We start from the raw sequence: 62,304 nt of genomic DNA on the forward strand, positions 1-62,304 counted from the left end.
GCGTGACGGACAAACGAGCAAAAACGTACAGCGGTCGGACGATCTAAAGTCGTGGGGGACAACAACAACAACAACAACCTGTATTAGAACAAGGAGAGATTCCTCGCAACTGCAAAAGGGGGATAAGGATTCAAATGAAAGCTATTTGTCATCATTAATTATTTGACTGCTATAGTCCAACAAAAGGCATTCAGATGAATTAATAAACACAACTAAGAGATCATGGAGGGACCAGCTGGCCTGCTAAAAGGCCTGCGTTGGCACTGTGGTCCTCTCCAGGGAGCAGAGAGATAAGACCGATACTAGTGAATGCAATGGAATTTGTCCCTACTGCAGATCTGGGAGTATTGCTTTATAAAATAAGCTCCATGATCAGCAGATCTAATATTGGAACCCATTAAACACTGCTTCCTTCCAGGTACCCGCCGCGTGGGAGAGGCTGGTCGGACACGTGGAGAAAATGTGTTTAGTCAAATTAATCTGGGTAATGCCGCTGATAGTAATGACTTGAACGTTGTTTTCACATTAGTAAGCATTTTGTTTCCCCCGGAATTAGTAGGCTAGGCTGTCAGTTGAGCTGGAGACCAGTCCCTCAGCCAATCAGCAACCCTCGCTCACAGTGCAGCGGTGGAAATAAGGTCAGCACCGGTGTCGTCGGGCGAACGCCTAGTGATGAGGGAGAGCGCTCGCGCGCTCGCACACACGCGCGCTCACACACGCACGCACGCACGCACTTCAGAGACTATTATCTAGGCTGCAGCAGTATAACTTCAACACTGGGCCCCATAGATGACCCTCTCCCCCTAACCCAGCGATGGAGAACCGTTCCCAGGAACCCTACTGGCCTTTCACGGTAAAGGGGGGGGGGGGGGATTGACGTGTTTATCACCCCGGATTTAAGTCTGCCTTTGCAGATGCCTGTCTGCTCCACGTTCAGTTACATGTAATGGCATCACAGATTGTGCAGGAGAAGAGAGAGAGGAAGAGAGAGAGAGGAGAGGAACATCTTTGGCATCGGAAATGAACACTAGGCCACAGAGGACAGTGGAGATGGTTATCTTCCCCGAGCTAACATTGTGATCCTGCTACAGCGCCTGGTGAATCTGGTCCATGCTTCGCAGGTTCCATTCTGGCTCTGCAAAGCGAGAGGCGTGGGGTCATAATTAGAGAGGTGTTCACTCACAAGCGCTGCAATCTGTTTCATGCAGAGCTGTCTCTTTTTCAATTATTAAAATGAATCTACTCTCCTGCCTATTTGCATAAGTTAAATGAATATTTGTTCTGCGCCACTTGGCAAAGACATTTCCTTCTTAAGCAGTGTAAACTGGGTTTCTGGCAGCGCGCGTGTGTGCGTGTGCATGTGTGTGTGTGTGTGTGTGTGTGTGTGTGTGTGTGCATGTGTATGTGTATGTGGGGGGGGGGGGGCTCCTACAGGAGCAGCCTAATCTCCACAGGGCCACTGATGACAGAGAGGGGACAGGGAGACAGTCAGGGTCCAGTGCCTCCACACAGTATCATACTTGATGACCTTATCATACTTGATTCACCTCTTCCCCCTGCTGTCATCATGCGTACTAGAGGATTTGAAGTGATCAAAGTACCGTGCGTTCCCCGGAGGTACAACAGCAGCTGTCCCCTCTTGGGGATTTGACCCTATGACCCCCCACCCCCACCCCTCAGGGTCAGAGTGGAGTGCTGTAATCACAACACAGCCCGGTTCAAATCCCTTCCCCAGTCCTGCCTAATGCCCCTCTGCTTGCACGGCTGATTGAAATGGAGAACGCCAGCATATGAGTCCTATTGATTATGACCCCCCCCCAGCTCGCCCACCAAAAAATGGATGTAATATTCTCCTGATGGAGTCTCATTGCATCAGTCCGTATGGAATGAATTAGGCAGGCGAGGCTTAAAGCAGATAATCAATACGTATGTGAAGAGAAAGGGCCTGTGGATTATTTTTCGGGGCTGGATCTCATGCCTGCGTTCCTCCTCTCCGGGCTCCGGGCAGACTCATCTCTTCTTCTTTTGTCTGCGGGGCGGCACGGCGCAGACCGGTCTCCGGCCCGGCTGACCCCCTGATGGTCACTCAAGTTCAAGGTGAAGGGAGCAGCAATAACGAGGCCACTAACTCGAGGTGGAGCCACCCTGGCCCTGACTGTTTACTTAATGGGTGTTAAACATTGCGTCCAATTATGTTTAAAGCCCCATATTTCCTGGGTGTCCAGAGAACTGGCTGGGTGGGCTTGTTTCACTGGGGAGTGGAGCGGCTTCAAAAGTGTAATAATTGAGTTACGGGAGTCCTACTGGCGCCATTATCAAAATGAATAATTTCCCCCAAGCTTCCGCGCAGAAGTGCTTGTGTTTATGCTAATGTACAATGTTACGCCGATGGGTTAGGTTTTATCTGTGGGGAGGTTTTAACGTTGCGCACCCTGGCAGACCAGTGCATCTATCATGTATGCTGGAAGTGAATGAGATTGTCCCCAAGAGGGAGATAGAAAATGGATTAGTGATTTTATTCACAGATATTGCAAAGATATTATTTTACTGTTCCGAACTAAAAACCCAGCTAGAGACTGTCTGTCAAAAGCTAACTGTATTTTCATAATTGTAAATCTGAGTCAAAGTCAACAAGGCATTGATGGTACATCAAACCGTGATAAGTCCAATTTATAGTTTTTGAAAGTGTCGACAGACAGAAATGACGTCACCGTCGACACTTTTTTGTGTAGGACAGGGGTGTCTTGCACCTACCAAACTTTCTAATGTCGCAGACGGCATCACTTTTGTTGCACAGCTGGGATTGGATAGCTAGATAGAAGGCACGTTCGTTGCTATGGATCAAACAGCCACGCTGTTACCATGTTACCATGGAGGTGATCAGACAGTATAAATGCTAAATGTCGGTCAACATTTTTTTTCTGTTGACAGACATTTGTTGTACGACACTTGTCGACTGAGTATAAATTAGGCTTTAGATTCACAAAACCTGAAGTTCAATTCAGTTTTGTGTCAAAAGGTAAATGGAATGCACTTATATGGCACTTCTATCCAAAGCTGTTTATAATGGCCTCTCATTCACACACCAATGGCGGCAGCTGCCATGCAAAGTGCTTGCCTGCTCATTAGGAGCCATTTGGGGTTCAGTGTCTTGCCCAATGACACTTTGACATGTGGACAGGAGGACAACCGACCCTACGTTCATTAGACGACCCTCTCTACCTCCTGAGGCACAGCTGGCCCCATCAAGGACAATATGAATGCGCAAGGTGTGAGTTGCAGGAATGGTGACCTCAGGAGCGGTGACCAGCCTCACTGCCTGCCTATTCTGTGGGTGAATGTTTACTACTTCCACTTCCTGTCCTTGGCTGTGACTTTGTCTCAATCACTTGTCAACAGTTCAGCTGAGTGGGTGAGATGGCTGGCGAGACCTGCTGCCTTGGCACACACACACACTCTCTCACACACACACACACACACATACACTATGAGTGGGCACCAGCCCTGCCAACACACTAAATCTCTCCCACACTCATCCATCAATCTGCTCGTGTTTCAGCTCTCTTTCTCTCTCTCTCTCTCTCTTAGCTGAGGCAGGCTGAGAAATGTCCCTGTTTACCCATTTCCTCTAACACATGATTAATCCCACTTCTCATATCGCTGCCTGTGTGTCAGCATCATCACTGCTTTATAGGTTTATTTTAAGATGAAGTGACAGTTTGGCACTAAAATATCGCCAATTTAAGACAGCTGGCATGTGTAAACAAACAAAATATATGTAATTATCGTAAATCCAACTGGGGAGGCTGCGTTTTTTTTTTTTGTACATGGAGACATGCAATTTTGTCGTTTTTACCTTCATTTTTAGTAGGCACTGCGCCATAATTGATAATTGACTCTACCCACGGCTCTTTGGGGAGCGTTTATTCCGAGGTCTCGTTAAGTTTCAAGAAGCCTTCTGTTGTCACTTAAAAGTGTGAAGACGGGGTAACTTTGGCAGCACGAGGGAGGTGCTTGGATGAGAGGGAAGAAAGGCAGCTTCTCCTGCTGGAGTCTTCCCCAGCGCACGGACCCCGGAGCCCTGCTGCACACCAGACAGCTGGAGGAGGCTCGCCGCGGTGCACAGCGCACAGGAAGAGCTCCGAGTCTGGCTCGCCCGCATATGCATGTTCATTTTGTAAGTGTGTGTGGAAGCCATGGCAAGAGTGCAGGATTAGCTCAATCTCTCTCTCTCTCTCTCACAAACACACACACACACACACACACACTTATAATCACATACTCTCTTATCTCTCTCTCTCTCTCTCTCTCTCTCTCACACACACACACACACAATCTCAGCTCTGCTCTAAAATCACACTCCAGCTGTTCAAGCATGTTTGAATAATCACCAGTCAACCAGGATTTAGCCCACAACTGAAGGAGCTGGAATTTAAAATCTTAAATCTAGCAGTGAAGTCATTCTCTCCTTCTATCCCTCCTCATCCCTCATAGAGCAGCAGACAGAGGTCTACAGTACCTGTACCTCTCCATACCCCTCCTTTCCCTGTGAAACTAAGGGGATTTATTTATATTGTACCCAGAATAGCCTCCAACCCTAACACTCCATAGTCTAAATGGAGTAGGTAAGTCGTGCTAAAGATGACGGTGACAGAATCTAATACTCACTGAATTATTCGAGAGGAGTTCAATTGATTGTGTCGTCTGAGCATGAAGACATTCTCTTCTCCTCCCATTCTCAGGTTACAGTTTCGTACCTGGAACATCTGAAATGGACTAACAGAATGTGGTTAACCGTATTGACAGAGAAACATGTTCCTCCGTGAACCCACTTCCAATTTCATCAGCTGTATTACTGTGAGAAAAACAGCTGAAGGACAACGGAATGAGGAGTCTCGTGCTGAATCACGACAGAGTATCAGAGAGCCATAACTCTCCTTTTAGTAGCACTAAAGAGGAGCAGGTCTGTAGTCTCTCCTTTTACAGCCTGCTGTGAGTTCATAGCAGGCAATGAGCGCAGGCTCCTCCTCAAAAGCCATCACCATCATCGTTGTGGGCCTGTTTATATCTGTGTGATTTCTTGTGACCCCGTTGACACCTTTCCAACGGTGTAGGCGACTGGCAATGAGTATGACGTTAATGACCGTAATGACGCAATTACCTCTAATTAGATGGAAACGAGATTCTCAGAGCTGGAGCGTTCAATCAGACCGATCAAAGGCTTGCCGACGCCCCGCCGTGGCCTCAATGTTCCCGTGTAGCTATCAAAGGCCTAACAGTTGCGGCGCCCTCACCTTCAGGCCCTGTGGTATTTCATCCCAACACAATAGGAGATATGGTACGGGCAGCGTATTTATCGATCGACGGTGTTCCCTTTTAGCTTGCAGGGCAGAGCTCTGGCACGCTCTAATGAGGCAGGAGACAAGCTGGAATCAATAGCCGCTCCCGGTGCTGCGCGATGAGAACACCGCAATACAGGACTCCAGTAATTAAATGTATTTCACCATGTATAACGGAGGGCTGGTTAAAGGTCGAAGAGCCAGAGAATTACTCTGTGGATAGCGCATTTCCCAGCAGCCCCGGTGCTGCTTAGGTCCCTTGCTAGTCAGGGTTAGCGTACACTCTGGATTGTTAGTTTTAATGAATGGAGGCTCAGAACGTCTTTCACTGTAGCAGAACACTTTACCCCAGTAAAACAGTGATTCAGTGCAAATTACTTAGTAATGCGATGCCTTGTTTTTTGGTATACCGTATGTATCATTGTGTTGCTTAAGGCCCTGTTTACAGGACAACAAATGTTCCAAAATGGGAAAGATCTTCTTTTGCGTTTCCCAAAGGTTCCGCGTTCACACAACAGTATTGCGATAAGGATCTGCGTTCACACGGATCCACAAACATGTTTGAAAAGGCTGTAGTACGCATGCCAAGCCAGCAGGCAACAGGCTTTGGACATGGCCTAAGGACGTTTTCCTAAGTTCCCCTTATTTGACATTACTGGTAAATAAATCTAATTCATTCACATCCTTTATGAACACCGCTTCCGCCAGGTTTTCCCACACCTGTCAGACCACTGTGTGAAATGTAGGCCTGTCGTTATTTCCCAATAGTATCATGGTGCTTTGGACACAATGGAAATAGTAAATTCTTCGCTGCACGAGAATAGCCAATAAAGTGGGTTTGAACTGGCCTTGCAACTCCCCAGTCACTCAACACCTCAGGGTGCATCCTCAATCAATCAGTCTCTGCCAATAAGCAAACAGCCAATCCAGTCTGGAATGGTCAGGTCCCGGCCAGGGCTCCGCTTCCCTCTGATGAAAATCTATAACCCTGCCCCTGCTTAGCCTACAAATAACAAGAGGCTAACAGTTCACAAAGTGATCCAAGGATTTATGCATCAATAATGCGTTATTGACACTAGGCATTATTAAATAAGAAATGCTATAGGCCACCCCACTGTCCCACAAACAACTAGTAGGATAATCATAGCCATCTTTCCTTTAATACTATACATGAGTGCCATAAATTTGAGGAGAACGGTGGTGAAAGCAATGCCAAAGCAATATACAGGGCTATTGCCTCAGGCAATGTGGCTTTTTATTGTTGTATGTAGCTGCTAGGCAACCGTGCTGTGTCGGGCCTTATTTGAAGATGATATTAAAAGACAGGAGCAATGCGCAAGTCATGAAGGGAACGCAACGAGGTCACCGCTGGAACACAGCCGGCACGCGGCCAACCGACACGCTTGTGCAACCGCAATCACCTTCCCTGTATATTTGATAAACTACTTCCACCAGGATAGCCTAGCCTACACAGGTAAAATAGACACACAAACCACTTCCCTTCAAACAAGCTACTGCCTTTGGCGTAGGGGTATTAAAGGTTATCATTGAGCTTGAGGGGTACGTACCGTACTTCAAAGGAAGAAAATGAAATATTAGGTAAACAACACAGTACATATTTTGTCCTGATACCCATTTCCTAAAACCTGATTTCCTTTTCAATAGCAATCTACTTTGAAAATGAACAGTAGGCTTTTCCCCAACTTTTGTTCTGTGGTGGAAGAAGGTAGAATCATTGTATTGGATAATGATACAACCCAGGCTTTATGAATCTCAAGGTAAAAACACTTTCATTTGCATTAGGCGTCCATGTTGATCACTGATGTGGAAATGAAGGCAGTGGTGAACTCAAAGCGGCCAACTGAGCAACAAAAAATTTACGTAGAAGCGCTTGGCAATCATTGCTTTGTAGATGGGACATGTGCCCTATACTGATTGATTGATTGATTGATTGATTTTATTTATTTTTAAGACAGGGACAAGGTACAGTAGACATTTACCCTATAGAATAGGGAGAGATGCACTGTACAAGGTTACTAATACTAATGTCCATCATGGAGTATTGCTCAGTGGTGTGTGTGTGTCATCTGTAGTGTTGTTGTGTAAGTTGTGTGGCGCGACTGCACACAATAATCCATCATACACAGCTGCACCTCCAGTCACCAGTCGGTCAAGCTCCTGAAGTTTGCTGACGACACCACCCTCATTGTGCTCATCTCTGAGGGGGACGAGTCCGCCTACAGGTGGGAGATTGACCATCTATGTTCTGGTTACGGCCAAAACAACCTGGACCTCAACGCTCTAAAGACGGTGGAGATGTTTGTGGACTTCAGGGAGAACCCAGCTCCACCCCACCCCCATCACCCTGGAGGACTCCCCAGTCGACTCTACGTCTGAGTCCTTCCGCTTCCGGGGCACGATCATCTCCCAGGACCTCAAGTGGGAGCTGAACATCAGCTCCATCACCAAGAAGACACAGCAGAAGATTTACTTCCTGAGGCAGCTGAGAAAGTTCAATCTGCCAAAGCCAATGATGGTACACTTCTACTACTGCCATCATCAACTCCATCCTCACCTCCTCCATCAACACCTCCTCCACCTGATACACTGCGGCCACTGCCAAGGACAAGAGCAGACTGCAGCGTATCGTCCACTCTGCTGTAACCGGCCATCCCTCCAGGACCTGCACACCGCCAGGGCCCTGAAGCGGGCAGGCAAGATTGTGGCCGGCCCCTCCCAACCTCGTCACAAACTCTTTAAACCATTCAGCACCAGCAGGAGGCTGTGGTCCATCAGGACCAAAATCTCAACACACAAAAATAGTTTCTTCCCAACTGCAACTGGTGTCATCAACAAGGCATGGGACCCCCACTGACACATTACTGTCCTGTCCTTGCACTGTTTATTATTATTCACCAACTGACCAAAGCAAATTCATTGTGTGTGTAAACCTACTTGGCAATAAATCTGATTCTGATTCTGATACTATGCCACTAGTGTCAGTGTCATCTTCCAGAGCCTATATAGATAGATAGATAGATAGATAGATAGATAGATAGATAGATAGATAGATAGATAGATAGATAGATAGATAGATAGATAGATAGATAGATAGATAGATAGATAGATAGATAGATAGATAGATAGAGTTTCAGCAGTGGAAAAGTACAGCAGCAGCAAAAATAGTATTGTTTTATTGAGTAGTCTTTGGTTTATTTTTTTTACATCTCATGGTGCCTTTAACAAACATTTTTGTAACACAAAAACATTCCCCTTAGGGGAATCAATAAAGTATCTATCGATCTATCGATTGAACGTGGTGAGTTCATACCCAGGGTAATAATGTTGAATAAAAATGGTCATGCATCATTGTGCTATGTGACATGATTTTAAAGATATTTTAAAGTTTCAAATTATGGGCCCAGTCCCAATGTCCACCCTTACGGACTCACAGACTTTGAAGCGCGTTCCCGCTAAGTGCGTGAGGGCTTAGGGCTCTAGTCCCATTGTCAAATCGTCAAGTGCATGAGAGTTCTCTGGCAGACATTTTGAGCCCGTAATGCCCCCTTACCGTAAGTCTGCACTTCTGCAGACTTTGCCCAAGGGAATTACCCACAGTTCATATCGTTGTGACATGAAACACGGAGTTACCTGATGACCGGCCAATAAACAATCACGGACAGATCAACCAACCCTAACATTCACGTTACAAAACAAAATAGGTTTGTTCTCATGTTTTCAGCTGGATTTGCTTATCTGCACAAGTAGCCTCATAATTATGGCCTAAAAGAAAAACAATGTGAAATTGAAACGTAAAATAAAAAGTCCCAAACCCACAATAGTAAGAAATATGTTTTGGCATCAAAGTAACGTCGCAAGTGCTGTCCCATTCCTTTTTATACCATTTCGAGCCCTTGCAGCCTCTCGCACTCAACCACTTTACCAGGTGACATCACTAAGTCTGTGAGGGCTCAGGGCTTGAGGGTTTAGGGGAGACATTGGGACTGGGCCATCATCCAGGCAGTTCTGCTGACAGACTCATGTATTTGTCATTTGTCTCCTCTTATACCTCATGCACACTTCCAAATAGTTTCATTTTGCTTAGCTTTTAGCCTTTATGCACAGTTTGTCCTTAGGGGAGTATCCAAGTATAGTTTTACTTGTATTTATAAATGGGTTTCTTTTGTCACCCTCTAGTAGTTGGAAAATGCTTATTGCAGCTTCAAGTTAGATTAGACGAGCCTGTTCCTAATTTGTAGCAGTTACTGTTACTGTTCTTGTTTGCTTCTTCTTAATCAGTCACCTGTGTTCAATCCAATCAATTCAATCAGTGAATCCATGCTTAGCCCAGAGTCCCAAAACTCATTCCCATCACAGTATGTAGGCCTATTAAAATGTTTATCCAGGATTTCTACAGTGTAAACATGTATCCTTTTTTTAGTTACAGCTATCATATTCACTGTAAATTATTGCTCAATAAATCTCCAATGTTCATGATAGATGCCATTTTCATGACATGGTAGAAGTACTATGATTTTTTTTTCCAATTACAGAATTATCTCAATTTGACAGTATTTTGAATTCTGTCCTCATCACGTCCCCCTCAAACAATTGATCTTGTATGGAGGAAAAAATACACTACCCACTATCCTATAGTGCAACAGTGTGAGCTCCACCAATCAGAGACGTCACTGTTGTCAACCCCACCCAACCCCCACCTAGGACTACATCTGGCCAAATTGATTGATTGGCCACTGATTGAGCACAGCTGCAATTAATCTGCAATTAGCAGGACAAGACAAAAAACTTCAAACACCAGCCACTTTGTCATGCATGGTACAGAAAGAAGATATAGATAGACAGAACATGTATACATATGCGGCATTCACATGCTCCTCGGATGGCCCAATTTCCTGAGTTGTGAAGTCGTTTTTCCAACTTCAGTGAGTTTATGAGCTTTTAAGTCGTGATATGGGAACAACATGGATGCTACAAAGAAGATCATGTATTTTATTGCCCAGGGCGTTTAAACAACCTGCTGGTAGCTGTTTTTAGTTTTTGCATGACAAGGAGCAAAGGATTCCCTGAAGCACAGAGATGTTCCTTTACCTGACTTGTTGAATAACTAACTAATCTAGATCACTCTACACTACGTGGACAACCGTGAACGGTTACAACCGAATACTATATGGCTTACCTTACAAATTGAGCTAAAAATAAACAGTTTAGTACCGCCACAACTAAACATTTCACCTACTTTTGTCCGCTACTATGAAGTCCCTAGTCAGCAAGTCGTGTACCAACATTTTTGCAGACTTGCTGACTTGTTCCGATTTAAGGGAGTGTTCATGTGAATTTTCCCAGTCCGGAACTCATTTCTCAGATTATTCTGACACATGAATGCAGCACTACATACATAGTAGCAGTTGGGATTTGCATTTGTTAGTTTGAAGGCCGCCACATGCCTCGTGTGTAATTTAAAGTGCTTTGAGAACTTTCTTTGTAGAACCTAAGAAATTTTATTAGAAGGCCAGGCAAAGGCCAAACTGTCAGCTTCTCACTTGGCAGGCAGGATAGCTTAACAAAAAAATGAGCTTCCCTTCTTGTCTAAGGTTGTGAGTTCAAGCCCTGGGTGATGCAGAATAAACTAATGCCTACTCCGGCATTGTACTGTGTGGATCTCAGACACATGATTTTCAAGATATTTTTAATTTAAGCATGACATTTTAAATAATTATGATCCGGGCAGAGATCCTCATGCATTTATCTTTTGTCTCCTCCTCTTCCTCCTTCTTCCTATTCCTCCGCAAAATTGTTTTTGCCCAGCCCCGACCTAGTGCTGCGCAGCAGCTGTAATTCAATTTGTCTCCCCAGACCTAGTGCTGCCTCCCCTGCAGACCACGGCAAAGAACAGTGTGCTGGCTACCACAGACTGGTGGAACATCCGTAGTAGCCTGCTACACACATCAAAGGACCTGAGCCTCCTAAGGAAGAACAATCCGCTCTGTCCTTTCCTGTAGAGGGCCTCAGCGTTGTCCGTCCAGTCCAGTTTGTTATTCAGGTGCACTCCCAGGAACTCTCACAGGAGTCCACCATCTCAATTTCCTCCCGCTGGATGGTAATATGGTTTGGGGGTCTCTTGTTCCTTCTGAAGTCTACCACCAGCTCCTTGGTTTTGCTGATGTTGAGTTGAAGCTGGTTCTCCTCAGACCATCTGATGAATATCCTGACCACATCCCTGTACTCCTCCTCATCATCTGCCCTGATGCATCCCACAATAGAGGAGTTGTCTGAGAACTTCTGGAGGTGGAACGCTGCAGAGTTGTGGCTGAAGTCGGTAGTGTTGAGGGTGAACAGGTTATTATATTGTATTTTGTTGCTTTAGCCCACTGTACAGCACTTTGGTCAACCACGGTTGTTTCTAAATGTGCTTTATAAATAAAGTTTGACTTCACTTGACTTATCACCACCTCAGACAGGCAGCCTTGCAGTCAGACATACTGTGGCCTGCCAGTGAGGTAGTCCGTGATCCAGGCCACCATGTCGTGGTCTACCTGCATGGATGGTGTAATAGATACATTCAAATAAGTCTGTTCTCTTTTCAAGACATTGTCATAGGAAATCTACATTGTGAATCCTGTGTGTTATACAGCTGATGCAGCTGTCTCCTGTCTCTAGCCCTGACCTCACTATCCCCAGGCCCAATAATTGGCTAGTAAAGTTTTACATATGCATGTATGGTTACACCCACAGTGTTCATAATGCTCTGTTTTGATGATAATCACGGCTCTTGGTGGATTTTCCCTTCTCTGAGAGCCCAACTTTGCAAACTCGTAAACTATTTGGAATAAAAGTAACCAGCTTGAACTTGCAAAGATGAACCTTGGCATTCTCGACTACTCTTTTTATGCCTCCGCCAGGCGATGCCGGAGGCATTATGGTCTCGGGTTGTCCGTCCGTCCGTCCGTCCGTCCGTCCGTCCGATGTTTGTTAAAGCAATATCTCGGGAACGCATTGAATTTCTTCACCTTTGGTACAAATGTCCACTGGCACTCAAGGATGAACTGCTTAGATCGTGGGGGTCAAAGTTCAAGGTCACTGTGACCTCACAAAATGTGTTTTTGGCCTGATTAACACAATATCTCAAGAAAGGCTTAACATAATTTGTTCATATTTGGGTAAAATGTCCAGTTGGACTCGAGGATTAACTGATTACATTGTGGGGGTCAAAGGTCAAGGGTCACTGACCTCACAAAAGGTGTTTTTGGCCTGATGAACACCATGACCCAGTCCCAATGTCCACCCTTGCAGACTCACAGACTTAAAGGACAATGCTCGTTTTTGACAACCTGGACCTTATTTACGACATATTATAAGACGTTTGACTCACCGAGATCACCTTGGTGTAGTTCGGAGGCTTGTAGAAGAAATGTAAAATCCAGCGCGAGCCAGTATATCCATGTAATGGCGGTGGTCGGGGCAACGAGAATGCAGCTTCTAAAAATCTATTTTCTGCCGCGAAACGGTTGTTTTCATCAATCTGTCTTGATGAATCGCTAGTTGTGCTAACATAGAGAGCATAGGCCTGTTGTGGTATTTCCCATGCCTCTGTAATATGATCTTTAGAAACGTCGTTAGACACGAATAAGCTTCCTCACTTGCTCCAGCACGCATGCGCACAGCGTGCTGGAGCAACGATTGCGCGCTGTGCGCATCAGTGCTGGAGCAAGTGAGGAAGCTATTTCGTTTCGAAAGACGTTTCTAAAGATCATGGCATGTGAAAACCACAACAGTTATGCTCTATGTAAGCACAACTAGCGATTCATCAAGACAGATTGATGAAAACAACCGTTTCGCGGCAGAAAATAGATTTTTAGAAGCTGCATTCTCGTTGCCCCGACCACCGCCATTACATGGATATACTGGCTCGCGCTGGATTTTACATTTCTTCTACAAGCCTCCAAACTACACCAAAGTGATCTCGGTGAGTCAAACGTCTATATCGTCGTATAATATGTCGTAAATAAGGTCCAGGTTGTCAAAAACGAGCATTGTCCTTTAAGGGCGCGCTCCCGCGAAGTCCGCGAGGGCTTAGGGGTGTCCCAATGTCAAATCGGCAAGTGCATGAGGGCTCTATGGCAGACATTTTGAGCCCTTTATGGCCCCTTACCGTAAGTCTGCACTTCTGCAGACTTTGCCTAAGGGAATTACCCACAGTTCATATCGTTGTGACGTGAAACACGGGGTTACCTGAAGAACAGCCAATAAACAAGCACGGACAGATCAACCAACCCTAATGTTCACGTTACAAAACAAAATATGTTTTCATGTTTTCAGCTGGACTTGCTTATCTGCACAAGTAGCCTTATAATTATTTTGGTTTCATTATCTTTTAAGTATGGGTTATTAACCCCATGGGTTTGTATAATGTGATGTGTAAAAATATGTAGGCTATGGTTATAAATTACATCGATTTCTGTTGCTCTAAATAATATGATTTCCCAGTTAAAAGCAGTATGACATTAATCACCCATTTCGGTGCAGTGTTCTTTGAATTGAGATTTCCAACATGAATATGGAAAGAGTTGTGAGGTGCAGGAATGTGTATACATAATATATTATGATTCTTAAGTAAATACTTTTGGATTCATCACAAACAAGAATCACAGGCAGTAATGTAGTTCGCATATCACCACAAAATGAAATGATTTCAAGTTGAACAGACATGTTTTGAGGGTAACACAGAGTTCGGATAATGTAAAGGGGATTTGACTCAGCCCAAAATTAATTTACATCAAGGCCTACAAGAAAAACATGTAAAATTGAAAATTTGATAAAAAGCCCCACACCCACAATAGTAAGAAATGTGTTTTCACGTCAATGTAATGTGATGTCGCAAGTGCTGTCCCATTCCTTTTATACCAATTCGAGCCCTTGCAGCCTCTCGCACTCAACCACTTTACCAGGTGACGTCAATAAGTCTGTGAGGGCTCAGGGCTTGAGGGTTTAGGGGGGACATTGGGACTTGGCCCATATCTCAAGAACGGCTTGACAGAATTGTACAAATTTGGCCAAAATGTCCAGTTGGACTTAATTAGATTAACTGAATTAGAGTTTTGAACACTTTTGAACGCTGACGCTAGCTAGCTAACGCTAATTCTAACACTAATGCTAGCTTTAGCATTTAGAGCTTTAGAGTTCGTGTTAGCTAGCTAGCATTAGCGTTAGGGTTAGGTTAGGTTAGCAGTTAGTAAGGGTTAGGGTTAGGGTTAGTTAGGTTAACTGCAACTTGCATTGTTGAGCGGAGGCATTTAGCTGCTACGCGTCTTTTCTAGTCTTAAATATTAGAATAAATCGATAACACTGGGGAGCTTTTCTGCTAGCTGGAGGGTATTGGTATTGATGGTATGGATGGTATTGAATGAACTGGAAAAGCCAAAGAACATGACTCTCACTGTGCTTCCTGGCCTCTCCATAAGCTATTGTGAATAAGCTCTGTGGAGCAGGTAGATGATTGCACCGTCCATGCTGATAAGGCACTGCAGAACCAGTACCTCGAAGACCTTCATGACATGCCATGTCAATGCCACTGGTCTGTAGTCACTGAGGGCACTGGGGCGTGCTTTTTTGGGCACCGGCACAATACAGACTTTCACAGCTGTGGCACCTTCTGCAGCCTCAGAGAGAGGTTGAATAGGTTGAATATACTGTATTTATCATTCAGCTGCAACAGACACAATCCATTATTCATGGCCCGCCTACCCACCACAGACTTCATTTCGTGGCATTTCGACTCCCATCTGCCCCTACACCAACTGGCATCGCCTCTATGGCCTATGAAAATTTGGATTCTGCCTAGCTTATATGGTCGTATAAATTATTAATTGTAATAAGTAGCCCGTCCAGACTCTGTTTTATTGCCTGCTCTTTGCACTGCTCTCTGACATCCCAGAAATGGCAAATGTGACTGGGATGGATGAAGCTCATTAATAATGAGCAAGGTCCTGGCTCTTCAGTGGAGACTCTGGACCAGCATGGCTCCACTCTAACAGAAACACTGTGCTGTTCACATGGGGTTTTCCACATTTCCCCCATGTCCTTTTTTATAACATCCACTATGCAAATGTTACAAAGATTGTTTTTAGATATATTCTAGAATGGCTATGGTTAATATATGGAGGGAAGTTGCACATAAGTCACAGGGCCAAGTGCTGTAGAAGCCGGGATGTTGAACCAGGACGAGTGTCAGAGTGTATTTGCGCAGCTGCAGAACCCAGCCCCTCTTTGGCTGTCTGTGTTTGGAGTCTTTCACTTCGGTTCCAACTCCATCTCCAATTCACGTGTAATCATTGGTTTGGTCTGTCAGCCAGGAGAAAAAGAGAAACCTCATTTCTGTCTGTACATTAGATTAATTCACCTCTCCGCACTGCAACAGATGGATAGACTGCGTAGACTATACCTTTAGCTTTCAGGGAATGCTTCAACTTCCTGTGACTTAGATGTTTTTAACCACTATCTATTGGCTGCTGTGAACAGGGAGCTAGCTACGGCACGTCTTGTCTCCCCTGACTAAGGACTATATGACTAGAGGTTAATGATATAGGCTGTGAGTCATATCTAGCTTTATTCCGGGGCCGGCTATGGCTCAGAAGGTAGAGTGGGTCGTCCAGTGATCGTAGGGTCGGTGGTTCGAATCCTGGCTTCTCCTGTCCACATGTCGAAGTGTCCTTGGGCAAGACACTGAATCCCAAATTGCTCCCAACGAGCAGGCTAGCACCTTGCATGGCAGCTACTACTGCCATTGGTGTGTGAATGTGTGTGTGAATGAGAGGCCATTATAAAGCTTTGGATAAAAGCGCTATATAAGTACAGTCCATTTACCATATTTAGGTAACAAGGTGTTTTTAATCATACAACTAATAAAGTTAAGCAGAAGAAGCTGTGCACAATTTTGCTGAGACTACAGGAATCTCACTTTTATGATAATAAATAGATGGAAATTTAGTTTCCTGAGCAAATAATGAATGTATTAGGGTTAGAGCTATGGGGAAATGATAAACAACCTGTTTCAAGCTGTGTGTTAGACAAGTCTTTGTCCCTTAGCAGCACTAAACTTAGCAGCACTAAACAGGGCCGCATCAATATGCCATTGCTAGTTGGGACACCAAGAACAGAAAAACATGGACAGATACATAATTGTACATTAATGGTAAATCAGTATGTAATGCATTAGCAAAGTCATGGGACTATTGTTGAATTGACAGCTTAACTGTCAATTGATTGACAGATTGATTGATAGATTCAGACACTATTAACCTTTAAATATGTGAGGTTCCACTAAAGTAAAATGGGAAATTGGATTTTGCCAGTTTCGTATTGAAAGACTCCAAATATTTTAAAGAAAATGCATTAGTATAAAATAGGCGTTATGCATCTCTTTGTGTGTATCAGACAAAGCCCAAGTCTTCGTGGTGGAAAGGCTTCATTTGACAGCATGGTAGCACACTTGTCGCTTGTTCAGTTCTCAAATTAGTAAGATTCACTCTGCCTGGGAGAAGCTGAACATCATTCCCATTAGCAGATGACAAGCAGGTCCTCACTGTCCATCTCCCTGTCCAGCAGAAAGATAGAGGGTGGTCTCTAAACACACAACATGGGGACTTACATTGTATGACAAGTCCACTAGTCAAGCAAGCCGAAGGGCTGCTCACACTAGCCTTGTTCTGGCCCGTCAATCTCCTGACAGATTGCAGACACTGACACAATCTGATGGAGTGTGATAGAAGCGGACAAGAGTCTGAAGTTCTAATGGCTGAAGGAGATGATAGATCATGTTAACATAACTGGAACTGAACTGACCAATATGGATAACAGCAATGCTGATTGAGCTTTTACCAGAAATGTCTCGAGATTTGAGCGGTTTGTGAGGTTGGCGTCAAACTACGTGTAATAAGAGTCCATGCATGTGTTCGTGTTTAAGCTGAGACAGAGGCCCGGCTGGTGTAGATGAGGCCAATCTTGTTGGACACGTGTTTGAGGCTGTGCGGCAGATAGCGATTCCATATGCCCATTTTTCTCCTTCAAATCCCCCATCACATCCCTCACTATGAGACCAGATAAAGACCATGATGGGAGTGCTGGTCCCTGCTAACGAGGAGCCAGCGACAGCTGAGAGCATGTCTGGGCTGGTCGTGAGCCCATTAGAGAACGCTCCGCTGAGGCGTCTCCTGGGACTTTCCTATTTACAACCATTCAGGTAAGGGAACGCCAACCTCGCGGTGTTCCGCCTGTGAATTTCCATTTAGATTCCCTGTGAGGGCAAACCGCTCGTAGGATTGAAACGCGAGATTGGATCTATTGATCCATACTTGATTCAATATCATTGTTTTCCGCCTTAGATGAGGGGGGGGGGGGGAGTGTCAAATGCTAATATTGATTTGGCTGTACGGCTGGCTGCTATCAGAAACCCTGGAGATAAGAGGACTATCTGACTGACTGAGGTGTTTGGGTAAAGGGTTAACAGGGTTGATGGGGCTGCGCCACTGAGCTGTTTGGGTAAAGGGTTAACGGGGTTGATGGGGCTGTGCTGCTGAGTTTTGGGTAAAGGGTTAACAGGGTTGATGGGGCTGTGCTGCTGAGTTTTGGGTAAAGGGTTAACAGGGTTGATGGGGCCGTGCTGCTGGGGTGTTTGGGTAAAGGGTTAACAGGGTTGATGGGGCTGTGCTGCTGAGTTTTGGGTAAAGGGTTAACAGGGTTGATGGGGCTGCACCACTGAGCTGTTTGGGTAAAGGGTTAACAGGGTTGATGGGGCTGCGCCACTGAGCTGTTTGGGTAAAGGGTTAACAGGGTTGATGGGGCTGTGCTGCTGAGTTTTGGGTAAAGGTTAACAGGGTTGATGGGGCTGTGCTGCTGAGTTTTGGGTAAAGGGTTAACAGGGTTGATGGGGCTGTGCTGCTGAGTTTTGGGTAAAGGGTTAACAGGGTTGATGGGGCTGTGCTGCTGGGGTGTTTGGGTAAAGGGTTAACAGGGTTGATGGGGCCGTGCTGCTGGGGTGTTTGGGTAAAGGGTTAACAGGGTTGATGGGGCCGTGCTGCTGAGTTTTGGGTAAAGGGTTAACAGGGTTGATGGGGCTGTGCCGCTGAGCTGTGCTGTTTGCAGACTATCTAGATAGAGCAATGACACCCCGGGCAGCAGCGATGGGTCTCGGCGGAGATGACTGGATGAAATTTTAAACACTTGCTGGGTGGAATCGTTATGCAAGGAAGAGCAGCGGGCCTGTCAGTGGGGGTCTGAAGGAGCTGTGGGATGGAGGGGGGCTCTGGGAGACATAGAGGGTGTGTAAATGCGCTGGCTGAGTTAATTAGGCCAGTGGCTCCTTCCAGACAGATGCATCACCCCCCCCCCTCTCCCCGCCTCTCTTTCTCCAGGATCATCCCCCCCTCCCCTCCCCCAGAGAGCCGCGACGTGAGAAATCGGGTCCGAGACAACTTCTGAGCGAACATGGTGTGCGGGTTCTAGCTACGCCGGATGTGACGTCATCGAGGCCTCGGCGGTCCCCGTCGCATCTCTCCTGACTCACAGTCTTATATCCCTTAGTCATTAGTCAGCTCTAACCCCCCCCCCCCCCCCCCGCTGGCACCCTCTTCTCTCTGCCATCCCCTGGGAGAGTCTTTCCACTCCGTCTCATTCACACTCCGGTTGAATGGCCCGTCGCTGTCTCTCTGAACTTGTGCAGGACTTCGCTTACTTGATTTATTCAGGCGTGCGCATGCATAATCCCCCAGACAAGAGCTGCCATCGTTGCTGATCTGCAGGACACTCAGGTGTTTGCTGACTGGAACGAATATAGAAATACCCCAGAGGGGTGCTTAATAAGCCACGTTGTGCGTTTAGTCCCTCAAAACATACTCACACTCGCACACACACACTCACACACACACACAATGTATGCAGGCACATTCCCCATACGATCCTGCCTGTTCAAAAACCACCAACTAATATATTGGCTTTGACAGAATCTGTCTCAAAATCGCGCTGGCACGGCCGTGTCCTACGGAACGACAAGCCGGTCTCCCCCGGATACCCCGATGGAGTTGTCGTCTTTAACGACGCCCGGTGTCTCTTCGGCGCCGTACGTGATGAGTCAGGCGGGGCGCGGGGGGGACAGCATGTCGGGCTAATGGGAGGGAATCGGATGGAGTCAAGGCAGCAGAGACCTGCCCTGGGGAGGTTGTGGTTGTGCACACACACACACACACCGCTCATGTGGCGGCGGAGCGGACAGCAGGCTGCCGAGGGGGCTCTGCTCCGACTCCGAGCCCAGCCTGGCTCCATCCGTGGCTGGGTCTGCCGGCCGTCCGCCTGGCCCGGCCGGGTCATGGTGGTTCCGGCTTGGACAGCAGACTCACCTCTCAGAGAGGGGAGGGGGTGCCGTGGCACAGCTGTTGGGGGGGGGGGGGGGGGGGCACAGCTGCTCCAGAACTCTCTCTCTCTCTCTCTCTGTCTCTCCCCCCAAATCTCTCCCCCTCTCTCTCTCTCTCTCTCTCTCTCTCTCGTAGCAGGTCTTTCTGCATGATCTAGCCCAGGTTTGTCCCAGCCCAGTGGGAGACAGAAGCGCCCTCCGACACCTCCCTACTACTCACCCGTAACATGACCAGCCCCTACCCCTCCTCACCTCAAGTCCCATTAGTGCACTTAGCTAGTGAGGTAAAGCAGACCTTCGTACTAAACAGCAGAGACCAGAAAAACACATCAGGAACATTAAACAATATGGCCGCTCCTAATACAGGTCAGCCTGGAGCTGGTAGCAATATTATTTGTCGAGCTTTGGCAATGCAGAAAGCCCATTTTAATTGGTTTTACCTGTGGGATGTTCTCTGGCGACTTGTTTGTAAGTGATGCTGCTCCCTCATGAGATACTGTACCATGGTTTATGCTCACAGTACGTGAGAGAGAGAGAGAGAGAGAGAGAGAGAGAGAGAGAGAGAGAGAGAGAGAGAGCATGGTGTGATCTCTACCAGGTGTTACGAACCAGCTCGTAATAAGATATACACGCCTACACGCCGAAGCGAAGAAGAATTTATTCAAATCACGAGTAACAAAAGCCAAGGATGGGATGTGGAATGTCTGTAGCGTGAGTAGGCGCATGGATAGGGGGTTGTATGGGGGCTGTATCATACTAAAATAAAGAAAGATAACTCTAGCAAATGAAACAAAAGATGTCGCCCCGCTGGACTAGGGCTTCCAAGGTACACCGGGCCCAGGTGCACCCCATAGGCACTGATGACCCTCCAGGACCCTACATGACACACAGGAACACACAACACGCCAAGAACACACAACACGCCAAGATCACACAACACGCCAAGAACACACAACACGCCAAGAACACACAACACGCCAAGAACACACAACACACCAAGAACACACAACACACCAAGAACACACAACACGCCAATAACACACAACACCAAGAACACACAACACGCCAAGAACACACAACACGCCAAGATCACACAACACGCCAAGAACACACAACACGCCAAGAACACACAACACGCCAAGAACACACAACACACCAAGAACACACAACACACCAAGAACACACAACACACCAAGAACACACAACACGCCAGCTGAGGGCGCCGGAGGGCTGTCGTCACACGACGTCCTCTCACGTTCACAACTAGGCCTATATATCTCGGGATCATTGCATATACACTGAATCTCAAAGATGACCTGGGATGTGGTGTGGCATTCTTATCATATCTTCAAAGGGAAGTGTGGCAATTGTTGCGTTTTGAGAGTAAACACCATACTCTCCAGACAGCGCCCCGAGGAGAGGCACATCAACGGTGCATCTGGCCAGTCCCTCCCTCTCTGTCTCCACTGGGTTTATTGCATGTGGGTGGGTTTCTTATTTGTTGCTTCAAGGTCGCGCCGTCGTCGGCAGTAAAGCTGATATTGTCTTCAGAGTTCAATGCAGTGATGCCGTTTGTAGTGTTCAAGCATCTGCTGCCCCCCCAACATGTCAAGGCTTTGCGTGTTCCGTGTAAAGACCTATCAAAGGGAAGAGGCAATTAGTCTCTTTTATTCAGATCTGTCTGATGATAGAGTGTTTTGAATTGAAAGGCAGAGCCAAGCGCTCACATGGAGCTCAAACATATTCCACTTGTATCGAGGTTGACATTAAAGTCTGGGTAACAGAGACTGGCAAGCTGAAGTTGTGATGAATTTGTTTCACACAATCATTTGAACTTTGGCCCACTGCTTTTTATCATTAGCATTGCATATGTTTATATATTTATTTAGCATTGTATGTTTGGCTGTACATTGTGTATCAAATCTCAGATAATGTGCAGCACCATTGTGGAGGATCATCATCCCTCTGTCAGATCCAAAGGAGGTTTTGAGACGGACACAGTGGATGCACACTAGAAGGATGTATGTGTGTGTGTGTGTGTGTGTGTGTGTGTGTGTGTGTGTGTGTGTGTGTGTGTGTGTGTGTGTGTGTGTGTGTGTGTGTGTGTGTGTGAGAGCGCGCGCATACATCCGTGTGTGTGTGTGTGTGTGTGTGTGTGTGTGTGTGTGTGTGTGCACACGCACGTACGTACGTGTGGGTGTGTGAGCGTGCTCATGTGTGTGTGGACAGTGACAGGTGGGGTGGCAGGCGTCTGAGGGGCGGGGGACAGAGGCTGGCAGACACAGTGGTGCCAGAGGAGAGTTTAGTACAAAGGCACTGCAGCGCAGGGTGATAAATAATGTAGGCGCAATATCACAAAATGGACGCATGGCTCAGAGGAGCTGCATGGAGGACGGACAGGGTGGAGGCTATGAAAAGAAAACTTTACCCTGTGCATAAATAGATCTATAATAATAAACCATGCATTGGTGAATTATTCATAAATATTCTCTTCTCTCTCCCTCTCTCTCTCTCTCTCTCTCTCTCTCTCTCTCTCTCCCTCTCTTTCTCTCTCTCTCTCTCTCTCTCTCTCTCTCATTCCTCCTGGTTGTCCTCAGCTGACATTACTAGCCATTAGAGGAAATAATGGCGCCACAATCTCCATAAAACTTCACACACTTTTTTTCATCAACAAGGAGGCCCTTAGAAATGCAGCAGAGAAAGCAACAACGTTTTTACATTAAAAGGTGGAGATAAACGGGATGGTCGTTGGAGTACAGTAAATCACTAGTTTGTATCTTTTGCATCTGTCTGTAGTCACTAGGACTTCCACTGTCCCGGTCTTCAGTCAGCTATGGAGAAAGAAGGCTGTCTCAGGTAGACTGTGCCATTTCTTATAGTGCGAGCTTGGCTGCCTCCATGGGAGTCTTACAAATAAATGGTGTGAGGTAAATCAGCCAATGTACTCCTCCAAGAACAAGTGAATATGGACTTCAATTCCCAGACGTTACATTGCATGAGCACAGCTTCATATACGGCGCGATCCTGAACGAGATGGATGTGGCAATGGGCCTCCGCCTTATGATTCTGAACAATGAGTCGACATTTGGGAGAAAGCTATCCCACATAAAGATATCTCACGGAAATAGCACCCGGTATCAATTTTCTATGTGGCCCATTACCACTCCCTAATGTTGTGCTCCATCTAGTTGCTGTGGAGCAGCTGCTCTCTCATTTGTAGTGCTTTGAGAAGCAATGGAGATAAGAGAGAAGTAACACAAATTTCTCAATGGATGATTCGAAGTGGAGAAAATGGTATTGATCCGACGTGATGGCGTAATTCGGGGACAATAGGTCTGGTGCCTCAGGCATTCGTGTGATTCTAACCACCTGGTGGTGTGGCTGCCACTGCACCCCTAGGCCCTAAACCCCTGGCCAATTCGTCCCCCCGGTGCCTAGCGTTACACCCAGGGGGAGGCGTCAGCTCTGTGCTCCTGCTCTAGGGCCCGGGGGGGGGGGGGGGGGGGTGAGGCGTGCGGTCTCCTGACTTGTATAACAACGGCCTACTCAGGTGTTTTACTGCGAGCTCACAGCCGTGGAACTCCACTGAGACCTACTGCAGTGATCTATTTATACCAGGACCACAGCATGATGTTCTGTGAATTAGAACAGCCGAGCACACTTAATTAGCACAACACAGCAGGCCTTTTAATAATTAAACACGATTTTATGCAGCATCATTGTGTATAAACACACAATAGTTGTTCTCAAGCCTAATATATTGTGATTGTATCATCATGGAGAATAGCTTGTCAGCATTTTCATGTACTGCAACAATACACTGTGTTAGAGGTTATTGAGACAATAAGTCTCCGACACATGCATGAAACAAATGTCACTCTCTGTTCTTCTCTTCACACTGTTTTGCATTCAGTAAACATTCAAGAAGTGCTCCAAGAAGTGCTCCAGAACAGTTAAGGTTATAAAAAGAGATGAGAGAAAATGAAGAGTGACAGAAAAAAATCTCTCTAGCTGAAATGTGAAAGAGTGCCTTATTATGGATATCCATGCTTTGATGTAGAATCCTCAAGACTGTCAGATTAGCTTCACAAAGACTCCTGCCAATGCTAAAATCAAAGCGACTTTTAAGTTGTTTTTTTCTTGCCTGAAGTAAAATGTCAGTTATGCCCTGTTCAGACTACACGAATTCAGCCAGAGTGGGCCGATTTTGTCCAGTGGATAGTGTCCACTGGATAGTGTCCAGTGTCAGGCCCGAATATGACATAATCGAAGATCAGCGATTTGGCGTCTGCGACACTCCAAAAAAAAGTCGAGCATGTCAGAATTTGTTGTATTTTCCTGCCTAGTTTGACATCTCCTGTGACTATGCCTATGACGTACCTTGATGTTGACCAATGACAGTGTTCTTTACATGTTAACACATCCGTTTCCTCAAGTTCTCCTTGAAGGATAGACAACCCATACTGTCCTCTTCATGACACCCAGGAACGGGTCCACAGTCGTTTTTTCTTTATGTAATTCAACACCCAGCCACCATCATTTTGAGTATAAATAAATCTTGAATACAGGGCTTCTTCCATGACTGACATTTTCTTGATCAGACTACCTGAACTTGTGCAATGACAAGCATGGTCGTGAAAGACAGCTGATTGGTCGCGGTCATTTGTGCAGTGTTGCCAGTGTCCCGTGCGTCCGCCAGGCAGCTCCTCTGAGTATATCGTGCGTCGTCCACAGACGGGCCTCCCATCTTCGTCTACAGTTATCCCAGTCTTCCATACACCTGGCAATCTCATCGGTGGTATCCACTTCTGCATCCATCTTAATTATGCTGGCGGGCAGGAAGCTCACGGTGTCTGTAGCAGTGTCCAGCCAGCCTCATTCTCTTTCCGGTCTTACTGAGATCTTCCAATCATGCCGGGTCTTCAGGTTTGGCTTGGGGACCCTCAAGCTCAGCCTCACCCTCATGGAATCCTGAACGTTAAGTGCTAACTAGCTAGCGACAAACAATGTCAGTGTGAACTTGCACACTATTTGGGGAATTGGGTTGTGCTATGTTTGATGAATCATGCTATAACATTACTAGTGGTAGTGGCTAGCTAACGTTAATCTAACCAGAGCATAATGACTTTGGTTTGCTGTGCTGCATGGGTATGAAGCTAGGTTGAGGCACAGGATTTCAGTCAAACACTAAACTGTCTACAACGACATCTGTACACTTTCAGACGTACAGCCAATCATAATGTGTTACATCATCACAGCCAATCATAATGTGATACGTGATCTGTAACGGCAGGACCCTGAGTAGATCTGACAGGCCGAGCAGATCCGTTACCTACAGATCCGGTACCTTCCTCGTGATAGACAGATGGGCTGGCCCACCTGATAAATATAGCAAGACCAGCTAATGACCAGCTAAGATTTGTAGCTGGTTCTCGATAGATTTTCCAGTAGGGTATGACAGTGCCATCTACTCTGTATTGAGGTCATTGTGTCACACATTTACCACAGACACAATGTTATATACCACCTAGCAGCCAGAGGGCACTCTGTGCGCTTTTAGAATCGACACTGCAGTACTTAGCAAGTACCAAATTTGTCACATCACAAATCAAACAATTTGTAACTAAACGACTTGTCATTTTCACCTTTGCTGGAAAGAATACCCAAGAATACACATATGCGATGGTGACTAAATCGGGTAAAGTGTTCATGAGAAAATGAGTTTTAAAGCATTATTTTAGCATCAGCAATTCATGACAAAATGGTAAAATGTCATATGCCTGTAATGTCCTTGTTTTTTTAGATATTTGGAAAGGCTCCGACGTTGCAATATGGTAGTGCTCTCTTCATGTCCAGTCTGGTTCAAGGCCCTATATCATTGTTGTAAAAAAGTTATAAGCATGAAACCGATTTTCGTGAAACTTGGTGGAGTGGTGTAGCATTGGCCACCTTAGAACTCATTAAATTTGGGAGCGTATGGGTTTGGACTGGGGTGTGCGGGGGGAGAGCCCGGAGTGCACCGCACTGCCACCTGGCAGCTACAAGCCGAGAGGGGCGCTACAGAGCTTCCCATTCACCTCTAGTCATTTTTTGGACTTAGGCTCAGGACCGCTTATTTTTTCCGGCTAAATAATAAGACTGAGGAGCCATGAATTCATTGTCATGGGGGGGTGAAACGGCCATTCATCAACGTGGGAAGGTCACAGAGACAAGGGGTTTTGACTTCCACAAAGCTTGCAACCTAACGATTGCAGCAATAGCAAACATGTCCTACTCGCACACGTGCGCATGCACACAGCCACGAAATGCATTAATGGGAGGATGTCTGTGCTCTCCGAGCACCATTTCTATTTTTCTATTTTTTTGTTTGTTTCTTTTTTTTACAAAAATGCCAGTTTCTCCACCATCTTGGATTGGATTTATTAACTGTTAACAGCCTATAGGGAGACATGCACCCTAAACATACGTGTGAAATTTCAGAACGATATTACTTATGGTTTATGAAAATAAACGTTTTGTAGGTTTTACCAAATTTTCAAGCTGCAGAAAAATCCATCATGGCGGATATTATGGGTTCAAACGGCAAATTTATTTCCCATGAGGAATTACATAAGGACATAAGTGTACCAAGTTTCATATATTTTCATCCAACGGGGTGGAAATGCCAGCATTCTGTTCTAAATTGCTTATTATAGTGTCACCTAGGGTTGAATCATGACTGTTTGCGGTCTAGTAAGTTTGAACCTTGTGATTTATATCATTTTTGCTCCAGGACTTGAAGACATATTCAAGCATTTCCAGAAAAATAAGAATACCATCAATTACAATAGGGTTCCTACGCGTACGGCGTAGGACCCCTAAATATATGTCTGTCTTTGTTTCTCTCCGTAACTTGTACCGGATTGTTCAATCAAAGTGTGACTTTATACCATGTCCTTCGAATAATGTAGCTCATCACTGTTATTCAGGTCACATAGTGCGAGTCTGCCTCCATTGCCCTGTGAGACTAATGAGTTCTTAACTTAGCTTTTGGGGGCTACATCAGCTGCAGAGTGACAGCTCCTTGTTGTGTTGATGAAGAGGTGCAACTGCAACACAGAATTTAAATGATCCTTCTGGGTATGTATCCTCAACAACTGAAGGATGAGCCGAGAAGAAGACATTTTAGTAGTCATTATTTCACTCTTCTCAGTCTGATAAAAATATGACCACATCCTAGATGTCTTTTCAGTGCTCAGGGTTTTATGTAAAACGACCCATTTGTACTGACATGATAAGCCTATGCTGTAGGCAGATTATTAGAGGAAATTCAAATGTACTGTACCAGATATTTTATAGTGATGTGTCTCATCAATCTCACATATTTTAGTTGAATGGTTTCATTTTATATGAAGGTCCTCAGAGAAAGTAGAGCATAGTTGGGGGAAGAAGGTCAAACTTTGGTTCAATGGGAGTTAATTAATTAAGAAAGTGTTAGTGGTCTAAATCTTTATCAGCATTGCAGAGCTTTGTTCTGCCAGTGACACCCTGTATAGACCAGCGAACGCAGACAGTGAAATGAAAGCTTGTTCTATGAGATCAGTAATGGCTCCCTATAGCCTCTTGGAGATACTGCCTGTAATGAAAAACATTTCATTTCCTAATGGGAATCCACAAACATGGGACTGGCTTCTGGCTAAATGTTGTTTTGTTAGACTGATAAAATTACAATTGCTTAGTTGGCATTTTCCTTCTTATTTAGAGGCCACTGAAAGGAAATGTCTTATTTACTCTAGTTATCTCCAGAGTTGAACTCTGGTATCAAAGTATTTTACCAGGAATGATATTAGCTACTTGCTGAAAGAGTGCCCAGACCTCTTACTGGGTCTGCAATATTGTTTCAAGGCCCAGTCCTTCATTTTTATAGGCTAACCAACCCCTTTGTTTGAAAGGCCTCAGAGTGGATTTGGTGGAGGATATCCATTCCTCTCAGGATGCACCAGTAGGAGAGTCATGAAAGACTTTTCCCCCCAGTGTGTGGGAAACCATGATTTCATCTTTCTTTTAGACGATGAAACACTGCCCCCTCTTGGCTAAAGAGGTGAAACTGTTTTTGTATCCTTTGAAGGTCAAAAAAGTAATCTCTGTACTGTACATGATGTGCATACTGTATATGTTTTGTTTGTATTCTGTTAGCTTCAAGGTAATCTGCCAATGCAATGGACTGTCTTAATAGCCTATTAGCATCAACAGTAGTCTCTGAGGTTTTGCTAATCAGCAATGTTCTTCAATATGTTGAACAAGGGCAAACACAGCTGCTGTCTAGTGAGGTGCAATTGACTATTAATGTGTTAGACTCTTTGTTTATGCAATTCTCGGGAAACAAAATCCCCCTGATAATTCTGCCAATAATAGAATTTGTTTCTGAGCTGGAAACAACAGATGAAGTTGGAGGAGGAGGTCAGCTTCCCTTGTTCCCTTTGATCTTTGTTGTTTTGTTCCTGCACAGCTGTTTTCACTCATGCCTAGATGCCTAGACATGAACAGGATTTTCTCTTTTTGTGCAAATCCATGGACAGTTGTGTGGATTATCTGAAAGTAGTAATTAAAATCCTGTTTGCTACAAACTGCTTATTGGTTTTGATTACAATCAACTGGCCAATGGCTGCATTATTGTGCATTTCCACTCACAGTATGAAAAATATACCGTCAAACTCATAGGAGGGGCTGCCTGTGCCTATCTGATATTTCTGATCAAATCAAATCCAAGACTTGGTTGGGGTTAAGGAAAGCAGGCGTGTGCTCTAATGGCACTGCAGCACTTTGCAGGCTTCTGTGAGTGTGGCTTAATCACTTGTAAGACTTGATCGAGTGAGTGTTAATAAACATTAGGCTGTCTCTCTGCTCACAGTGATTAGTGGTTTATGTGCTCTGCTCTTCGCAGGCTGAAGACGCAGTCCTGAAGATTGATGGAGGGCCATGCTATTCAAACAGCAGGCGTTGCTGAGACAGAAGCTCTTCGTGCTGGGCAGCCTCGCTATCGGGAGTCTCCTCTATCTGGTGGCCCGGGTTGGGAGCTTGGATAGGTAGGTGTCCATGATCACGCACACATTGACACATCGATTACCTCGATGCGTGTTTTAAACATGACTCGGCTCATACGTGTAATGCTGCATAATACTAATTAAGAGATGCCTCTTTCTCGGTTTCGTCTTCATTCAGGCTCCAGCCTATTTGCCCCATCGAGAGCAGACAGCCACTCCCTGGTGGGCCGGAGCAGATTCCTCTCCGAACCCTGCAGTACAAGCGTGGCCTGCTCCATGAGCTCCGCAAGGGCAACGCCACCAAAGAGCAGATCCGCCTGCACAACCTGGTGCAGCAGCTGCCTCGGGCCATCATCATCGGGGTGCGCAAGGGGGGCACGCGCGCCCTGCTGGAAATGCTCAACCTGCACCCGGCGGTGGTCAAGGCTTCGCAGGAGATCCACTTCTTTGACAATGACCAGAACTACGCCCGGGGCATCGACTGGTACCGGGAGAAAATGCCCTTCTCCTTCCCCCACCAGATCACCATTGAGAAGAGCCCCGCCTACTTCATCACAGAGGAGGTGCCCGAGCGCATCTTCAAGATGAACTCGTCCATCAAGCTGTTGATCATCGTGCGTGAGCCCACCACCAGGGCGGTGTCTGACTACACGCAGGTGCTGGAGGGTAAGGAGCGCAAAAACAAGACCTACCACAAGTTCGAGAAGCTGGCCATCGACGCCAACACCTGCGAGGTGAACACCAAGTACAAGGCTGTACGGACCAGCATATACACCAAGCACCTGGAGCGCTGGCTGAAGTACTTCCCTGTGGAGCAGTTCCACATCGTGGACGGGGACCGCCTCATCACAGACCCGCTGCCCGAGCTGCAGCTGGTGGAGCGCTTCCTCAGCCTCCCCTCCAGGATTAGCCAGTATAACTTATATTTCAATGCCACCAGGGGGTTCTACTGCCTGCGATTTAACATTGTCTTCAACAAGTGCCTGGCGGGCAGCAAAGGGCGCATCCACCCTGAGGTGGACCCCCCAGTGGTGGCTAAACTGAGGAAGTTCTTTCACCCGTTCAATCAGAAGTTTTACCAGATCACCGGCAGGACATTCAACTGGCCCTGAGGAACTTTAAACGTGTCAACTGAAGTTGTTCTGTTGCCATTTTCAACACTATTAAATGATATTAAAAGCACTTTGGTTGAATTTAATACAAGAACGATAATGTGACCAAATATGTAATGGAAATCACTGTATGTTTCTAAGTGTGTGGAGGGCAGAAGAAAATGGAGTTTAGGAGTTGTGATATTCCAAAATGATTCTGTTTGAAGCACCGGCTCTTCTTGCAAATACTTCACCTCTTTGGCACCTGTCCCCATCCAAAGTCCTATACTATAGTGTGAGATAGATATGAGATGATACTAAATGGCCATATTGCTTTCTAAATGACTGTCAGCAAACACATCAGTGTTTCATCCATTTAAATACATGAGGGTACATTTGTGATGCCACCTAATAAAATAAAATCTCATGGTTAAAATGTTCTTGTACCAATTCATTAGATATTTCAGCTGTTTTTTTGTGGTTTTTTTTACTGCATGTGCAATGAAGGTTCCAATGTCACACTGGCTATTTAATATTATTATATTAGTTTGTGCTATTTATTTCGGTACAAAATATATAATTTGAACAAGGTTCTTTTTTGTTTAGTTTACAAAACACATGCTGCAACATTTGTTATATATTTTAATAGCTTATATCTATTTATATACCATCAATTACTTGTATTTAGAATTTCACTGTACATCCAAGGATTAGAATGCTGAAGATGGTGCTTCAACTCATTGTTTTCAAACATTTGAAATTCACAATGTAAAGGATATGTGTTGTAACTTCTTTGACATCTTTGATGTCCTTTGATAGTTTCTGTCAAACCAACTGGTGTTTATCTACTTCAAAAACAGATTTGTAGCCTATTCTGTGCAAGTACCCATCCTGTATCATAAATGTGTCATTCTGTAACAAAAAAGGATTTAATTAAAAAGAACATTTAAACATTTGCCGGCTGAGTTCTTTCCCTGTGTGTTACCCTAATGTCTTAGTGGATTAGTCTCAACTTGACCATCTACGCTTGATATGATTACCTGATGAGAAAAACACACAATCAAGAAGTGTATGGAACGAGCAGTAAATTATGGCCTATAATTACACTATTTCACTCTCAGCTCTTCAATTGTATTGATTACCACCGTGCTGAATGGTGGGCAATCTTTTCCAATAGGCCTACTTTCCCAACCATCGCAGTACCCCAATTTTCTGATTATTCATAAGGATTATTGGCCTACTTATCCGCATGTGAACATGTCAGGGGATGCAAGCAAAACATTGCCTCGTTTGTTTTTAGGCCTATTTTACCTTTATTTATCCCTGAAACCCATTGAGACCAAGGTCTCATTTGCGATGTTGCCTTGGTTACAAAGCATTCATAGACTACATGTAGGCTAGGCTATTTCAAAAACATAAATACAAAATCATCAGACATATTGAGTGGACCAAGAGATATGTACGGAGCCCCTCTGGGGTCACTTAGGAGAAAAAAAAAAAAAAAGAGTAATCCGTGCGCACGGTTTAGTAAACTGTGGCCTCAGATTCATAAACTGTGCGCACGGTTTAGTAATCCGTGCGCACGGTTTAGTAAACTGTGGCCTCAGATTCATAAACTGTGCGCACGGTTTAGTAAACTGTGGCCTCAGATTCATAAACTGTGCGCACGGTTTAGTAATCCGTGCGCACGGTTTAGTTTACTAAACCGTGCGCACAGTTTATGAATCTGAGGCCACAGTTTACTAAACCGTGCGCACGGATTACTAAACCGTGCGCACAGTTTATGAATCTGAGGCCACAGTTTACTAAACCGTGCGCACGGATTACTAAACCGTGCGCACAGTTTATGAATCTGAGGCCACAGTTTACTAAACCGTGCGCACGGATTACTAAACCGTGCGCACAGTTTATGAATCTGAGGCCACAGTTTACTAAACCGTGCGCACGGATTACTCTTTTTTTTTTTTCTTCTCCTAGGTGACCCCAGAGGGGCTCCGTAGATATGCCCTATTCAAAGCTTCCATACTTCAGGTACTGCTATGGCACCCCCACTGCTTGCACAACACCTTGGTGGAGCGAAAACACAAACACCATGCCCCGCCCCCTTGTATTAGTTCCTCCGCCGCTAGCCGTCGTCGTTCTTTCTTCTACGCAAGCTAGGCAGCTAACGCTAAGTAGCAATCGACCCTGCTCATCTTTTCTGAAACAAAAGCAATCCTAATCAGATCGACCGAATAATGGCGTACACTGTTGCAGGTGGAACCAAGAAGAAAGTCTGCTACTACTATGATGGTATGGGACATGGTATATCTAGCATTTGTGTTGAAACTAAACACGGGCTCCTGCAAGGAACCTAGCTAACTAGCTAAAACCCGTTAGCCATCAAGCCAGCACGAGTCAGTGCAGTGGTTGCTAGCTAGCTAGACATAGGTCAGCAGTGGTGTTTTATTTGGCTAACTAGTGTAGCTTTCTTTTACGTTAAGTAGCTACTAGGTTACGTGCCCTCTTTCATTGAAAGTATCGGCAATGATTGAATTAAAGCATCTATTGAATAGTCAGCGAACTAAAAACGAGCAAGCTAACGTTATAGTATCTCGATGCTAATGCTAACGTCGCTAGCTAGGTAGTTAGCGAGCTAACTAGCTAGCCAGCTTCCTTATTTTTGAGGTACAGTAGTACTAGTCCGCCTGGTGATTTGACTGGAACCACAACATCTATCACAAGTTTGCGAACTGACATTATTTCCATGCATACTAGCTAGTTAAATAATATACCATTTGGCAATACTACTTAATTTACTCCCTTGTCGAAACGTGCACTGTGAGCAGGGCCCCAGTACCTCTGTCTGACTGGCTGGCTAGATGGATGATGTGCGTCACTCACATGAATAGCCCGCCTGTTTATCATATTGGAGGTGCAAGCGATATTAGCCTAATGCCAAATTTCCAGGATATACCAGTGCCGTTCTAATCATTTTCTTTTCAGGTGATATTGGAAATTATTACTATGGACAAGGGCATCCCATGAAACCACACAGAATCCGCATGACCCACAACCTGCTTCTGAACTATGGACTCTACAGAAAAATGGAAATATATGTATGTCAATTATAGTTGTCTTTCTCAGTAGGTTTTCTAGTTTTCTGCCTTGGCCTGCCCTTCTTGTGTTTTGTCTAATTGTATTTGTTTTACAGAGACCACACAAAGCCACTGCAGAGGAGATGACTAAATACCACAGCGACGATTACATCAAGTTCCTGCGTTCCATCCGACCAGACAACATGTCAGAGTTCAGCAAGCAGATGCAGCGGTGTAAGTCATGTCTGCGGACCCCACAGCCTGAATGATCATAGGCCTAATGAACACAGAGCTCAATCTTAAAATTGAATGTATTCATGTATCAATTGTCTGAAGTACACTTGATGACTTTTGACTGGAATTAATGTTTTGCTCTCCTCCACCTCTTAGTCAATGTTGGAGAGGACTGTCCTGTGTTTGATGGGTTGTTTGAGTTCTGTCAGCTGTCCGCTGGTGGCTCTGCCGGTAAGTTGGAGAGTAAGGTGTTAATGCAACATCTGTGTTTTCCTGCTGTCGTGTCTTTATCTTGGTGGATTCACACATTCACAGTCATATTAGGTTCAGGCTCAATATAACGGTTATCTGTCTCCCATCGTCACCCATCGTTAATCCAGTGAGAATGTGCCAATGTCACATTATGCTCCGGTGGGATGTGTATCCAAATCGCAGATCATTTGACTAATGTTCAGATCACAAGGAGACATTTCAGCATGGGACAGATTGTCGCTCCGGCTTCCCCTGCCTAGGAAGCATGAAGCAGCTCAGTGGACCAAAACCAGTTGAGACGGCCGTGTCTGATAGCTCAGGCTTTGGGGATTTGGCTGAGGTCGACGTGGATGTTGAGGCAGAGTGGGGGATATTTGTACAGGCTGCAGGTTTTGCAGGGCTTTTATCAAAGCTCAGTAACTGTCAAAGGGATTTCTCTTCCACGCCTTCCGACAGTATTTTTCTCGGTGAAATGTTTGCTTTTCCAGGCCAAACTTTGAATCGCCGGCGTTGCTCATGCTCAGTGAAGAAAACATACATGCTTGCGTGTGTAAGCGCTGTAAACAGAAGCAACGTATTTCCTTGTCAGCGGGGTCTGTGAAGCTCAACAGACAGCAGACTGACATCGCGGTGAACTGGGCCGGAGGACTCCACCACGCCAAGAAGTCCGAAGCCTCCGGGTTCTGTTACGTCAATGACATCGTCCTGGCCATTCTGGAGCTGCTCAAGTAAGTGTGTCTTCTCCAGGCAAACCAAGGCTAACCATTTTAGCGTTTCCCCCCCCTCAACCCCTCAGATGTGTATGTTAGAGAGGGAGAATAGGGCGATGATGCATGCACTGCGTGCTCTTATGTTTTTGGCGCGTATTTGTAACGCTTCCGTCGACGTAGAGATTGTTTCGGTTTTGCCTTGCGTGTCGTACACGCCCCCGTTAATCCGCCCCTCCTCTCAGGTACCACCAGAGGGTGCTGTACATCGACATTGACATCCACCACGGGGACGGGGTGGAGGAGGCCTTCTACACCACAGACAGGGTCATGACCGTCTCCTTCCACAAGTACGGAGAGTACTTCCCTGGGACTGGAGATCTCAGAGTAAGTACCGATGCGCGTCTCTGCTGACCGCGTGAACAGAGATGAAGAGAGGCTGTCGAGATGCATGTTTTAGTCTGTTACCTGGTACGGCCACGAATCTCTTAGGGTAACACGCTGAATAAAAACCACTCAAGTGTTTGTTTAGGTGTACAAAGAATGTTAACTGTTCCCCCAACGTCTGTTCTCAGGATATCGGCGCCGGAAAGGGCAAATACTACGCTGTCAACTTCCCGCTGAGGGACGGCATTGACGACGAGTCGTACGAGCAGATTTTCAGGCCTGTAAGTCCCCCCTGCGGCACACGACGCCTGTGCGCCGGTATGCCTTGTATTTGAGCCCGCCTCACAGGCAGCACAACCGCCCTTTAAAACGGACCGTAGCCACTCGGCCGCGTTCCGCCAGGCGCAGTCTTTGATGTGAAGATATCCCGTGGTCTGGCAGGTGATGGCCAAGGTGATGGAGATGTACCAGCCCAGCGCCGTGGTCCTGCAGTGTGGGGCAGACTCCCTCTCTGGAGACCGGTTGGGCTGCTTCAACCTCACCATCCGCGGTAAGGCGTCCGTTTCGACCGAAAAGGTTTCTTCCATCATCCAAAGGTTTTCATCAACGGAGAATAGGCTGAATCGTTAGCTCAATCAATTTATGTACACCTCTGCAAGAAATGAAGGGAACACTTAAAATCATCAATCATCGTCGCGGATCTCGATGAACGAGATATTCACGTGAAAATCTTTATTGATTCATTGTGTAATTTGTCGAGAACAAAATTATGTAAGAACGGTCAATGGAAACCAAAATCATTAACTCATTAAGGGCAGGATGTGATGATTAAGTGTTCCCTTAATTTAATTTTGAGCTGAGTATATGAAAAAGCTAGAGATTGCCACTTTAACTGCAGTTTTAAAGCTAGATTTTGAATGGATCAATGTGCCTGGCAAGCTGTTCCATCAAACCGTATCTGAATGAGAGAGAACGTATTTCCCAACTGAAACCCTATACCTAGAAATATCTAAATCAGATTCACTGGCTCTGGTGCATACCGAATGAGTATCTCTAATGTATGTGAAGTAACAGGTCAAATAGCTTGGGGCTTAATTGTTTATGGATTCGTGTATTGGGTCTGCTGATTGATGGCTCTTGCCAGGGAGTAGCAGCTTTTTTGTACAACTTCCCTGTTGTTTTTGTACAACAGCTAAACCCGGGTTGTTTCTCGTTAGGACACGCCAAGTGCGTCGAATACATCAAGACCTTCAACCTGCCCCTGCTGATGCTCGGCGGAGGCGGCTACACCATCCGCAACGTGGCCCGCTGCTGGACCTACGAGACAGCCGTGGCCCTGGACACCGACATCCCCGACGGTACGTTCAGCCTGGCCGCTTCTGAACCCTGTGGCTGAACGAGATAATACTTTGCACATGTGCTTGAAAAGGCAGGCGCATAGCAGAGGGAGGAATTAATCCAATGTTGCAAAAAAGATCCCGCACACCGTCTTAACTTGCAATTCAAATTTATTGTAACATTTCGGTACTAGAATTTCATCTAACGGTCTGTCTGATGAAGGTCTAGTACCAACTCGTTACAATAAATTGGAATTGCAAGTTAGACAGTGTGCCTGATCTGTTCGTAGCTTTTGAATGGCCAAGGTTGAAATCTCGCCACCTCATTCTGCCGATTAATAAGCGTTTTGGTTCTATTTCGATATCCGTGACCGACGATGCAATGAGGTCAAGCTGCTGCTCTTCTCGTGGTTTACGTAATGGAACTCCCATCTCCCTCTTAGATATAAATGACATGGGTGAGGGGTGGGGTTTTCTTAAGTAAATATTTGTGACTTCAGCCCTAGATAAGGTTAGTTCTGGAATTCCTCTGCCTCCAGGGAGCTGACTCAGCTCCCTGTGTGTGAAAATACGTTATCGCAGCCTGTCAAGTGGGCCTTAATGGAATTCAGGACATTAACAGAGTCCTTACCCTTGCTAATATAACCTACCAGAATGAGGGTTAGACTTCTAAATCAATTCTTGACACTTTTCTTTAGTTCCAGCATATAAATCAGTACAGTGATGTTCATTTTAATGATGGCTCCCCCTTAACCTTTTCTATGCTGTCTCCTCCTCAGAACTGCCATACAATGATTACTTTGAGTACTTTGGGCCAGACTTCAAGCTGCACATCAGCCCATCCAACATGACCAACCAGAACACACACGAGTACATGGACAAGATCAAGTAAGGTCCAAGTCTGTGGTGGGCTAGTGTGAGAGGCACAGTGTGTACGGTCGGTGTGATTCGTGTTGTTGGACACGTCTTAAACAAACATTACGTCAATCGGACGCACTGAATTTTGTAAGGTCGCAGCTGTCGTCATAGTGTGTTTGTAAGGTTGGCCTAATGGCAGGGTTGCACCAAAAGTAAACAAACCAGGCTGGTGCATAGTTAAGATGTCTGCCGGGTCACATATGCAGTCAGGGTGTGCGCATGTTTCACTTGTTTGTCATACATATTTAAAAAGCTATTTTCCTTAAAGCACTGGATATTTAACATTTGCACACTACACTATATGTTTCTGTATTCACATTTATGAGTATGCCCTAATTGCGGGGTCTGTAATAGATGTGTATACTTAAGTAGGCACACGAAACCGAGAAACCTCTCAGATCTCCAATTGTGAAGTGCGACCGTAGGTGTCCGCATCGTGTCAGCCGCTCTAAAAAAAGCGCCGGCGTCGCGCGTTCCCACCCCCCCAGGCAGCGTCTGTTCGAGAACCTGCGGATGCTGCCCCACGCGCCCGGAGTTCAGATGCAGGCCATCCCAGAGGACGCCATCCCAGATGACACGGTGGACGAGGACACCGAGGACCCGGACAAGCGCATGTCCAGTAAGAAAGCTCTCCTCGCCCACACGCGCCTCGGCCGCGGTCGACGGGGCAGTATGTGACGCCCCAGTGTCTCTCGTCTGGTTTCAGTCCGCGCCTCGGACAAGAGGATAGCCTGCGACGAGGAGTTCTCCGACTCCGAGGACGAGGGGGAGGGAGCCAGGAGGAACATGGCCAATCACAAGAAAGGCGCCAAACGCCCCCGAGTGGAGGAGGAAAAGAAGGAAGAGGAGGAGAAGAAAGTCGGTGAGTTCATAACGTTGCAACGTCCCCCGCGGAAGCGACGCGTTCTATCGCAGTGGTGAAATGTGGCGTCCCTCTGCTGACTGGCTGTCGTTTTCTCTCATTCGGGGGCGTGTACCTTTTTTTTTTTTTGTCACCGCAGAGGTAAAAGAGGAGGAGAAAACGAAGGAAGGCAGCGCTGAGAAGACTGATGCAAAAAGGTGAGTCAAGAACCTGCTAGAGACTGTCACAACAAAGTATACGGCACCTTTCAAAATGCACATCGCCTGTTAGAAACATCTGTTCTCCCGCTTTTCCTTTGCAGTGTGAAGACTGAGCAGACTAGCAGTGCCTGATCTCCGTGGTCAAAAGTGAAGACTCCCAAGGACAGTTCTGAGAACTCTTGATTCTACTCTCTCACGACTACCACGACTCCACACAACAAGCATTATATTTATTACTGATCTCAGTCGTAGTTGTATGTTTTTGGTTTTAAGTATTTTTTTCCTTTGCGTATCGTAGAAGTGGCTTCCATTACACAACCATCCTCAGATTGCTGTAGTTTTCTCTGATATCCCTTGAACGCATTTATATTACAACGTGCTTTATCTTCTGAATGAAATGTCCATGACCTGAAATTACATGTTTTAGAGGATTATGTGGGCCTTCCTGTAGATGAACCTCTGATTATTTCATATGTGTTTTAAACTTGATATTTTGCATTGGCCAATTACCGGTAATAAACTTTTTTTTACGAACTTTTGGTTGCCAATTCGTGTCTTTGTGTGTGTAGCGTCGTTGTGTAGACTGTTTGATGCATTATGTAATATAGCCACACGATGGCGTAGTTGCCTAAGACTTAAATTTAAAAAATAAAATACTGAAGAGTGATCGATTGCTCGTGTAGCACGAGTCACGCGACGATATGGATAAGAAAAGGAATGTGTAAGGTAGCTTCTAGTTTTATTGTAGACCAACGAATGAGTTGTAAACATGGCTGTATTAAAAGAAGCTGTAAAGCGAAGGACGTGCGGGAGAGACTGCATATTAACATCTCACGAAGAAGAGGGTGACAATCGAGGACATCCAAATGCATGTTCAATGATTCAAGAATGTTTACTAACTCGTCAGTAGGCCTGGCTATAAGATGCAGCCCTAAGCTAAGGTCAAACGTGGTATTTGCACAAACAGTAAGCATGAATGTTACTAATGAAAATCAATTGGATAAATTAATTTGTCAGAAATGTAACCCAAAGCCTAAATAGTTAATTTTATCTAATTTAGGTGAGGAGTATATCAGCCTGACCCTGACAGACAGGTCATGAGTGCGTCTTGTGACCCAACAGAGCCGGAATGGTGGCAACCAAGATGGAGGTAGCCAGGTAGGCTATATCACCACTCGGCTTACACAATTTAATGTAGTCCATCTTTGGAAGGTCTGCTTTTCAGGTGCTTCCTGTAGGACTCGAATATGCCATGTCAATCCATGTAGGCCTAATCAAACTACTGGGGATGTGGGTTCGTTTTTGCAAATAGCCAAAGGCCTCTAGGAGTTGCCCATCCATGGTGAAGACCTACACAATTAGTTCACCTGTGAATACCTGAATTATTTTCCACAATGATCAAATAAATGAGCATATCAAAAGATGCATCTTCTCTGACATGGGCCTAGTTCATGTGCCAGAGGGCATCTGTCAGCAGGGCAGCCTGTGTGTGTAACTGAGCCACTCAGGATTGGCCTGCTGTGATTGATAGCCTTTTGTGGGCTTGTGAGGGGTCATCACACTGCACTGAAGGGTCAAAAGTTCAGTTACAAGGAGAGACTGTGCTGCTAGTATCTTGGCAGTCTTTGCCATAGCATCTAGTGTTGGAAGTAGGTCTATATGTAGAGTGCATCTCCATCGATTAAATAAATAATTAACTTAACCCAGGTCTCGAAATTCCACAGGTGGAGCAAGCATCATAGTTATCGGCTTTCTACTACTGGAGCACTCAATTCCCAATATATACCCTATATTCCCTGAAATTGTTTAAATCAAAAGACAGATGCCAGTCAAATTTTATTCACATTTATTTTTGCTTTTAGTGTGCTCACAGAAAATTAGAACACCTTAAGCAGAGGAGTTTAATAGCAATTTTTGTAAGCAAAGTTACATTCCATCTCTAAGTCAAATTGGTCAAAGCTTCTCCAGTATTTACAAAAGAAAAGAAAGAGACAAGATGCTACACAAACATTGCATCTGATAGATTCCTTAATTTGTCAAAGACCACTGAAAAAAGCATTGTCTGCTGTAATGAAAACATACCACAGTATATAAACAGTAACCATTCCACTTATCACAGCTTGGTTGAGTTCAAAATTGCTTAAAAGGTCTTCCAGGATGACTTGTTTTTTTGTTATCTTACAAAAATTAGCGGGTGGAAAAACAGCTGCAAACTTCATGTGCTTCTTGAGATCAAGATTTCATTTGTACAATAATCACAGTTAAAAACACCCCGCCTATACATACTTACACTTTATTAAGGTCATAAACCAGCAATAAACAATAAAGCCTATACAACTTGTATTTCTACTGAATCACTGACTGGTACAGCTAATGAGAAGTGAAAAGCTCCTATGGATTTTTAAATGACTTTCTAAATCTAGCTCTGGGAATTGTATGTCTTGTTGTCTTATAGTAAAAATGACTTAGTGTTGTAAACCGCATGGTACTCTCATGGTACATAGATGTTGGTCGTTTCGTTTTTAAGACTACTATTTACATCGTAGTCTGTGGCACAATTCCCAGGCACAAAGGTGCCACCCTCCCATACCCCTTCCCCACCCACCCGCCCTCAAATCCCCTTCATTTACATTTCTACTTAATCCCCACCTCCTTCATACCATGGGCATGTCCATACATTTTGACGAGTTTACATTTTGTATAAAAATGAAACGAGAGAAAGAAAAAAAACATTTAATACTGATGCAAAAAATATATATATGGCAGTGTGTGGATGTATTTTTTCTGTATTAGGTTTCTAAGCCACCCCTCTCCGCCCGTTGGAATAGTAACAATGGACTGAGATGGGTTTTGTGGAGGGGGGGGGGGATGGGGGGGGGGGTTGGGGAGGGGACCAAAAAAAAAGAAAAAAAGAAAAGCTTTAAAATATCCCTGGTTGTAGACAAGTTCTCCACAGCCAGGTGCTGGCACCACTCCAGGCACCACTCCAACATACAAACAGGTTCTTTGATTATCTTTTTTCTCCTTTTTTTCTATTTTATTTCTTCCGTTTTGCTCTTTGCGTGCGTTTCCCCCGGCCTCACTCCGCAGCAGGAGGGGCCTCTGGACTGGACGCGGCCTCCTGTGTCGCAGGTGCGGCGGCCTCCTCCGTTTTGGGCGCCTCCTCAGCCGCCTTGGCCTCGGGCTCGGCGGGCTTCTCCTCGGCCTTCGGCTCCTCTGCGGGCGGGGACGCCTTGGCCTCCTCCGCAGGCTCCTCTGCTGCTGCTGCTGCTTCTGGCTTGGCCTCTGCTGGGCTCGCTGCCTCCTTCGCCTCCTCCCCAGCAGCGGCGGCCTCTCCCTCGGCCGGCTTGGCCTCCTCCTCGGCGGGGGCGGCAGCGGCCTCGGGAGCCTCGGCCTTGGCCTCCTCCGTGGACGCGGCCGCCTCCTCTTCTGCTCCCTCTCCGGTCTCCTTTTTGGTCTTCTTGAAGGAGAATCCACTGAGCTTGAAAGACTTCTTGAAGGAGAAGCGCTTCTTCTTCTTCTTGGGAGTTTCGGCACTGGTCGAAGGCGTGGCACTCTCCTCTGGCTTGGCGGCGGCCTCCCCCTCGGCGGCGGGCGCGGCCTCTACATTCTCCTTCTCCCCGTCCGCAGCCTCCTTCTCGGCAGGTGCGGCCTCTGCCTTCTCGGCCTCTTCCTTGGGGCTTTCCTCCGCCGCGGCGCTGCCGTTGGCCTGCACCTCCTCTTTGATGGCCTCAGCTGCTGCTGGAGAGGCATCCCCATTCACCTTCACGTGGCCATTTTCCTAGAGAGAGAGAGAGAGTCCATTTATATGATAGACCAAGCTCTAAAATTGGACAGTTGAGACAATGCCACCAAGCGGCACTAGAGGCAGTAGACACCATGAAATTTGGAACAAAAGCATAACCCTCTGCCTGGGTTTTGGTTCTGCCCGTTTCCTGACTTGGGATTTAATTCGCTATCGTGGCTGATGTTTTTGCTTAACAGATGACAAGTTAATTTCATGACCTAGTGAGTTGTCTACATTTTCACACAAAAAAAATCACGCCTAATTATAGAGAGATGAGTCGCTTCTGGCAATACGGACGCAACATTTCAGAGTAGTCGCAAGGGGGCGATGCGAATCTGCAACACAGTCACTCCGACACTGAAGCCCCAAAGCAAAGCAGCTGCTCATTAAAACAGCAGATGCTCATTAATACTTCAGATCACGAAGAACAACGTTCAGGACACCCAAAAAACCAGAACCTTAAGAATCTTCCAACCAGCATTTTTCAGTGTATCGCTTTAATAAATAACATCTAGTGTTCACTCTCTCTGCGTCCGCCGGAGGGGCGCATAATTCAAATGTGGCTCCCTACAGTATGATAGCAGACTACCATCTCAGCGCTCCATTCGAGCATCTGTAACAAAAGGCGTGGTGGAGTTAGCTAGACCGTGGAAAGCCATTGTTGGCGTCGTGCATCTCCCCTGTTCACTTATCGATTGCCTCAACCTTGTTCCGTTTACGATGGGTTTTAAATTATTGAAATTCAAAACGAATTGGTTCATTTTAATACACGGCTATACATTTTTGATCCAACGATGTGACAACATTGCACGATTCAAAATCACAATTCACGGCTTCAAACAAAGGCTTCAGCCTCTGTAACAATAGGCCTATGCCATCCCCAATGAATCAATGAAAACTTGTAGTTTCATGAGATAATTGTGTTCTAAATATTTCTATCAAGTGCCAATATGTGGGTTACTTCAGAATTAAGAACACGGTCTGTATTATAAAAACGATCAATTAGGCTATTCTAAAACGAATGTCTAGTGTGTTGACAACGCATTTTTAATAATTTTATCAGACGATTGTTTGGCATAGCCTGCGCGGCGTGCGCCTTGCGACCTAGCTTACCCATCATAATGCATGGATTGCGCCTTTGCGCATATCCTTCAATTAAGTTAATTTCAATCCAAATATATGTGTATTAAATAGCAGTTACCTGTCCATTGGTCTTGGTTGGTGAAGCAGCAACCTCCCCTGGCTTCTCAGCCACGGTTTCGCCTTTTGCAGCTGTCTTGGAGAATTGCGCTCCCATGCTTTCGCTCCAACAAAGAAACTCAACCGATCCAAAAAACGGAACAAAGACCACAAGCCTCTTTCTTAAATGCAAGCTCTTTGCTGATGTCCGTCTTTGAAAAGTTCACTGTAAAAGTAATCAAAGTCCAGTCACAGTGAACAAAATTGGAAAATCGCAGAAAAAACCTGCCAAGTGAGGAGAAGTAATAAAAAGTCCCAGATTTGTGGCTGTGTCGCTGTAGACAGGCTGGAAAATGGAGAAATTTCCCTTGTTGCTAATAAGATGCGGAGTCCAACGCCCAAGTGCACAGATGAATGGGCATTCTGAGCGATGACGGCATCCGCGCTCGGATTCAACCAATCAAATCCCTCATACAGAAAGTGGGCAAGGCTTTAAAACGAGTGAACAATGGATTTTAGTAGATTGTAACAAATCTGAAAAAATCTACATGTTCCGGCAACAATTTTCCTTACAAATCACCAAATTGATATACCCCGACCCAAGAGGATAATTTTATCATCACTTTGGAATATGCGTACAGACGATTGAAGAGCATTTTGAGTCTGAACAAATTGATCTGCCTCATTATTACATGACTCATTTGGATTAATTGTTTGTGGATAACATTATCACTGGTATCAAGTCCATACAGTCAAGTAGCCTAATTTGATCGTAACTCGGTGTTTGTAGTGTAGAGAAATTGGTAGGCTAGTTGTCTTTTTGGCTCAGTCAGGCTCCTACGTACGTGCCCTGAATAAGATATAGCATACACTTGACACTGCACATGCTGTTAGGTTATTTTAATGATAGCTATATTTTTCCGTGAATAAATACTGCTTATCTCACCGTTCCATTCACTGTCTGTTTGCCGAGGCTGCTGACATTACATTCAGAGATCGTTATTCGTTAGAATATCAGGAATAATAGTTCGTACTAGATGCAAAACCTGAAGAGTAGGCTATGTACTTATTTTAAGGGACACATATGTAGGCCTATGTCTTTCCTCATCCAAGAGACATTCTTGAAAAGAAAAATAATGTAGGCCTATTAGACTGCAATCCAGATGTCATAGTGTGAAGTGCAAGTAATTGATTAATAAATATTGTAGCTATGAGCCCTCCATGCAGGCTGTAATAGGCCTGTTAGTCAAAAAATGGCTGAACAAATAATATTAAAGTGTCCCGTTATGTCTATCAAATACAACGGGGGGGGGGGGGTATAAAATGCAATATCTTTGGGTTAGATTTCATGGTCTTTGCAACTCTTCGAATGTTTTTTTTATCAGTCCCGAATCGATACATTGGAAATTGGATTGGAGTTGGGTTTTTTCGAATGCATTTTCCTTTCTTTTTTTGCTCTTCCAAGGAAACAATTCGTATCATTCCTTGCTCGGAATCATGTGTTTCCATGGTAATAATCTGACTGGCCAAGGTTCAAATGAGACTGGCAGGACGCAGATGCCGCCTCGCAGCCCAGGAGTGCCGAGAAGAGAGAAGACGCGTTTGAGTGGAACGCGGTATTCAGAACGCAATGGGACTTATGAAAGCGCGTGAGTGACTTCACTGAAAGTAAAGAAAGCCATGGATGGTACGTTGTAGACATCCAGTGTAGGTGGATTTAAGTCTTCGCACATTATTGTCCAGTTAGACGTGACATGGCAATTTCATGTGGCCAACGGGATGCGCATGGAGAATCTGAAGTCATTCCTACTTTTCCGAGGATAGGCTACTTTGACCATCGTTGACAAATTGCGGAAGTGATTTGGTTTTTGCCAGCAGTTTTATTGGATGAAACAAGATCCCGATACACGATGCTTTGTTTTCATGATGCTTGAAGACTCTTTGGATGTATGTTGACCTGTTAAATAAATGGAAATTTGCGAAATGCTCTGGCAAGGTCTTTATTTATAACATATCCCTACTTCCCTATTATTTGTGCAACGTTTTTTTTTTCCATAAAGTAAAATAGCCTAATGATCTGACTGCCATATGTTTTGAATCTGAACATTGTATCATCACCTTTTTGCACGTCAATATTCCCACTGTGGAACCCGTTTCAAAAAGCATAGTAACAGTCACAACATCTGTTATTCACACTTACCTGTCTGGCCAAATATCAAGTTATGGCTCAGCGAAACAGTTACCCTATAGTTTCATGTGTGCTTTATGAAGCTGAACCGTCTAACGCCTCCATAGACCTTACGCCTCCATAGACCTTACACATTCTACTCACGATGAGCCCGGCCCATGTGATTTACATCACAGCAGGCTTGAAGCATACAACCATAGGCTGTTTGAGACATCCATATCAGATTAGTCCAAATACTCAGAAAACACACAGTTTAAAGATTTGGTGGCTGCTCTGCCAACAGGGTTACAGTACTGGTATATTAGTCATTGATTAACACTATTAGATAATGATATTGCCAGTCAGAGGTGGATGGTGTCTAAAGACATGTCTCTTCTGTCATAGCTGACAAGTTAGGGCAAAGGGCCATTCAGGGTCACAGATAAAACCAATACCCACTGTCTCCCTGCACATTCCTTTACCTCCCCAGAGAGAGAAAGGGAGGGAGAGAGAGAGAGTGTGTGTGTGTGTGTCTGTGAGTGTGGTGTGTGAGTGAGTGAGAGAGAGAGAGAGTGCAATGCTGGTGAGGAGACGGAAGACAGTAAACAAACTGACAGTGAGTCAGGAACCACAGCAGAGAAGAGTCACTCAGCAACACTTGCATACTGTATCTTCTGTCGTCACTCTCTCAGCCAAGGGATGGGTTAAGAAGCTCCCAGTGTGTGTGTGTGTGTTGGGGGGGACAGGGGTAGGACTTGTGTGTGTGTGTGTGTGTGTGTGTGTGTGTGTGTGTGTGTGTGTGCGCGCATGTGTGTGTGTGCATGTGTGTGTGTGGGGGGCGGGGAGTTAGTTTCAGTTAGGTGCACAGGCTTGTTGACATATACAGTGATCTGGCCCGAAGGGGAAGTTGGTGTTCAAACAGGTCCAACGTTTGCAATGCAAATACATCACTATAGAGTCAACTGTATTCTCTTGCACTGGCAGATAAAGAAAGCAGATACTGTTAGGGTACAAGGACGTGCTGCTGGGCTTCCTGGAATATCACTCTGAACGTGTCTGTTATCTTATATTGGAACACTATGCAAAAAGATCTCAGATATACACTACTTCAGTGTCTATCACTTTATCACTATTGCATGGCTGGCAAGTCCTCAGATATCCCGTTTATTAAATTTGTTAAGATAAATCCAGAGAATATGGCTGTAACACGTAAATCGAACATCTTAACACAACATTTGGATTTAGTAAGACAAACAGCCTCCAGCAACTTCCATCTGACATGAAAGGCCTGCAATGAAGTCAGGAGATAACTCAGACCTCTCTTGAAATGAACATAACATCAGACCCAGACAGACCAATACTTCAAATATTGTGTAACTTACTACAGAAATGTTTCAAACAGGTAAACACCACGTCGACATTATATTCATTTCTACCCACCTAAATGATTACACGGATAGCCTCAAGGGCAATTTCATTCATGGTAGTGATTTTCACGTTTCTTAAAAGCCATGTTGACTTATCTAGATATCTAACAGGGAACCGTTTCCACAGGTGGGTCAGGTGTATTAAAGGGATCATCATGGTTGACACACTAGACTGTATAGAGACACTATTGTCTTGTCCTGTTCCTCTACTGAGCTGCTATTTACATAGTTTACTTCACTTACTAGGCCTTTACCTTACAACGCATAGTTTGAGTAATGGATTCCCCTGCCTCATGTTGAGGTTGGGTTTGAACCATGGCCTTGCCTTACTGCCTATCGACAGCAGCTGTGGTAGCCTGGCATCAACGCTAATCTTTATCACCAGGTTTGCACAGAGATGAGTGATAGTACAAAAGGCATTGAGCCTGAGCTGATAAGAGACCAGAGCCTATCTAAAGTTTAGCGATGAGGATCTTTAATATCCAGCTTCCTTTCAGCAGAACCAGAGGTATGACTATAATCTCTGAAATGCTCCGACTGCAAAGCCACACTCCCGTCAGATTCGAACACCCCTATCTCCTACTGCTCCGTTAATCTTGACTTTTTAATCATTTTTTTTCGTAGGAAAAGATCCAGAAGCCTAGCTCCAAACATTTTATTTGTCAGTATTGAGGAATGCCAAAGTGCATTTGTCCAGGGTCAGTGTAGTGTAATTACAGTGGCGCGCGGAGTGCTGAGTGCAGAGGTGGAGGCAGTGAGAGACGGAGAACTGTGAATAGCTTCACACAAAACAGCAGGGAGGAGCCGGGTGACCTGCCTGAATGGCACAGGGACAGGGGGTGAAAGGGACCTCTTTAAAACTCAATCTGCCCAACCATAAATGCTAGTCCTCAGCTCTTTTCCACCTCCATTACGGGAATCCTATTAGTTGTGCCCATTGTGTCTTGTGGGAATAGCCTCACTCAGTCTCAGTGGCAAAACTCTGATTTGTCCTTGTAGTCGTACCAACAAAAGGCACAGGAACCCAACACTTGTCCCTGGCACAAAGGGCGTTGGAAATATGATATTCTATTTCATAAGCCTCCGTTTTTTTGCGTGAGAGCTGAGGTAGAGCTTCCGCTCTCTGCCCAGTAATCGCAGGTCTCCACTCCCCGCCGTCGCTCTGGCGCTGGTGCCTGCTCCCGTTGTTCCGTCCTCTTCCTCCTGCTCTCCACGCCACCCGCTCAGGTAGCGTTGGGGGAGTATCTCCTTCTGTTTGGGGTGGGCCCCTGCACTGACGCAGATGGCGATTCGAGGCACGAGCTTATCGAACGCCACGGCAGGCTTATCTCCGACAGCAACTCCGCCATGCTCCTCCGTTCGTCCGCCGCACTTTTACACCAGCTCGCGCCTTCCCCCGATGGGACGCCTCGAAATGGCTGTTGTGGGGGAGGGGTGGGGTGCTGGGGGTGGATGTGTGCAACAGGGTACAGCTTCCTGCTTTCCTGCCCACCAGGACCAGCCAGTTAACAGGCGGTGTCTGCGCTTAACACGCAGAGCCCTTCAAAGCCTCCCCTCAGCCCACCCCCACCCCGGCCTGGCCTCACCCACATCTGCGAGTGGGTGAAACCGCTGCACTGGGAGAAACTGCATTCAATTACATTCATTATTCATTACATCGCAGTCATTTAGCTGACGCTTTTATCCAAAGCGACTTTCAATAATTGCATCGAACGTAGGAAAAGCCAGTGTAAAATACTTGCCAGAACTCACAAGTGCATCTCCTTTCTAAAACAAGTGACTAAGAGCATAATCCAGTGGTGAAGGCAAAGTGCAAGAATAGCAATCTAAAAATACAATAGGTCCTTAAGAGGGTGTATCCTGTTAGTACTTCTTCAAGAGATGAGTTTTGAGCCTGCGGCAAAAGATGGGCAGCGACTCTGCTGTCCTGAAGTCGGTGGGCAGTTCATTCCACCATTGTGGGGTCAGGACAAAGAAGTTGTCGATGTCGATCGACCACAGGGGCCTCGGAGTGACAGGGCAACCAGTCGCCCTGAGGTAGCAGAGCATAGTGGTCGGAAGGGGGTGTAGGGTTTTGCCATGGCCTGGAGGTAGCAGGGAGATGTTCCTTTCATTGTCCTCTAGGCTAGTACCAGAGTTTTAAAGTGGATGCGAGCTGTTACATGGAGCCAGTGTACGGAACAAAGAAGGGAAGTTGTGTGGTAGAACTTGGGGTGGTTGAAAACCAGGTGAGCAGCAGCATTCTGGTACCAGGGGTTTAATGGCTGACGCCGGAGTTCCAGCAAGGAAGGAGTTACAATAGCCCAGGTGAGAGATGACAAGGGCATGGATTAGCACCTGTCACTTTTGTCAGTGAGGAAAAGGCGAATCCTCCTGATGTTGTAGAGAGGGAATCTGCAAGAACGTGTGACATATATGATACAGTATGTGCGGAGAACGACAGTTGGTCGTCCAGGGTCACACCCAGATTCCTCGCAGTCCGAGCTGGCGTCACCACTGTGTCTTCAATGGTGATGGCCAGGTCCTGGTGCGGACAGCCCTTCCCCGGGAGGAACAGCAGCTCAGTCTTGTCCAGGTTGAGCTTGAGGTGGTGTGTTGCCATTCACTCCAAGATGTCAGCCAAGCATGCAGCCAAGTGTGCCTCCACTTGTGTGTCAGAAGGGGGAAATGACAGGACCAGTTGTGTGTCATTGGCATAGCAGTGATAGGAGAAACCATGCGAACGAATGACAGAACCCAGAAATGTAGTATAAAGGGAAAAACGGAGAGGACCCAGGAAAGACCCTTGTGGAACCCCCGTAGTCAGACTACACGGTTCCAACATCGACCCTCTCCATGTCACCTGGTAGGAGCGGCCCGTCAGGTAGGATGCAAACAGTGAATGCGCAGAGCCAGTGACGCCTTTCTCCTCGAGGGTGGAGAGGAGGATCTGGTGTCTACCGTATCAAATGCTGCTGACAGGTCTAGGAGTATCGGGACAGAAGAGAGAGAGTTCGCTCTCGTGGCATGGAGTGACTCCGTCACTGCTAAGAAGGCGGTCTCAATTACCGTAAATACATAATCTATTATGCAAGTGCATTTTGCTGTTTTACTGCAATGCAATTTGGGATTGTGTTCATTTTTTATTTATCCATGATGATGATTCAAGATTCAAGATTTCTTTATTCGTCATATGTAATGTGAAATGTTGCTGCTGGCTCCAAGGAAACGTGTTAGGAAGGCACAGTCCGTCTTCGCCCAAGTGGGACATGATTTTGATGTTGAGGCTGTTACTGTAACACTCCAATAAAGATACAAGTTAAGAATAAGAATATAAACTATCCAATTTTGTTGTAACTTGATATGTTATGATTTGTTATGATTGAACGTGCAATAATAAACGTTTATCGTCTCTTGACATCGGAGCTTGAAATAATATTCACACGCATTCCAGGACCAAGAGTCAAGTGTTTCTCATTAGTCTAGAGGAGACGTCTCACAAGTCTGTGACTGGGGTCCGTCATCGCCTCCTTAATAAAGGACCTCTCTCTCATCTTGAATGCTGCAGGAGCCTTTGTCTGACCGTCTCACCGAACTCCCGAAGCCCCTTCAGGAGCGAGCGCGGCGAGATTCGGACACCCGCGTTGCTCTCCTGTCCTGTGGCGGACGGGCACTCCTCTACTGAAGAGACGCCGCTGATGAAACCCAGGCACCGGTGACCTGAGGGGAGGGGAGGGGAGAGGGAGGGAGGGAGGGGGGTCTGCTAGGGTGACGGCGGTGTCAGACCGTTGTTGGCGCGGCGTGTCGATAAGACTTTTGTCTGTGCGGACTGCTGCCTCAGCAGAGTGCTGCTGCCACAGGAATGCCCCCGGCTGACAGATGCACCGGAAAAACAAGCAGCATGTGTCTCCCAGAGTGGCAGTGTTTCCCCCCCGCCGGCTAGCCCCGGGGCGCTGGGTGGACAAGCCCGTGCTCGTACCCGCCCCCCGACCGACCGCACCCTCTCACCGAGGGCCCCCCCCGGGGGAAGGGTCTATAGCGATGGTGCCAGTGTGCCACGTTAACGCCGCGGTGCCATCCCGGGCCTGCCTGATTTACAGATTTAGACGAGTCGTGAGCTTGGCTCGGACGGGTGGCGCGTTTTAAATCGGACTTTTGGCAGACTGTTCCTTCAGCGCGAAGACTGCTCTCATCAGTCATAATGCCGTCACGCCAAGAGAACAGCGGCCGCGCCGCCACAGTGGCCTTGCCGCCGCAGAACGGCGAATCGGCGCCGCTTGTCGGCCAATACGGGAAAATAGCGGCGCACACGACGGAGGCCTATCGCAAACCTTGACAGTCAAACTTTTGCCTCGGACAGGTTCTGCAGCCGTGTCCCCCGGAGGCCGAAGGCCGTGTCTCTGGCCTCCGGTGCCCCCCAGCGACAGCTCCAGGGTCCCGGGCGGTGTTTTTACAACGGCTCCGCCCCTCTCCTTTGATCGTCCCATCCCGTTGGCCAGTTGCTCCCAATTAATGCCGAACACGTGTGGAGGATCTGTGGCCCGCGGGCTGCGTAAACAGGACCTGCCGCTGTGTGTGGTGCCTGGTTCCCGACTTGTTTAAAGCAGGGGTTTAAGGGGCAACAGGAACAGGAACAGCCCGGTGACTGCGAAGACCCCCCCCACGGTCGCCCCCCCCCCTGCCCCCCCCTCCCCTGGTCGCCTTCACTACAAGGCATTCCAGCGTCAACTGTGACCCTGCAGACTCATCACCCGCGCCGGAGCAAAACAGCCGCACGTTTAGATCATTAGTGGGTGTCCTGAGGGCAGGTCTCTCTCTCTCTCTCTCTCTCTCTCTCTCTCTCCAAAATGATTGATTTCCAACTTTGCTCTTATAGCCCTGTTGACTAGCAACAAACGATTGCTTTTTATTGATGGGTAATCCATTGACTTGTGTGCTTGTGATGTTGTCGCTAGGAAGTGATCCAAATAGTACCGCATGGCGTATATGGCAATAGACATTCAAGTCCCTGGCAGCAAGCTTGCATGAATGAGTTGTCCAAGCCAGAGCTCAGATCATTGAAATAAGATATACAGGCTGAATTATCAGTGGAGAGTCCCACAGCTTTTAATCCTGTCCAAGGAGGTATTGATTGAAGTCCTTATCTGTCATGAATGTCACATGAATGACACTGTCTCTCCATATTAGATGGTTAACCTCCAGGCCTTGTATATTACTACTGACACACTGAGACACTCCTCTCTGCTCTCCTATCTAGCTCCCCAGTTAACACCCAGGCCTAGTATATAACTGACACACTGAGACACTTCCTTTTGCTCTCTTGTCTACTGTAGCTCACCAAGGATCTGCTTGCCGGTGGTCAGTATTGACAAACAAAACATTTCCTCTTTTCAAAAGGTCCCATTGCACAAGGCCCAGGTAGCAAAGTAAATGCCTCAGTATATGTCGTTAGGATGACTGATGTGTCCAGCAGTATGCTGTGAATCAATTCTTCTAGTTGTCTTATTATCAGGCAGTTGGGCCGACTAGGCCTGTTAACTGGGAAAGAACTTGATAGACAGACAATATCTTCTGCTATTTTAGCTTGTCAGCTTTGATCTTCCTCCCCTGAAACACACACGCACGCAAGTTACAAAAGGGGTTCCTCATCAGACACAAACAGGAAGTTACAGCTACAAAGAATATTCTGGTGTGCTCAAGTTTCACTTTTTATAATGGTATTTTAGATGCACTTAGTACTTAGTAGTAGTTGCAATTCAAATAGGCCTCGCCCTTTTGAATGTGTCCTTTTGAACTGTCTATTGCCGCAGTACCGAATATTAAGTTGAAACATTCTGTACATTTGCTCCCCTACGTTGAAAGTGTCAGTGTGACGCGCCACCTCATGAGTCATTCGCCGCTGAATTTCCATGACTCTTTGTGTGACGCAGCAGCTCAACCCACTAACCAGCCCTGGTGATGAAAATCACCCTGCCACCTCCCTCAGCTGAGCCATTAGGAAAGGATATCAGTGACCTCTTGAGTGTCCGAGCCCTCGGCCTCTAGCCAGACCACCTACCAGCGGATGGTGTAGGGGTGAGGGTTTGATGGGGGGGGGGGGGGGGGGGGGTGGTATGAGGGTAGAAGGGGAGACAGGAGACTGGGTTGGGTCTGACCCAGGGAGGCCAGGGCAGTGGGCGTCAAAGCTCTCTATCAAGTCAATGTTCTCTCCTGTTTCAGCTGTTAGCGATTCCCGGTGGTCGATCCAGCTGGAGGAGATGGACAGAGAGGGGAATGAGATGCTCTCTGGCAGCCAGTCAACTGGCAACGTAATAACCTTGGAGAGATTGTTTTGGGTGGTGGATGGAGAGAGGGAGAGAGGGAAAGAGGGAGGGGAGGAGAGAAGCGATAGCAGCCCCCAGGCCTCAGCGCAGCCTGGACGCACCTGCTGTTTTTATAATAGCAGCAATCATTTAAATCATTAAGCCTTTAACCCCTAGTCACTCCACCCCATCATGGTAACAGCAGAGGCGGAGATTGGATTAGATCCAATTTTGACTCTTTACAATGATCAGGGAAAACTGGAGTTGCTTTTAGTCAATTTACTGCATATGATTAGCAGAGACAGTAGATGTCAATACATAGCCTTTTGATCTTGGGTCTAATATGGACGTGTAGGGGATATGTAGGGAGAGTAGGGAGAGTTCCAGGTAATGTCATATTGCTATCCGCCAAGTATGATATTCTTCAAAGAGGATTTTGCTTAAAAAGAACAGGCTATACACCAAATGTCTTGCCTTGCAAGCTACGACGCTGCCAAGCACATCGATGGATAACATCAGACCAGGACAGAACAAGCTCATCTCCCGCCGTCATCTCTTGTATTACCATAGTAACCACCTCCAGACAAGACCACCATAATGGACTGTTGAGCAGCTCTGTATCAGAGACTACAAAGGGTCTTCCCTTATGTAACTTCACCTGACAATAGGAACACGCTGCGCTGAGTAAGAGAAGTGAGTCTGCAATGTGTTACTTGGACAGAGAAAACGATGATACTGTATGGTTAATTATAATAATTAGCAGTAATGATCAGCAAGGCAACATAAAGCTATTTATTGTTGTAAGTGCTAGGAAGGTATGTCCTGTCCCATATATCGGACACCCAACGGAATGCGTGGCCTGACGGTCGTGGATGATGAAACAGTGATGTGGCTTCTGGAGGTGTGCCCGGATATATAGCCCGGGGGGACCCCCTCATCCAGGCTCGGGGTGGTAAAAGGATAGCCCCTCGGCCCCGAGCCAGGGAGGAGAGGACTTACCAACTCACCCAAACGACGGTAAAGATGAATCATAGTCTTGGTACTGCAAGCAGGCTAGTTATGTCTACCATTAGACACGGTTTTGTAATCACTTACGAAATAGACATCATAGCGCCCTTTAAAGTCTTGCCAACCATTCACAGCCATTTGGGGCATGTGATAGAAACAGATGACATCCGGATTCTAAAAAGGGAACTAGAGCAAATGGATTGATGACAGCTTAATGCTGGATACTGAACCGTAGTCTGTGTGTGTGTGTGCATGTGTGTGTGTGCGCAGTGCAGACAGGGCACGCCACGCTTCACCAAGCAGACCCTGGTCTTTGCCTTCCACCCGGCCCGCGAACAGCTGATCATCCCAGCTTACCCATGTAAATAGTTTGAGACAGAATCACTCAATTACCCACGGCAGGAGATACAGAACAGTAGTCTCATCTGTTGCTGTTGTGCCATAATAATACCCTTTGCGCCGGAGCCGTTGTCTGTGAGTGAGTCACTGCACGTAATAAGCTGAAGTGGTAGCTTATGAAACACAGCGCAAAGGGTTTTTTCCCCAGTGTTTTTTCTGTTGTCACAGATAGATTAGCAGAGAGCGGTCGCGTTGAGAGTAGCTGGCTTATTATTTATCAGAGACAGGGTTAAGAGCCTATAGAGAGCTTCTCTTATGCTCATTTAATCATCTGTCTCTGTTTGGCCGGTCAAGGGCCTCTTTATCGGATATGATGTTTGCTGAAAGAGCCTTGACAGTCCGAAAGAGCGAGGATGCCATCATTTCAAACAATATCCCAAATCTACCCAAGCCTGCACAGATTGATCCATAGGTTGTCATATATCGCACACACACAGCACACTGCAATGATTGATTCCTTTAATTGTTCCTTAATTGATTCCTTTCCCTAGTCTTTGCTGTAGTAATATGGCAAGCACAACACCGTGAGTGGTGGAACACAGATGATGTATTATGACCGTGAAGGGGACCTATTAGGAGAAACTCACTTCTTCAGTGCTTGTGCACATACATTTGGGTCTCTGATGGGCCTACTAACACACAAAGTTGAAATAAGACAACTCGGTTATAAGGCAGTGGGCAGCCAAATTCAGAAAACGTGATTCAGCAAGCCTTTCAGAATTTCCTGGGCACGAGCCCCCCATCTGAAAAAAAGTGTCTGTGTGTATGTGTGTGTGTGTGTGTGTGTGTGCACAGGTGTGTATTTACATTATTTGAACTTCTGGAGGCAGTTGAGAATGGGGGGGGGGGGGGCAGCAGCTCATTTGCATTAAAGATACAGACACATGAAACGGTGCGTTCAGAACAGGACTGAAACAGAGGGGTGTATAGAGGCGAGAAGCATAATAGTCATTTACGTCGACCTGCCATGATTTTTGTCAACACAGTCTTTATGAATCAGTGGGCTCTTTTTGTGCGTGACTGGCCAGCCGCTTATATATAGCGTTGTCGGGTTATCACTCACTCCCTCTCTCCCTCCCTCCCTTACTCCCTTGCTCCCGACAATGTTGGCCTACATCTCTCTGTTGGCACCACAAGAGGCAGTAGTCCCAGCACACCAAAATCAACCCACCAATCTCCTCTGCACAAGTAGAGTAGTGGTCAGAGCATTGGACTCCCACCCTGGAGACTGGGGTTCAAGACCCAGTGGGAATGATTTTATGGGACTATACCCCAAACCTCCACATGTTCATCCTTTCACTCCAACCTTTACCCCTTGCCTTATAGGTCAGATCCTGTCCCAACCCCAATCCTTATTCTAACCCCAACCCACACGGACTGAAAGAAGGACACCAAAACATACCCGCCAACCTCCACTTCACAAGTAGAGTCCATCCGGGAGACAGGGGTTCAAGACCCGGTGAGGATGACTTTATGGGACTATACCCCAAACCTCCACACGTTCATCCCTTCTATCCCTTTTTATCCCTTACCTAAATTCCACAAGTAGAGTAGTGGTCAGAGCATTGGACTCCCACCTGGAACATTCTCAGAGATTACTTCTATGCTGAGCGAAACTCCTCTAGCCTATGTGTAGCTAAACAAACGCTGTTGTTTACGTTTTGGAACTGATGTGTCCAGGTGATAAGACCCATCTTAATTTATCAGACATTATTTCATGTCATTTCAATTCACAACTATTTCAGTGGCATGACTAGCTTCCGTCCTACCAGTCCTGAACAGAAACAAGCCAGCCACGCACATAAGCCAGGCTTGACCTGGCCTGGTTTTCAGTCTCTTCCTTGGTCCTTCATTAGCTAAACATCTTTATCCTTTATTGGTGGTGTGTTTCAGGCGGCTGGCCCAGAGAATGTTCGGTCGAGTTGCTCTTCTGTAGTTGCTCCTTAAACACAATTAGTGTTATTTAACAATGGATATACATCAATCTGACAACTCTTCATGAACCACTAATACCTAAGACACTGTTGGTAGCCTTTTGATGCCTGGGGAGCATTTTTCAGGCTTTAATCTATGGAGGTTGTGTTGTGGGTTTGAAGTCATCGGTGGTTGACAATCAAGAGAGTGTCTCCTCTTAACAAGATTGGGCGTCATGAGCAGATCTACAGAGAGACCTGCAATCTAAAGGTTCTCATCACACTGCCACAGTTCTCATCATTATGACATGCCATCTTAGTGTATACGTACAGTATATCAAGGACAGAGATCTTAATGTATATTTCAAGCCCCGATTCATGTCTGACACATTCTAATGAGTGTAAGATTAGGGCTACCCTGACACACAGCTTACGGACGGCTTTAGCAGAAAGCCCGTATATGACATAAATAATTGAACACAAGACCTAGCAAAGATGAAACTGAATTCCCCATCACAGTAGGCACTGGAGGAAACCAATTGCTCTTCAGACAGAACTAAAGAACGCCTCTTTAGTTTTACTGTAGGTCGCAGGCCAAGATTGCTTTTATTGCGAGCCCTGATGGAGGGAGAGATGGAAGGATGCAAACACCAAAGGCTAGAGACACCATTCATAGACAATAGAAAAGATACCCATTATAACAAACTGCTGAACGAGGAGAACAGAGTCTGAGGCCCTGTTCGCACCCGACGTTAACGTGCGTCTTGGGTGATCCGATCACAAGTGGACAGCTCAGGTAAAGGCTGAAGACGCATTGAGGACGCTTTGAGATCCGATTGCATCGAGGTCGGACTGCATTGGGAGGTGGTCTGGACCATATATGGCCGCATTCTTTGAGCAGTGTGTACGCGAATGTGTCCTGGGCCACATTGAAAGACCGCCTATTCAACTGAGGTGTAAGCGGACATACGTACTCATTCGCACACCTACTGCGTCATATTAAAGTGCGACAACAGAGAACAACAAGAGCAGGCAAAATTGATTCTCATGGACGGAGTCCAAATGAAACACACTGTTTGATTTCCATTTGGGCCGAGCAGTCGGTGCTACAGAAACTGGAGGATTCATTTCGCAACCAGGCGATTTATGAGGGGATTTCACAAAAGATGGAGGGGATGGGTTCCGGTCGACCATGGCTGGTAACAAGTCTGGTGGGGACAATGAGGAGTTGGACAGTGTGCTAGCTATTATGTTTTTATTTGCATGTAGACAGGGGAACTGAGATCCGATCACTAAGTGGTCACTCGAGAAGCTTGTGGAGGCGCATTCTAATGCCAGGTGTGAACTGACGTACTTACTGTAGAGCTGCCCACTTGTAATCAGATCACCCAAGACGCATGTTAATGCCAGGTGTGAACAGGGTCAATAAGTTACTGATTCACTCCGGACCAGTAAGTTACTGAATCTCTTAAGCAGTTGACCTACTTGAAGAATTGTTGACTCTGATTGAATTGTTGACTCTGGTTTTCTGACTATCTCTTGACCTCCATGTGAAGCTGCTCACTTCCTTTAAAGGTAGAAATGCTACACTATTAAACTTGAACCCTCCAAACGTGAACAGGTTTTTTACTGGAGAATGCTTTCCACGTCAACAAATGTCCAGAGGCCTCTGAATACACTGAGGTGGTTTAGATACAATGAGACTCATAAATTACCTCATCATAGTGAGTGGATTTGAATACACTTCAAAACCGCTCAACCCCTGTGAGCCTCAATGATGTGGGTTTGAGTATAAATACGTGGTTGGACTGAGAGATCGAGTTGTGTATACAAGGCCTTCAGTTGCTGTTATGGAAATACTTGGCTTACTATAACATCTTAAAGACTTGTTATGACTCACGATGCAGACCTATTAGAGTTTTATCTTCTGGATTTAAAAAAAAAAGGCTTATGTTGTTAAGGACTTGTATTTACCCAGAGAGCCGATTACGACGGGTGAGAAGATAACACAAGCAGTCTTCAATTAACCAGATTTAATGAGCTGAAAGTGAGGTGTCAGACATGTAGCTAATACTGCTTGCTTGGTCTGGTCAGGAGAACACCAAAGGGCTCAGCAGAAGGAATAAGCTCCGTTAATGAGACCGCACCATTCCTGTCCTGCTCTCTTCACCCTTGTCTCTCTGTAGATACCTACGAGCTGTCCGGGACTCATCAACAGTTTCCTCCCCGCGGATACAGGCTCATTTAATCAATAGACGTTTATCTCTACACCACTACTACGCCAGCTCCTCAGACACTCAATCACCATTGCTATGTAAAAGAAAACAAGCCATCCATCTTGCCAAATATTTGCTGTCTTCCTGTTTGTCAATATGTCCATCATGCCTTGCAGTGATTCACGCAGGGAGTAATGGGACCGTTGTGTACTTTCGGCAAAGTGTTGATTGTGCCTTTCTAGACTTGTGTTTGGTCTGCCAAGGCTCGCAAACAAACACAGAGCACGTTGTCAGTTGCCTGAAAATCCCCTTCCTAGTCATTCAATATTTCCCCTGCGTGTGCGACAAGCAAATGGGCACATTTGTTTGAGGCGAATCAGTATCATGCAAAGGAACACACTGCCTACCCTATCGTGATCTGATCCGAACGAGATTATTTTTGTCCCCGTAGCGAGCCGCGCTAATGACAGTTTGCCCACGGCAGTGGGCGGTAGCGGATGTACAGCAGTGAAAAGAGAGACACTCTGTGAAGATGTGCGCCACAGATGCGTTTCGCTCGGCAAGGAGGCCGTCTGGACCGCTGGCGTCTCCACCACGCGACATATCTCTGCGGTCATATTTCACATGCCTCACAAATTGACATTCCCCGCCATTCCCAGGAAGAGACAACTCTCACTCTCTGTCGTGGCAGCTGTCCCAATAGACAGACACGGCCAGTTAAGTTCACTGGTGGTGCTTTATTGTGAGGTCAGGGAGAGTGATTGGTATATTTTGTGTCAATTAAGCTCAATGTGGGAGACAAGCCCCCTGGATAAATGGAGCCTGGTATCTGTCTCCTGGGACCTCAGCGTAGGATTTGGACCTGGTGTAATTGAGGCCATGTAGCTCCCAGTCCCACAGCCAATGGCAGTGTGGTAACGCTGGCCTCATCGGTCTCCCAACCAGAGCTGATACACAAACACGCAGATGAAAGCTAGCTGTGACCTTTTCATCTCCCGATAAAACCAAGTTGGCGTCAGACTGTCTTTGGCCCCGAGTAGCGTGTGTGTGCGCAGTTGCGCACACAAGCAAATAGTTGCGTCCAAGCCGGATAGTACACTGCGACGTTCCAAATCTCAGGTGGCCTAAAAGTAAGCCCGCTAAACTAAACTCATCTCTGGCGTTCGTCCGTGTGCCAGATAAGGGCCGATGCCGCGGAACAGGCTGATCGCATTATGCACCGTCACGCTCGCAGTTCACTTCTGACGGATGGAAGGAAATTCTTCATTACATGACACACATGCGCCGTTACCCCTGCCTGGGTTTAATCCCGGGGGTTGGAGCTACTGCTCGGCACCAGCTCAGCGCAGCGCCCTATGAGAAACAGGCAGTGCTTGGAGCCCCATGCCCTACAGATGATCAGAGCCTATTGAATTGCTAGGGGATTAAAGGGGGCTGTTTACCTCAGACAGTGCCTCAGACCTCTTTATCTTGTACTCCATCAGAGGCTAATTGTGCGCCCTATAGACTTCATAAGCTTACTTGTGTGATGCCGATACAAAAGGAATGTGAACACACATACACACACCTGCCTACCCCACTTGCAATAGGACAGACGTATATATGTACAGCCTGAATGCTGGGAAAGCATTGTGGGGCGCTTTTGAAAGGTCTTCTGAGGTCCACGAATGTTATGTTCCCAAGCCCTCTGCATATTGTATCTGACAGCCAACTAATTGCTTTGGTTTGAGTCTTCGTGGAAAGAATGACAAGGTCATGAGCAGGGCCGCACGGAACTCTCTGGAGGAATAAAGACGTGGACACTGTCAAACTGGGAGAGGTATAAGGCTGTGTTGTAAACTCTACAAAATAAAGGAGAGATCATTTATGAATAGCACGCTTGGTAATCCGGTTTCTCTGGATGGAATTACAATACCTTCAGTTGCTCACGCACTGTCAGAGTGAGACACATTAAACACTCAACACATGGAACATTTGTTGTTTTTTGTCTAGCCACAAACACATGTTAAAGAAACCCTATATGGCTCAGCCAATTTGTGGCCTTTTGTCTACTGTGTTCTATTAAAGAGTTGCAGCTTGATGAACCGCAATTACATAAGGTTTTCTGTCAGGTGAAGGCGGGCTTTATCTGAGAGGGTTTTGTTGTGGTGCTCTTTGCTTGTGCCGAATAAAAGGTCTCCAGGTGTCCCTACTGATAGCGCCCTGGCCGGTTACACAATCGTCCTTTTGTGTGGGGAATTCAGTTACAAGTGACAACAGTGTTGGCAGAGGGTCTGAACGTCTCTGGCTTGTGCGTCAGCAGAGTGTTAAGAGGAGAGAAAGGAATGATTTAAAGCTGTAGGAACCGCCACAGGCCTTTTCTTTCAACCAGAAATCCCCATGAAACCAGAAATATTAAACTTACAGTACATCTCCATTATCTCTGTGCACATATTTCCTTGAGCAGAAAAGAAGCACTCTCCGATTTCCAATATGATTTCAGTGGTCAAAGGACTGAAAAGAATCACATGGGATACGACATTGAAGCTTATATGGAGATCCATATTGATTTGATTCATGAGATTATTCACAAAGCTCTTGTTGCCAAGCAACAATCAGTATACAAAGAACTGAATTTCATACTCGCTTTTCATGAAAAGAATGGGTTTCCATGGGAAGAGTATTTCAGGAAACTCTTTTTGTGTCAGAAAAGTGCTGCTAATTTACTTAACTCCCCAAGGCAACTTAGTCCTTTTTGGATGCCAACATCAGGTGTTTGTTATCTGTGCTATGCTAGTAGTTGTCAGTCTTCTTTTTTCATTTTGCATTGCTGAGGACATATTCAAATACTGAACCTCACCACCCTGCTGTAATAACATTGTGCAAAGCGTTACCAGTCGGTACGAAAAGCGAAGCAACACAGTCGGACCAGCGAGCGTCTGAAAACGTCCACTCAGAAAAGGGGCCGTAATGAATGGCTGCACGTTATTCCTGGTCATTCTGAGTTCTAAGTGTTTGCTGTTGAAGAAGTTACTTGCCGTTGAAGAAGTTACTCAATTAGTCCTTCCTGAATCAGCATCACAATAGAGAGTCCAGCCCGGTTCCACCACCAGGCCTTTCACATCCCCCCATCACATCAGCATTTCCATCGGGACAGGGGACGCACTCAAAAGGAGTGGATGGCACTAGTCTATTCACTGGCTCTTCCCTGCCACTTTTTGTGGTGCTCTGTGGTAAAGAATGGAAATGATTGTTTCCTGCCCTGTCAAAGATTTACCGAGGCTGAATGGGGTTTGTGCTGGTGTCAGACAGAAGGCTCTGTAATCTGTGGGATGACTGTAAACAATGAGTCAATAACCGCACTATACATTTGTCTATGTTTTGAAATTGAATACAAAATACAAGTGTTTGGGGTGAACCAGGTTCAAGAGTCAGATTTTGTTTTTTTCGTGGTTTGGCTCTGGTGTGATGTAACATTGATCATACCCCATCTTTGATCCCATCCTTGACTCTATGAAACATGATTTACCCTTAATGGATTTGTAAAATACCCAGATGATACGGGACATCATGGTCATTCCAGCACCATTATCGAACCCTTCTCTCTTAATAACAAATAGCCCTAACATATCCTTCTTATACCTGATCTGAATAAAAAAAACAGCTTCACTGCCAGGAGCTTACTGCGGTTAAATTTGACAGATGGGTGGGTTTACTAAGCTAAACAAACATTATATGAGTACTCACAAGCACTCACAGACACAGGGCTAAGCCCTTAATAATACAATGTGCAAAACCACACCTAAGGCCACGAAGAACTGTTTGAGACAGTATTAGTGGGAATTTACTGTAGCACACCAAGAGGCACACGTGCAAATTTGTTCTGACCCACGTTGTTCTTCTGACAGCTTGGACAGTTGTCATATCCTACTGCTGATGCTGACAGATGTTGCAAGTACCTCACTGGTAAAAATGCATGCAATTTCCAGATGCACACAGTAGATACATCTTGCAAGGAAGTAGTCCAAGCTGTGGATGACAGCCATTGATTAGTGGCTAATGGCAAGTATCACCCTGACACCTGTTTGCTGTTTCCAAA

At 46.0% G+C, this 62,304-nt stretch overlaps 3 protein-coding genes across 3 annotated transcripts; 2 read left to right on the forward strand and 1 right to left on the reverse strand.

The window, feature by feature from the left end:
• Positions 1-28,719: 28,719 nt before the first annotated feature.
• On the forward strand, positions 28,720-29,896 carry LOC311310307 (heparan sulfate glucosamine 3-O-sulfotransferase 5; the record flags this gene model as incomplete). The annotated part of the gene is made up of 2 exons (XM_084439740.1): positions 28,720-28,826; positions 28,963-29,896. 2 exons carry the CDS (start codon positions 28,720-28,722, stop codon positions 29,894-29,896), a joined length of 1,041 nt encoding a protein of 346 aa, XP_084295866.1.
• Positions 29,897-32,030: 2,134 nt separating this feature from the next.
• LOC311310095 (histone deacetylase 2) lies at positions 32,031-38,377 on the forward strand. The gene is made up of 14 exons (XM_084439500.1): positions 32,031-32,167; positions 32,861-32,973; positions 33,069-33,186; positions 33,343-33,417; positions 34,028-34,166; positions 34,391-34,532; positions 34,721-34,813; positions 34,974-35,082; positions 35,750-35,890; positions 36,649-36,757; positions 37,276-37,406; positions 37,494-37,649; positions 37,789-37,846; positions 37,951-38,377. Exons 1-14 carry the CDS (start codon positions 32,113-32,115, stop codon positions 37,979-37,981), a joined length of 1,470 nt encoding a protein of 489 aa, XP_084295626.1. The 5' UTR covers positions 32,031-32,112; the 3' UTR covers positions 37,982-38,377.
• Positions 38,378-40,898: 2,521 nt separating this feature from the next.
• On the reverse strand, positions 40,899-43,095 carry marcksa (myristoylated alanine-rich protein kinase C substrate a). The gene is made up of 2 exons (XM_084439488.1): positions 42,838-43,095; positions 40,899-41,630 (listed from the first exon to the last, which is right to left on the reverse strand). Exons 1-2 carry the CDS (start codon positions 42,931-42,933, stop codon positions 40,929-40,931), a joined length of 798 nt encoding a protein of 265 aa, XP_084295614.1. The 5' UTR covers positions 42,934-43,095; the 3' UTR covers positions 40,899-40,928.
• Positions 43,096-62,304: the final 19,209 nt, after the last annotated feature.

Source organism: Borostomias antarcticus (assembly GCF_949987555.1).
Source record: "Borostomias antarcticus genome assembly, chromosome: 6".
Taxonomy (NCBI): Eukaryota; Metazoa; Chordata; class Actinopteri; order Stomiiformes; family Stomiidae; genus Borostomias; species Borostomias antarcticus.

Excerpts from the sequence above, each read along its gene's own strand:
- LOC311310095 (XM_084439500.1), top strand. The coding sequence starts at position 32,113 with ATGGCGTACACTGTTGCAGGTGGAACCAAGAAGAAAGTCTGCTACTAC. Across the intron at positions 32,168-32,860 it reads AGTCTGCTACTACTATGATG|GTGATATTGGAAATTATTAC; the intron begins GTATGGGACATG and ends TTTTCTTTTCAG. Across the intron at positions 34,533-34,720 it reads CTGGGACTGGAGATCTCAGA|GATATCGGCGCCGGAAAGGG; the intron begins GTAAGTACCGAT and ends GTCTGTTCTCAG.
- marcksa (XM_084439488.1), bottom strand. The coding sequence starts at position 42,933 with ATGGGAGCGCAATTCTCCAAGACAGCTGCAAAAGGCGAAACCGTGGCT. Across the intron at positions 41,631-42,837 it reads CAACCAAGACCAATGGACAG|GAAAATGGCCACGTGAAGGT; the intron begins GTAACTGCTATT and ends CTCTCTCTCTAG.